This window comes from Neoarius graeffei, chromosome 5 (assembly GCF_027579695.1).
Source record: "Neoarius graeffei isolate fNeoGra1 chromosome 5, fNeoGra1.pri, whole genome shotgun sequence".
Classification (NCBI taxonomy): Eukaryota; Metazoa; Chordata; class Actinopteri; order Siluriformes; family Ariidae; genus Neoarius; species Neoarius graeffei.
Genome location: NC_083573.1, coordinates 11,350,115 through 11,422,203, shown reverse-complemented (window position 1 = coordinate 11,422,203; position 72,089 = coordinate 11,350,115). Strand labels below are relative to the sequence as shown.

Sequence of the window (72,089 nt, the reverse complement as noted above, 5' to 3'; positions counted from 1 at the left end):
TTCAACTGTTTTATCATCCAATTTCTTTCTTTTCCAAGAGGTTTCTGTCTGTTTCCCGGTGCGCACCTGTCCATCGTGCGCCTTTTGCTTACTGATGACGCCTTGTGCCTGGAGTGCCGCAGAGGCCTCTGTAGCTGTGTTGAACACTTGCTCTCCACCATTAATGAGAACCTTCAATTTCGCTGGATACTGAAAGTGTGACTTAATGTTCTTTTCCCGCAACTGCTTTCGCAGCTCCACATACTGGCTCCTCTTGTTCATTATTGCTGTGGAGTAGTCTTGATTGAAGTAGATCCTCGCACCAGCATGCATAATCGGGGCCCTCTTCTTGTCCCAAGCAGCTTGCAAAACTCTCTGTCGTGTTTGCCAAGTTAGGAACCGGACAACTATGGAGCGTGGCTTAACATCTCCAAGATTCTCTTGGGAACGAGATGTGTTTCCATTATCGGGGTTCTTTGGGGCAGACCTGTGTGCAGCAACTATGAACAGTTCGGAATCAGGAATGTCCAGCTTTTCCGATATAAGCTCTTCTACGAATTTCACAATATCAGCTCCATCTGACCCCTCTTTCACCTGGTGAATTCTTACGTTGTTTTGTCTCAACTTGTTCTCAAAGTACTCAAATTTCTCAGCCATAAGACTTTGTTGTACCAGCAAGTGAGACAATATTTCATTCATTGTTGACTCTTTATCCTCGAGATCACTGATTCTTTGTTGTGTATCCAAAACGTCTGTTTTTATATTTTTTATCTCCTCTTGTATTCCTTTAACTTCCTGTGTCAGTTTCGCGATCTCTTGTTTAGTTTCATCAGCATGCTTATTGAAATCAGCACGGAATGCACCAAGTTCAGCTTTGATACTTAACATCAAACTTTGTAAGTCAATCTCTTCCGTTTGTCCACCTACCATTGTTTTCGCCTTCTGTTTGCACTTCCTTTGCGCTTTCGTTTTTGCATTAATCTTCTCAATTGCCGTCTCTCCCGAACGTAGATTCATTCCAACACTCAAATTGCATTTTAAATCTTACATTTACATTCTAAGGGATATTTTATTTCCAAATCACAGCTCCACACTACTGCTCAGCTCAGCTCAACCGTGCGCCATCTTGTTCACGGAGTTCCCCACCTCTCGCTGGTGCCTCAGGAATATAGTTGACCTTGTGTGTGCAGTAGGCTTCGTGCACATTGTTCTGCACCTCTCGGAGGAAGGGGTGGATGCCCTGTAAATCTTTGGAAAAGGTACATTTTCTTTTTGGCATAATTGCTGCGGCATTACTGCTGCTAGCTGCTAGACAAAGAACATTCATGCCAGTTAATGTTTATTTTATTGTTGCATGGCAACCCGTTCTGTTGTCTGGAATAATGTGGCTAAATGAACACCCATGCCACAGGGCCAGGGGGCAGTAACCAGGAAAGTTTGCGATTCCTGTCAATTCATCAAAATAGTAAATGCAGACATTTCTCCGCTAATGATTCCCACGCTGCTCAGTCGCAAACGTCGCGAGTGGTGAAAACCGGGACATATCCATGTCCCAACAGACTTTTGTCGGGACTCGGGACACACAACCCCAAATCGGGACTGTCCCGGTAAAACCGGGACGTCTGGTCACCCTACGTTACGAGCAGCCGCGCCACTCGGTTAGGAAATGTTCAATATATTCAAAATGTTAAGAGAGTGTTCAAGAGTAAGCAACATCTAGAACACAGAGCATGACGTACCAGCCTGAGTGGGAAAACTATGTCTGTTGCAGAAAAAGTGTCCCAAACCAGACAAATGGAGCTCCGTGCTCCACAAAGTTATCATCCAGGCAGAGAGTCAATGAAAGCGCGAACCTCCTCCGGGATGGAAAACCTCTTTTTGGAGCCTCTGTGTGTCACCTGTAGAGTAGCCGGGAACAGCATAGCATATAGCATCCCTCGCTCTCGCAGCCGCTGTTTCACCACATCATATGCCTTGCATTTCTTCATCACTGTCGAAGAAAAATTGCTGTAGAAAGAGACCCTGGATCCATTGTAGATTAAGCCACCATCCTGGCTTGCCCTATGCACCGCTTCCATGACCCTCTGTTTGTCTCTGAACACATGGAATCGTAACAGCAGCGACCTGGGCCTCCTGTTCGGGTCCGGTTTCGGTGCGAGGGTGCGGTGGGCTCTCTCCAGCTTTATGTGGCCAGCCTTCATGGTCATCTTTAGGACGCGGGGTAGCCATGACTCGAAAAACTCCACCGGCTGCCCAGTCTTCAAGCCGACAACTCGAATGTTTAGGCGCCTACTAGAGTTTTTGGCCATGTCCAAACTCTCCGTGAGGGCGCTAACCTGCTTTTCCAGCTCCACAATCCTCGGATCTTGTGCTGCGGCAGAGTTTTCAACTGCTAGTAACCTAGCCTCTGCTTCATCTAGCCGCTTGCTAACGGCCTGGAGCTCCGTAGCATGCTTGTGGATAGTCTCGGCCAGAGGGCTAAGTTTTTCATCAATAACTTTAATAATGTTGGAAGTCATTATGCTCAGGGCTTTAGCAAGGGCAGGGTCAAGCCCATCTGCGGTTACAAATTCTGCCTGGTCGCCATCTTGTGTGTCGTCACCAGGCTCGGACGGGACGTCTTTTTTGTCTTTATTTCCTCTGGTTCTTCCCATCTTGTTGAAAGACTGTGGCCAAAAGTTTTCCAAGGACAGCCTGTTATGTTCATAACAAAAACGGCTTATAGCGCCTGGTTGTTGTCAGGATAATGAAAAAATTAGCACCGAGTGGCACGGAGCTCTGGCAAAAGCATCTGCTCAGCTCACTGCCATCACGTGACAACCCCCCCCGGCCTAGTTAATTTCTGACAATCCAGAGCCAAAGCCAGGGAGCAGACGAACAGGCTAAACCAACTGTCTGCTAGCTGCACAGAGTCGTCACTCAGGGTCCACTACATCGAGACTGTCTGTTCCCCGAGCTCAACAAAAAGGTAGAAATATTCAGAGAGTTTGTTCCAGTAACCTAATCAATATAAAATTAGATCATACTGACTGTACAGCCGCTGCCAGCACCTTTGATCTAAACGTGGGGCTATTAAATATTAGATCTCTTACATGTAAAGCACTAATGGTTAATGAACTCATTACTGATCAGGAGTTTAATGTACTTTGTTTAACTGAAACATGGATTAAGCCAAATGAATATATAACATTAAATGAAGCAAGTCCTCCTGGATACAGTTATATACACCAGCCTCGTCTCACTGGCAGAGGAGGAGGCACCGCGGTTATTTATAATGATTATCTAGGTGTAACACAAAAACCCGGTTATAAATTTAATACATTTGAAGTTCTTCATACTCATATAATGTATGTAGCCTCGAAAAATAAGTCTACCCAGTTAATTCCATTACTTATTATTTACAGGCCCCTGGGGCCATATTCTGAGTTTCTTTCTGAATTTGCAGACCTGGTTATTTCCTGAGACAAAGCTTTAGTTGTCGGAGATTTTAATATTCACTTCGATAACCCAGAAGATCCTTTGAAAACAGCGTTTGTGTCCATTTTAGATTCAGTAGGGATTAATCAGAATGTCATAGGACCGACCCATAATGGTGGTCACACCCTCGATCTAATAATAACATTCAGGTTAAACGTAGAAAATATAGTCATACTTCCACAGTCTGAAGTTATCTCAGATCATTATCTCATCTCATTCAAACTATGTCTGAGTAATAATATATGCACCTCACCACACTACTGTATTAAACGTACATTCGTGTCAACTACTGCACAGAGCTTTATAAATGATCTCCCAGAGTTATCAACTTTGATTGGGTCACTGTCAGCCCCTGCAGAACTTGATCAGGCAACTGAATGCTTAGAGTCAACGTTCCGCTATACTTTAGATAATGTAGCTCCTCTTAAAAGGAAAATGGTCAGAGACAAAAAATTAGCACCCTGGTATAATGATGACACTGACTCTGACTTTAAAGTTTGCCAAATCACTCTTAGTGTCTGAACAATATCGCCATCTTCTACTGCCTACAAGAGTGAACATTAGCTGCCGTCAAACCCATTCTGCTCGCAATCTGGACATTCTTAAGTGTCGAACTGAACGTTACAGAACTAGTGTCATCCCGCACATGGTTCATTTAATCAACACTTAACTGGTCAAATGTTCTCCCTATGTTTTAATTAGGAGTATGAGTCTGAATATTTTTTACGTTATTTTTAACGTTAATAGTCGTATTTTGTAATGTCACAACATCAGTTCAGCCCTTGGGCTGCGACTGTGGTGATATCAAGTTGTATTCTTAATAAAAACATTACTACTATTAAAACAGACCACTCGAAAATTGGAACTTAAATGGCGTCAAACAAAATTGGTAGCGTTCAAATTAGCGTGGAAGGAGAGCTTCCTGAAGTATAGAAAAGCTCTTAGTGCTGCGAGATCAACATATCTCTCCTCCCGAATAGAAGATAACAAAAATAATCCTAGATTCCTATTTAATAATGGAGCAAAATTAACCAGGAATAAGTCCACTATAGACACATGCACACCTGCAGTATGTAGTAGCAACGACTTCATTAATTTTTTTAATGACAAAATTAAGAATATCCAACAAAAAATTCAAACTACTAATTTAATGTCAGACAATGTAAGTGACCCTGTAGTTAACAATATAACTGTATCAGATCATCAATTAGAATGTTTTACTCCCCTTAGAGAAACTGAATTACTTTCATTAATCTCTGCATCAAAAGTCTCAACTTGTGTACTAGATCCCTTACCTACACGTCTATTCAAACAGATAATACCTGAAGTAATTGAATATCTAATTACCTGAAGTAATTGGACATCTTCCTCATCAATCTCAAGACCACCAGCCTGGAAGTTCTCTCCTCTGAAAAGCAACCTGTCCCCTCTCTGGATTATAACTGGAAGGAGCAGAAAGTGTACTGGATAAAGGGTGACGTTGTGATGTGGACTACACTGGACCAGAAGAGCAGAGGAACACTAATCCAAGGTGCAGCCTAACATCTAAACTAAATGTCTTTAAACACTGAAGTTGAAGACATGAAGTGTTGGAATTTTGTGTCCTTGTAGGTGTGAAGACGGAGTGTATAGCAGTTGATTGGGTGGGCCGGAGCCTGTACTGGACAGACAAGGCAGCAAGGTTTACTGTTGGTCAACAGGGTGCCGGTGGAAAGTGTGCTACTGTTGCGCCAAAACAGAGAAGGAGAAAGAGAGGGGGGAGGCGTGTTAGGAGAGAGCTTGAAAGATGGAAGGGAAGGAGCTTAGAATTGAGGGTAGGAACACTGAATGTGGGAACACTGACTGGCAGAGCGAGAGAGTTAGCAGGTATGATGGAAAGAATGAAGTTGGACATTTTGTGTGTGCAGGAGATGAGGTGGAAAGGAAGCAAGGCCAAGAACATTGGAGATGGATGCAAGTTGTTTTATTATGGAGTCAATGGAAAGAGAAATGGTGTTGGTATTGTTTTGAGGGGAGAGTTGGTCAACAGTGTGATTGATGTAAAGAGGGTGTCAGATAGAGTGATAGGCATGAAGTTGGAGATTCAAGGAGTGGTAATCAATGTTGTGTGTGCGTACGCCCCACAGGTTGGATGTGAGAATGAAGAGAAAGAGTCTATCTGGGAAAAGATGGATGAAGTGCTAGAAAGCGCTAGGAGCGCGTGCTGATTAGGAGCAGATTTCAACCGACATGTTGGCGAGGGAAACAGAGGAGATGAGGATGTGATGGACGGATATGGTGTAAGAGAGAGTAATGTGGAAGGGCAAATGGTGGTTGATTTTTCAAAGAGGATGAATTTGGCAATAGTCAATACATACTTTGAGAAGAAAGAGCAGCACAGGGTGACGTTTAAGAGTGGAGGAAGATCTACACAGGTGGACTACATACCCTGCAGAAGGGATAACTTGAAGGAGATTTGAGACTAAAGTGATGACAGGGGAGAGTGTAGCTAGACAACATCAAGTGGTCATGTGCAGGATGAGCTTGAAAGTGAAAAAGAGGAAGCGTGAAATAGTGGAGCCGAAGATTAAGTAGTGGAAACTAGAAGAGGTTGAACATCAGAAGGAGTTTAGGGAAGAAATGAGACGAGCATTGAGTGGTCATGGAAGTCTGCCAGAAGTTTGGAATACTACTGCTGTACTAGTAAGAGAGGCAGCAAGGAAGGTGCTAGGGTGGTCATCGGGAAGGAGGAAGGAAGACAAGGAGACATGGTGGTGGAACAAAGAAGTGCAGGAAATTATAAAAGAGAAGAGGCTAGCAAAGACGAATCGGGACGATCAGAGAGACGAGGAAAGCAGGCGGTTATACAGAGAGACGAGACAGAAGGCAAAAAGTGCGGTAGCGAAAGCGAAAGCAGATGCATACCAGGAGTTGTACAAAAGACTGGAGACCAAAGAAGGAGAGAAAGACCTGTACAGACTAGCTAGGCAGAGAAACAGGGAAGCGAGGGATGTACAGCAGGTAAGAGTGATGGAAATGGAAATGTGCTGACAAACAAAGAGTGTATTAAGAAGGTGGAAAGAGTACTTTGAGGATTTATTAAATGAGGAGAATCCAAGAGAGAAAAGGTCAGGTTCTTTGGAGACAGCAAATCAGGAAGCAGAGTTGGTTAGTAAGGATGAGATGAGGGCAGCCATGAAAAGAATGAAGACTGGGAAAGCAGTCGGACCAGATGGTATCCCGATTGAGGCTTGGAGATGTTTGGGTGAGACGGCTGTGGAGTTCCGAACGAGATTGTTTAATAAGATCCTAGAGAATGAGAAAATGCCAAATGAATGGAGAAAGAGTGCGCTAGTCCCAATATACAAGAATAAGGGAGATGTACAGAGCTGCAGTAATTACAGAGGAATAAAATTGATGGGCCACACCATGAAGCTATGGGAAAGGGTATTGGAGGTGAGATTGAGAAGAGAGGTAGCAATCTGTGAACAGCAGTACGGGTTTATGCCAAGGAAGAGCACGTCGGATGCAATTTTTGCTTTAAGAATGTTAATGGAGAAGTACAGGGAAGGCCAGAGAAAGCTACATTGTGTGTTTGTAGACCTGGAGAAGGCATACGATAGAGTGCCGAGAGATGAGTTATGGTATTGTATGAGAAAGAGTGGAGTGAATGAGAAGTATATTAGAGTGGTGCAAGACATGTATGAGAACAGTGAAACAGCAGTGAGGTGTGCAGTTGGAACGACTGAATGGTTCAAGGTGAAAGTGGGACTCCATCAAGGATCTGCTTTGAGTGCCTTCTTGTTTGCCTTAGTGATGGTGTAGGTGCAATTAGTTTTAAGTGATCAATCTCATTAAATCAGTCTCATTAAATCAGTCTCATTGATAATCTCATTAAATCAGTCTCATTGATTATTTCATTAAATTAGTCTCATTAATTTTGGTGATTAATAATAAATTACCAAACAGCTAAATTATGGTATATTCCAAATTATTATGATCACTTATTGTATTACACAACTCATATGCACCTTGGAATTCTTTTGAGATTGGGTACTTCAAAAATATCGGTACAACAAATAAACACACAGTTTCAATAATAATTGAATTTATTATTAAGATAAAAATGAATAATAGCAGTTGGAATCATTATATACAAATATATGGTCATATACTTGAGCATGTGTGCGTGCGTGTGTGTGTGTGTGTGTGTGTGTGTGTGTGTGTGTGTGTGTGTGTGATAAAAATTAAATATTAGCAATTGAAATACATTCAAATATGATATGGTCATATACTTGATGAGCGTGTGTTTGTGTGTGGGGGAGGTGACCACGTGTTTCTAAGTAGTACAAAAGAGTTAGCTTTGGTTGCTAGCTAAGATGTGTTTGTGTGTGTGTGGCCATGTGTGGAGATAAAGATTAGCCTTGTGTTGCTAGTTAAGGTGTGTTGTGAGGCCTGTGGCCTAAACAAAGGAATTAACTCTGGATGAGTGTGACCACATGGTGGGAACAAAAGAATTAGCTCTGCAGCCGGTTTCACTAAGTTAGACTATGACTTTAACTTAGACAGCGGGTATAGTCGGGCTTAGCATAGATGTCTAACATAATACTGTTGCACAAAGCAGTTAAGACTCCGACTATCTTAAGTCGTACTATGCTGCAAAGGATTATGGGTATTTTAAGACTCTTTTCAGAACAAAAAAAATGGCGGACAATGGTCGTTCAGTGCCGTTTAGCCACTCGGAAAATCTGGCTATATTAGAGAAATTTAATTCCTACAAAGACGTTTTATGAGGCAAATTCAGTGAAGAATGTAGCAATAAGAAAAAACATGAAGTGTTGGAAAAAATAACGTCGTCTGTGAATAGCGTTAATCCATCTGCGAGAAGAGATGTTGCTGCCATGCAGAAATGGTTTAAAAATATGGTCCAAGAAGCAAAAAAGAAATTTTCAAACGTAAAAACACCCCCACTGGAGGAGGGGGTTTGAAGAAACTAAAAGTAACCACCGAAATGGTCATCAACATTTATGGCGACGAGTCGCCCTTATTCTGGGGAGTGAAAGGAGGAAAGGAGAGCGGAGTAACCGGCTTCGCCAGACCCAGCAGCAACTCCCTTAGCAACGTTGAAGCTGAGGCTCCTTCACCCTCGGAGTTGTCATCACCCAGTACCTGCACGGATGTGACACTACACGAAGAGCCTACCGATCAGGAGGAAATTACAGGTAGAGTCTTGTTTAAGTTATAAACATTGTCAAGTGGGGTTTTATTGTCATTTCAGCATAAACAGTAGGGGAGATTATGTTCCCACAGCACTGAGCTAAGCTACAGTTACCTTGAGATGGCGAAATAGCTATTCCACTCGGTTGATACCAAGGTCTGTTACTAAACGATGGAACATAGGTTTGACCCATAGACTATACAGTCGTTGGTTTGACCAACATAGATTTAAATTCTGCTACAGTAGGTAGTACACGTAAAGAAAGACGTTTGGAACAAGCTGATCTAAATACTATGTTGTGGTGTGACTACAGTTTCTAATAATGAAAACCTCGGTCTGATTTTTTTTTTTTTAAGTTTTCTTGATCCCTGAACCGTTTGTGGAGGACTCCCAGACATCTGCCACCACCAGAACCATCACCATGGCCATGGTGCTTGACAAGCAATACAACAACCTTCATCTGGAGGAGAAAAAACTCCTTCTGGAGATTGAGGTCTTGCAGCTCCAAAAGGAAAGACTGCAACTTAAATTGAAGAGACTCGTGCAGATGGAGGAGTGATGTAGTAATGTGTGTGTATGTGTGAGTGTATGAGAGAGAGAGAGAGAGAGAGAGAGAGAGAGAGAGAGAGAGAGAGATAAGTGATGAGTGGTGATGTAATTATATGCATAAATGTGTGTGTGTGTGTGTGTGTGTGTGTGTGTGTGTGTGTGTATGAGAGAGAGAGAGATAAGTGATGAGTGGTGATGTAATTATATGCATAAATGTGTGTGTGTGTGTGTGTGTGTGTGTGTGTGTGTGTGTGTGTGTGTGTGTGTGTGAGAGAGAGAGAGAGAGAGATAAGTGATGAGTGGTGATGTAATTATATGCATAAATGAATATATAAATAATATATTTATATTATTTATAAGTAATAAAATGAATAAGCTGGCATTACACTGTTTGTTCTTTTTTGAATACTTTATAGTTAGATTATAATAGCCTAAATTTGTGTATTACATACTTGCAATGTACTTCACTGCCTTAACATTTCAAGCTTTCTTGTAGTTATTGACACTGATGGCACTTATGGCTTGACTGTTTTTTTTTTTTTCATTAAATTTTATTCATTTAAGAAAGTATGTCCAGTAATAATAGTAACAATAGTAATAATAATAACAATAGTAATAATAACAAGAACAAGCCCTTAGACCCATATTAGACTGGGGGGAGGGTGTCTTACTTTTTAAGCCTAAAATTAGACTTAAAAAATTAGTCTTAACTTTTGTGAAACTGTCTTACTTGCATTAGACTGGTCTATAAAGAAACTTAAGACCAATCTTAACCCATAGACCAGTCTAAACTACTTTAGTGAAACCGGACCCTGGTTTGCTAGCTAAGGTGTGTTGTGAGACCTGTGGCCTAAACAAAAAGAATTACTCTAGGTGAGTGTGACCACGTGTTCCTGGGTAGAACAAAGAATTAGCCGATAGCTAACCCACTAGCTCATAACCTTACTAAATCCACTGAAATCTTGATGAGGTCAAAATACGTGTAAGAATGAAATTAAGAGTGTTAGGAAGGAATAGAAGAAGCATGCAAAACCTATCTATTAAACACAACTGAGAGATCAAAACAAAATAGAACAATCAACAATTCAACACCCTAAGTGTTTACAGTGTACACAATTAAACCATTTGTGAGTTTAAATTCACACTGCTTCATAAAGTTAATTCCTAAGACTAGTTTTTGCCCAAATGCCAGTCTTACTTCAGTATCTCGCCTCTACGCAAGATTATGAGAAGATGTTCCGAGACTTTTGGAGTTTCACAGTTGTGGAGGTCTCCGTGAAGCGCAGAGAATTTCTTGGTCTGACGCGTGGTCGTTCGTGATGAAAAGAAGTCTCTGATCAAACAATGTGCACAGTGCTTTTAATTAGATGGAATCCGGTCGCTTCTAATTATAAATGAACTGTTGTGGGCGGCAGTTCATAATGTTACTATAATAGACAAACAAAACCGGTTGTAACTTGACTGAGTTAAAATTCGCGCGATTCTGGGGTCTACCGTGGCCAATGGTGAACCAAAAGAAAAGCGCTAAATTCTGTTCTTGATAGAAAGATGTCTTTATTGGGGTTGCTCTGACGAGCGGGTCTCTTTATGCCTTCAGACGCTTGTCCAGACGAGAAAGAGAATGCAACGGAAGCACGTTCAGTTACTTATGGCTTCATGGAGGATGTGATGTGGGTGATCCCGCCCAGGCGTGACATAGGTCAACGCGGAAGTGGGTTGATGGGATTTGTAGTTTCCAGACAGGACAGTGGCTTTTGTACTTACAATGGATAGCTTGATGGACGAAGTGAGGCAAGAGTCACCATGGAACATGATGTTTGCAGATGATATTGTGATATGTGGTGAAAGTAGAAAGGAGGTTGAGCTGGGTTTGGAGAGATGGAGGTATGCATTGGAACGAAGAGGAATGAAGGTGAGCAGTAGCAAAACAGAATACATGTGCATCAGTGAGAATGGGGATGAGAGTGTAGTGAAGACGCAAGGAGTAGACGTAAAGAAAGTTGGTGAATTCAAGTACCTGGGGTCAACTGTGCAGGAAAATGGGGGCTGCAATAGTGAGGTGAGAAAGAGAGTGCAGGCAGGGTGGAGCAGTTGGAGAAGGATTTCAGGAGTCATTTGTGATGGGAAAGTCCCAGCAAAAGTGAAAGGTAAGATGTATAAGACAGTAGTGAGACCAGCTGTGATGTTTGGATTGGAGACCGTAGGTCACAGGTGTGGTAGAGAAGGATGCGGAAGACAGGGAGCAATGGAGACAAAAGATCCGCTGTGGCGACCCCTAATCAGGAGCAGCCAAAAGAAGAAGAAGAAGAAAGAACTGTCGCATGTTATCAGCCAAAAATATTTAATGGTGAAAATGACATTTTTGACTATTTCAGACTTTTGACCTCGACCTGAAAATATGAGAGAAACAAGTGATTAGACAGTATAAACAGAGAGCATGTGTATATTATGTTTAGTGAATAATACATTTCATTTATGTCAAGGGAATAGTAGAGGCTGAAAGTAGAGAAAACACCAACCCAAAGTTTTAAGTGATTTATCACATTTGGGAATTTTTGTATCAAGCTTTTGATAAAATATACTAATTTGTCAATCTACAAAAGAATATGCACTAAAGAAAAAATACAACGTGATTGTAAATATCAAATTTTTTTGTTCAAGGTATTAATTTTTAGCTTGTACAAAATACAATTTTAAATACAGTTTAATGTAGTCCAACACACAACCTGACCCCTTTGCACCGTCCTAAATGTAAAACCTTGCACATATAATTTGTAGAAGACACAAAATGAACCACAAATGAGTTCAGAAAAAGGAAAAAATAATTGAAAAAAGAGGGGGTTTACATCTATAACATAAAGTAATACAATTGTGAATTGTATTACTTTGTTTCACATGAATTGAGGATGATTGTATGTTATCTAATGTTGATTGCTGTCTGTCTTCAGAAAGTTCTGTATCTAATTCTTCCTTCCAGTGTCTTTTTAAACGTGTCAGGGATTCTAAATTGTAAGAATTGAGTAAAGTATAGATTTTTCCAATACTCTTTTTACAGTTGGACCTGAGCTCTGAAACCAATTCAAGGAGAGTACTGAATGGGAAAGATGGAAAATTAGCTGAATTTGATGATACAAAGCTGCGAAGTTGCAAGTATTTGAAAAAACGAGAGTTAGGGATTTTGAATTTAGATCTCAGCTGCTCAAATGATGCAAAACTATCATCAACATACAAGCACTGAAAGATCTATCTGTAATAGAGGGTTTAAACATATAGTTTCTCACTATAGGGGCATTAACTGAGAGACTGTTGAGTAAAAATGCTCGTCGAACTGTGCCCAGATCTTCAAGGAATGCTTAACCACTGGGTTCATAGAGTGCCTGAGTGTGGGTTCAGGCGGTGGGAGCTTGGAGCACAGTAAAGCATGTAGAGAGGCAGGTCTACATGACAATATGTACTCAGCGCAAAATGTATACTGTACCTATTATTCAGGTGACATTGGGCATACCTAACAACCTGCCTTCTCTCTCTCTCTCCCCCCCCATCTGTCCATCTGAGTTACATGTCAATCCTGGGATCCAGGTGCTGAACCTCTTTTGCTCCTCGAACCTGCCTGATCCATCCTGGTGCCCTGTGTCTGGTTGGAGTCTCATCACATCGCTCCTGTGGAGGACGCTCTGGACTCTTACAGAAATGATTTTGTGGCTGAGGAATACAGTTGACTTGCTAACTTTGGGACTGCAGTTGTCATGAACAGTTTTGCACTCAAGTTTCTATCAATGAAGAGTTTATAACATCAACAAAACTGACTTCATGTTAAAACTATTAATGTTATAGTCATGTCTGTTGTTGTCCAGGTGACGATTGGTTCCCTTTTGGGTCTGGTTCCTCTCGAGGTTTCTAAACGGTGGGCTAATATTTTCACAAGTAGTTTCCTATCAACATTCAGTAATGAAATGAGCTGCATTCTAACGGGTTTTTATCTTTTTTAGGGATTAATGAGATGACTGCTTGTCTCATTGTTTCAGGTAGCAAGCCGGAGATAAGCGAGTCTTCATAGACTGAAAGCAATATGGGAGCAAGTTCAGTAGCAAATTTTGTAAAGAATTCACTCGGATACCTAATTCTGCGGTGGTTTCTTCATTGATTATAGGGATGTTAAAGGTGCTAAAAAAATAATTAAATAAAGATTCATCATTATTGGATTCTGAGCCATAGAGCTTTGAATAACACGTATGGAAGCACTGATTGATCTCTAACAGGTCTGTAAGTTTAATACCCGTCTCATTGTTTATTGCAGCTATGGATTGGTCTGCATTCCTTTGACGTAACTGGTGGGCCAAAATCTTCCCACCTTTTCACCATATTTGTATGTCTTATGTCTTGATTTGTTTACAAGATTTTCAGCGTGTTTTGTGGATAAAAGGTTGAATTCAGTTTGAAGAATTAATCGAAGCTGTTGGCAGCTTCAAATCTAGATTAAAGACCAAGCTGTTTTCAGATGCTTTCTGCTAAAGTATTAATATTGTCATCTCTACATGTTTTAAACTCTTTACTTTTACAGTCTCTCCATGTTTTAAATTTTACTTAACTTTTATTCTATTTTATTCTGCTGCTTTTTTTAATTGAACTTTTATCTCATTTTATTATTTTATTTCTACTATTGTTTAATTCTTATTAATTTTCTTCCCCATTTATTTTATGTAATTTTATTTTCCATTGTTTACTGTTTTGCTTTTACTTCTGTAAAGCACATTGAACTGCCACTGTGTATGAAATGTGCTATATAAATAAACTTGCCTTGCCTTGCCTTGCTTGAATAGGTCAGCTGATGGGGAATGGGCTAAGGTTACATCAAGTTGTAGTATGTCTCTGATTAATTTTTTAAGGCGTTCATTTTGTTTGTTTTTATTTGGGCACTATATGATATAATTTGTCCCCTAAGATATGCTTTCATTGATTCCCAGATTACTGAAGAGGACATCCCTGGAGTTTGATTACGTGCTAAATACTCAGTTATTTCAGTTGAGATGAATTTGACAAATCCACTATCAGAGAATAGTAACGTATTGAAATGCCATGGACGGTCGCTAGTGTGTGTAGTTGGTGTGCATAAAGTCATCAGTAATGGAGCATGATCTGATTTTACTATTGCCTGATCACATTCTCTAATTAATGGAAGTAATTGACTGTTGAGAAAAATATAATCTATGCACAAATATGGTTTTTATGGACTGATGAGTAGAAAGAAAAACTTTTACTTTTGGGGTTCCGGAAGCGCCAAGTATCAGCCATCCCATATGTATTAAGAAACAGTTGAATTGCCAGTGCTGCTTTAGATGGGGCCGTGGTTTTGGGTGAGCTCCGATCTGGTTAAGGTGACAGTACACAGTTCATATCTCCCCCTAGTATGAGGTGATGTGTGTCCATATTGGGTAGACGTGGGAAAAACCTAGTAAAAAATGTACTGTCATCCCAGTTTGGTGCATATACATTTTCCAGGATGACTGGGGTGTTATTTAATCTACCCACAACTATTATGTAGTGATCAGCGGGATCTGCCTCAACCCCTGACATGATGAATGGAGCATTTTTATAAATAAGAATTACAGCTCCCCTGGATTTTGAGTGGAAATTGGAATGATAAGATTGAGCCACCCATCCTGCTCTTAGTCTAGAATGATCAAAAGGTGACAAGGTGGCTTTCTTTGGAGATGACCAAATGTGTAAACGACTAATACAGCAAATTAGATTCTAAACTGCAGTTATCAGCAAGAGCAAGTGATCCTGTTTACACATTATATGTAACACAACTGTTTACACATTACAATATGAACTAGATGAAAACTAATAAAGATTGTTCTCGAGTCTTTTGAGGACGAAACTAAAGTCAAATCTCAAGTCACTGCATGAGCGGCTTAAGTATGACTTGAGTCCAAGTTGCAAGTTCGAGTCCCATCTCTGCTAGAGAATAGCCAAAGTGAGACCACAAACCTTCCATGTACTCAAAAAAAAGAGTTCGCCATGAATAGATCGTTTTTCATTCTTTTAATCAAGTATAATTGATTTGTCTTTCCAAAACCTTTGCTAATGTTAAACAGGTCAAGCAGTGAAGCTGATCTCAGCAGGTCGTCCACATCTAGAAAAACACAAGGTTACACTTGGACTGTCTGTCAAAGTCCATGAACAGCCACCAAGGTTTATTCTGTCCGATTAAAAAATGAAGTATTTTATTTATGAAGCCATGAGAGAAAGCCAGGGCCACTGTTTTCAACCAGGGGGTTAAAGGAACACACTGTGAGGGAAGGTAGGAGGCTTGTGGGGACAGTGGTGGCTCAGCAGATCCTTCATACTGGAACATCACTGTGACAAAAACCAGCATGGTGAGGGGACAAACCCAAAAACTCCACTTCACTCCATCAATCCACACTGTTGTTGTTAAAAATCAGCGAATCCTGAGATTCACTCAGATGTGTCGGTCATGATTAAACCATGAAGACACAAATGTGAAAATATTCGAGGGCATTTTGATTTCAAGAGCTTGGAAAAAACTTGAGTGTCAATTTCGACAGCAAAAAGATCTGAGTGAGCTCAGTTCATTGCTGCGATACTCGAATGTCTTTCACCAGAGAAGAGCTCATGAACATCAGGGGAACAACTCCAGCAGACTTACTACCAACTTTTATGGTGTCATCTATGGAATTATTGGACATTCTGGTCAAAACTGCGATCACCTTTGCTCACTCAGTGAGATACCGGAGGAGAAGGAAATGCACTGGTGTGCTCATGCGTCAACACCAGCACGGACTTCACACTCCTCTACCTGCGATATTTCTCTCCAATGTTCACTTACTGTACAATAAACTGGAGGAACTCCAGCTGCTGGTGGAGAGAAACAGGGACTTTTATTCATCTTCCATTTTATGCTACACGGAGACGTGGCGATGAGGACTCGTAGCAGACTCTGAACTGCAGCTGGTCAGCTTCCACCTTTTCAGAGCGGGCCATAACACAGACCTCTCCTCTTTATCTACTTTTAGGACTTGTGTGAAAATATGATGATGTTTTAGGTAGGGATGTCCCGATCCGATCACGTGATCGGAAATCGGGCCCGATCACGTGGTTTCAGACTCGATCGGAATCGGGCATTACCTCCCGATCAGGGATCGGATATATATCTATATAATATATTCTCATTTTTAACACATCAATAGCTATGCGTTGGCACAGAGTGAGACCAGACCTCTTGTCTCAACACAGCAACATCAACGTGTGCGGCATGACATCACTTTGTAGCGGAGACGCTATTGGTTATTGGCTGCCTGTTGCCGGCGAAGTTGAACACGGAAGCAGTTCGAAGCGGAAAGCAAAGCATGTCTGCGGTGTGGCAGTATTTCAAAGTTGATGACAACATTGCCATAGCAAACTGAAATATGTAAAGTTGGAATTTCAAGGGGTGGACAGGAAAGGGCCGCATTTAATACAACAAACCTGATACGGCACCTGAAAAACAAACACCCGACACAATACAGCGAGTTTTTAGTGCTGTTGCAAACGTGTTGGATGACAAAAACAGGCTCAAACCTGAAAGGGTAGAAATGCTTGTTTTCATCAAGAAAAACGTTCATTTCCTTAATTGAAATTACTGTATACCACTGTGAGATGCGTTCTTAAAAGCAAATTACTGGCACTATGGCAGTTTTTTTTTTTTTATTTGTTTACATTCCTGCCAGGTATTTTAAGGTTATGTTTTTAATTTATGTTATTTATTGTTCAAACTACCTCACGTAAGTGCTCTGTTTGCTAACGGAGTTGTTGGATGTTAAAATAAGGTGTTAAATAAAAAAAAATGAGGAACATCCTGGATCCGTTTCTTTCCTCGTCTTTATTTTTTATGGATTATAAGAAGTATCGGATCGGGACTCGGTATCGGCAGATACTCAAAATCAAATGATCGGTATCGGATCGGAGGGCAAAAAAACCTGATCGGGACATCCCTAGTTTTAGGTCATATTTATGCAGAAATATAGAAACTTCTCAAGGGTTCACAAACTTTCAAGCACCACTGTAAATGGCAAACAGATGGAGTTTCTATAAAATGACACAAAGTTGTCTTTAAAAAGAGAAGGGCATCAGATTTGGTCGTCAATATGTCAGAAGAGAAACTGACATCAGGGTTTTAAAAAGTGTAACTGGTAAATAGTGCAGTGAAAGTGCAGATTTTTATTCTGGTCAGAACTGATATTCCAATAGATTTGAATGTAAAATATTATTGATAGAATAAATCATCATATGAAGTGACTCACGACTCGAGTCGTCATTTAATATGATTATTATTATTATTATTTTTAAAGTCACAGTACTTTGACCCGAGTACAGTTTGTGCTTACTCTACCGACTCTGATTGTGTGGAATTTTAGGAAACGCCATGAAAAATTCCGAAATGTTCTGCAGTCGGACCCCCAGACTCCCTGCCAGATTTAGTGAGGGCCCCTCCCAGCGCTCTATTTTTACTGCCTTGGTATCTCACTGGGCTGCATGTTGCTCTCCCAGTCCTCCGGCTCCAGGTTCCAGTCTAGTGTGGGGTGACCCTCTGGTTTCTTTTTTCCTCCTCTTTGGAGGTGCTCATCCCTCAGTTTGCTTTCCAAGGCGTCTCTCGGCCCGATCCCCTGCTCAGCACCTTGTGCACATCAGTGTTTCGTTGGTTCTGCACTTGGGTTCACTCCCCCAGTCTCAGTTCCTGGAGCAGTGGGTCGCGCTCCTTTCTTTAGGAGCCACGACTGAACCAGTTCCCCATTACATCATCATCATCATCATCATCCATTACATCTCTTCTTCTACAGCAGTTTAATTAATGATGTCATATCCTGTGATCGTGGTCTTCACCAGTCTGGAGGCTGGAGGCAAGAGTGAGGCTGAGTGAGAGCGGGCTGAGAGGTTGCGCGGGAGCGGGCCGAGAGCTACCTGTGGGCTGCGTAACAACAACAAACGCAATGCCCCCGAAGAGAGCTCCTCCGGTGGAGGAGACTGACAACATCAAAAAACCCCTCGACTTTCTGGGTGAGGAAATCTCTGCTGTCAGGATGCAGCAGAAGACCATCCTGGACCTGGTGGAAGAGGTCAGAGTTCTGCCGCTGCAGAACACGGAGAAGGCAAAGAGGATCGCCTTTCTCAAGAACCGAGTGGAGGATTTGGAGCAATACACCTGGATAAATAACATCATTGTGATCGGACTGCAGATTAAACTCCGGTCATATGCTGGAGCGGTGGCGAGAGGAGACGGAGAGGAGCAGAACGAGGAGGATGCTAACTCTGTGGAGCAACAGGTGACAGCATTCCTGCACTCCAAAGGGATAGAGGTAAAAAAGCTCAAACATCGAAGCATGTCACCCTCTCCCACGGAGAAGCAACACAGACAAACCAGCTTTAATAATAAGATTTGCCAACAGAAAGCATAAAATGCAACTGTTAAAGGAAGGGAGGAAACTGAAAGGCTCAGACGTTTTTCTAAATGAGCACTTAACCAAAAAAAATGCAGACATTGCAAGAAAGGCGAGACTCCTGAGGAAACAGGGGAAAATCCAAAACACTTGGACACTCATCTCATCTCATTATCTCTAGCCGCTTTATCCTTCTACAGGGTCGCAGGTAAGCTGGAGCCTATCCCAGCTGACTACGGGCGAAAGGTGGGGTACACCCTGGACAAGTCGCCAGGTCATCACAGGGCTGACACATAGACACAGACAACCATTCACACTCACATTCACACCTACGGTCAATTTAGAGTCACCAGTTAACCTAACCTGCATGTCTTTGGACTGTGGGGGAAACCGGAGCACCCGGAGGAAACCCATGCGGACACAGGGAGAACATGCAAACTCCACACAGAAAGGCCCTCGCCGGCCACGGGGCTCGAACCCGGACCTTCTTGCTGTGAGGCGACAGTGCTAACCACTACACCACCGTGCCACCCCACACTTGGACACAAAACTGCAAAATATTCATAAAGCTGAAGGGATCTCCAGAAGAGGCCAAGATCCTGGTCATCCGAGATATTGGGGAACTGGACGAATTCTGAGGGAGCCAATCAAAGCAACTTACAATCATGACACAACGACAGGACACTGGACACAAGAACTGGACACTTTCCTGTATACTGAGCATAAAACACAAGATATGGAAAATAATATTGATCCGGAAAATAATCTTTTCAGTAACATCAATATCAGCTGCCGGTATTACACTGAAAATCAATACAATGCAACGATCAGAGAAGGAAATAAGATATCAATTATTCATTTCAATATCAGAAGTCTGTATGCCAATTTCCATAAAATGAAGGAATATCTCAGTCAGTTCAATACTCCATTCAATATAATAGCCATATCAGAAACTTGGATCAACGATGAGATGGGAGTAGATTTTGAGCTGAACGGGTATGAACTTTATATCAACAGAAAGAACAAAAGAGGAGCGGGAGTGGCAATACATGTTGATAATAGTTTGGAATATAAAATTAATAATAAAATGACAGTAGCTGTTGATGATTGGATGGACTGTATTACATTAGAAATATGTTGTGAAAAAATGAAAAATATACTGGTAACAGTGAGCTGTATATACAGATCTGGATCAAGCATAGAAGTTTTTATAGATTGGATGGAAGGTATGTTCATAAAATCAACACAGAAGGTCAAATCAAATCAAATCAAGTTTATTTGTATAGCGCTTTTAACAATAAACATTGTCTCAAAGCAGCTTTACAGAATTTGAACGACTTAAAACATGAGCTAATTTTATCCCTAATCTATCCCCAATGAGCAAGCCTGTGGCGATGGTGGCAAGGAAAAACTCCCTCAGACGACATGAGGAAGAAACCTCGAGAGGAACCAGACTCAAAAGGGAACCCATCCTCATTTGGGCAACAACAGACAGCCTGACTATAATATTAACAGTTTTAACAGGTATAGCCCTCAACTGTCCTCATGGGGCCGTCCTTCACAGGAGCGGTGCGATAAAACTCCGACCAGACACAGGGCACCAGGATGGATCAAGCAGGTCCGAGGGGCAGAAGAGGCCAGCATCTCAATCCCAGGATCAACATGTAACTCAGAGGGACAGGTTGGGGTGGGGGGGAGAGAAAGAAAACACAGGTTGTTAGGTATGCCCTAAAAATGACAAGTATTAAATCTGTGTGGTAGGCTCGCAGAGGCGAGAGTCTTTACATCAGGCATAACACACAACAATGGCATGTTAATATGGTAAAAAATATATCATGACCTGCTCTGGCTGGATGCTTGATTGGGTGATGGGAGCACACTCCTCAGCAATGATGAGATGCAGATGGGACCCTTAGGGCTGGCCAAGACAATTCAGTTACATTTCACCGGGTCTGGGACATGCGACAGAATGTCTGACGGCCGATTCCCTGCAGGCTACGATAGCCAGTCGAGGTCTCCACCCTCTCCACCAAAAGATTTCCTGTTGACTCCATGTAACTCAGAGGGACAGATTTGGGGTTGGGGGGAGGGAAAGAAAACACAGGTTGTTAGGTATGCCCAATGTCACCTGAATAAGTAGGAGCAGTATACATATTGCACCGAGTACAAGCAGGGACTCCGGCAACTAACTATGACAGCATAACTAAAAGGAGAGAGCCAGAAGGTAACACAGGCATGAGGGAGCCCCGGGACATAAAGCAGCCAGCCACTACACCGTCAACAAACTCGAGTGAGCAAGCGAGTGGGGACTGACAGCATCCATACATCCCAGTTTACCAAAACACTCTATGTCTGAGGACCCTCCAGATCTACTCCTTTACCTCATAAACACCATTAACAAAAGGCTTGACTAAACAGATATGTTTTCAGCCTAGACTTAAATGCTGAGACTGTGTCTGATTCCTGAACATTACTTGGAAGGCTGTTCCATAACTGTGGGGCTTTGTAAGAAAAGGCTCTGCCCCCTGATGTAGCCTTCACTATACGAGGTACCAGCAGATAGCCTGCACCTTTTGATCTAAGTAGGCGTGGCGGGTCATAGAGGAGCAGAAGTTCACTCAGGTACTGTGGTGCGAGACCATTTAGTGCTTTAAAGGTCAATAGTAGTATTTTATAATCAATACGAAATTTGATTGGGAGCCAATGCAGTGTGGATAAGACAGGCGTGATGTGGTCATATTTTCTAGTTCTAGTAAGGACTCTTGCTGCTGCATTTTGAACTAACTGGAGCTTGTTTATGCACTTATTGGAACATCCAGACAGTAAGGCATTACAATAATCCAACCTGGAGGTAACGAAAGCATGGACTAGTTTTTCTGCATCATGCAATGACATTAAATTTCTTATCTTTGCAATATTTCTGAGATGAAAGAAAGCTATCCGGGTGATGTTATCAATGTGAGTTTCGAATGAAAGACTGGGGTCAATAATCACTCTGAGGTCTTTTACTGCTGCATGTGAAGAAACAGAAAGGCCATCCAGAGTCACTGTGTAATCAGAAAACTTACTTCTAGCTGTATGTGGTCCTAGCACAAGTACTTCAGTCTTGTCAGAGTTAAGCAGAAGGAAATTAATAAGCATCCAGTGTCCAATGTCCTTCACAAATTCCTCAATTCTATTAAGCTGGTGTCTCTCATCAGGTTTTGCAGAGACATACAACTGTGTGTCATCAGCATAACAGTGGAAACTAATACAATGTTTACGAATAATATCACCCAGAGGTAACATATATAGAGAAAAAAGCAGTGGACCCAAGACAGAACCTTGTGGAACACCAAACTTTACCTCGGTACGTCTAGAAATATCACCATTTATATCAACATACTGATAACGATCAGTTAGATAAGACCTGAGCCAGGAGAGGGCCATTCCCTTAACTCCCACAACATTTTCTAGTCTATCCAGAAGAATGGAATGATCAATGGTATCAAATGCTGCACTAAGGTCAAGCAACACAAGTAGCGAGACACAGCCCTGATCAGACGCCAACAGTAGGTCGTTTACTACTTTAACCAGTGCTGTCTCTGTGCTATGATGAGGTCTAAATCCTGACTGATACATTTCATGGATGTTATTCCTATGTAAATATGAGCATAACTGCTGTGCCACAGCTTTTTCAAGGATCTTGGAGATAAAGGGGAGGTTTGATATTGGCCGATAATTGGACAGCTGACAGGGATCAAGGTCAGGTTTTTTAATCAGGGGTTTGATAACTGCTAGTTTAAAGGATTTGGGTACATAGCCAATCATAAGAGAAGAATTTATTATTTTTAGAAGCGGTTCAATTACTCCAGGCATTATCTGTTTGAATAGACGTGTAGGTAAGGGATCTAGTACGCAAGTTGAGGCTTTTGATGTAGAGATTAATGAAAGTAATTCAGTTTCTTTTAGGGGAGTAAAACATTCTAACTGATGATCTGATACAGTTATATTGTTAACTACAAGGTCACTTTCATTGTCTAACCTTAAATTAGTAGTTTGGGGGGGCGCTAGCGAGCAGTGATATGTGAGGACGTGTTTGTACGGGGCTCCCGACCGGGGCGAACCTTTTTTAAAAATAATAGTTTTATAAAACAACTTTAGACAGACCATGTTTATCCCTGATAATTGAGTAATAGCAGTGCATCATATAAATAGCTTCATTTTTTCGCAACATACAACTAGACCAGGGCTTTTCAAAGTGTGGGGCGCGCCCCCCCTGGGGGGTGCCAGAGTTCTTCAGGGGGGCGCAACGTGAGAGACAAAAAGGATCGATTTTTAGTACCTAAAGCTACAGGGAGTGAGGAGACGGCCAAGCAAAAAAACAGAGCCTCCAGGATGTTGCGATTTGCAACTTCAGCGCAAATTCAACCAATCCCCGCGAATTCAGGGCGGTGTTGCAATTATATCCAATCACCGCAACTTTCCCGCAAATTTGACCAATCGTTGGCGTCGTCTTGAGGTGACGTCGACAAACTACCTTCCGCCTTACTTCCGGATGTCTATGTTCAAGAGAAGCAGCATGTGCGCAGTGTTGCCAGATTGGCGGTTTCAAGTGCATTTTGGCGGGTTTTGAATATATTTTGGACTGGAAAACGTCAGCAGTATCTGGCAACATTGCATGATGTGCGAGTCAGTGTTTATATAGGCTTAAATTCCATTACTGAAAGTGTGTTATGTTTACAGTGAAGGACTGTGTGCACTTTATTTTTTTTTACTTAATACAAGAAATTAATGGATGCCAACATTTTTGCCAAAATGGTATTTAATTTTCCATTGTTTAGGCAGCTTCAGCATCATACTGTGAGATTCTGTTCAAATTGTTTTTTTTTCTTCTATGAAGCCTGAGCCATTTATTTTATTAGTTTATAATTATTGTTTAATTTAGTCTTCAGGAGAGACTGCCTGCACACAGCACTAGTATTAATAGTTTTTTTTTTCTTACATGAAAGCTGAGGCATTTATATTATATTTTAAGGTAACTTCATGTTGTGCTGTGAGGTTCTCTGCACTTTAACTTTTGAACCAACAGGTGCATTTGGATAAGTAAAGCCTATTTTTCTGCATTTTTGTAGTCCTGGTAATCTTTTATATTGGTAAAGTTGTTTATAGGACCATTTCTCAGTGTCTTTGTTTTTTTAATCAATAGTTTTTCAGTAATAACTTAATATTTAACATATCACTCAATTTTAATCACAAAAAGAGAAAATCGCAACAATTTCTCGCAACTTTCACTTCCTCCCACAATGTAATCGCAACAAAAACCTAAAAAACACCGCAACTTTCATCGCAATTTTTTGGAAACCCCCGCAACATCAGACATTTTAGCCTGCAACAATCACAAAAAAGGCCTGCGGAATCCTGGGGGGACTGAAAAAAGAAGGAAGTATGACCACGATTATTTAAAGTTTGGATTTTCATGGACTGGATCTGAAGATGCTCCACTGCTACAGTGTGTTGTCTGCCAAGAGGTGCTAGCTAACGATGCTATGAGAGGTTTAAAATGTGTAAAACAAGATGTTTTAAAAAGCACAGATGTTTAAAATGTGAAAAAGAAAAAAAGAAAAATGTGTACAACAACCATTTTTTAAAAATACGAATGGAACATTAAGTATAGCAACAACAAAAATTGTAAGGGGGGCGCTGTTGTTTATTTGCTCTCCGAGGGGGGGCTGACTCTCCCACACTTTGAAAACCCCTGAACTAGATGACAAAATGCCTAAGGGAAAACGCTGCAAGAAGGAGGCCTTCGCTAAAGCCTCGGACACCGCTGAAACCTCGTCCGTATATGAGGAATCTTCAGACGAGGAAACTATAGACCTATCTGCCATCATGGCTGCTATTGCAAGCAGCGAAAACAAGATTTTGGCACGAATAGACTCAAGCATAGCTGACTTGAACACTAAAATAGGCACGCTCCGGGAGGATACGGCGAAGCAGGAGGTCCGTCTCAACGAGTTGGAGTCCGGCCTGAATACATACTCGGACAGGACGGCTGCCACTGAAAACGAGGTAGCCATGTTAAAAGTGGAAGTCACCTCACTCCGCCAAAAAATGGAAGAAATCGACGGGGGACAGCGCCGATTCAATGCGCGTTTAGTCGGAATAAAAGAAGGTTTTGAATCGAGCGAGGGGCGGCGGCCAACTGCAAGTATCGCTGAACTATTGCAGGAGCTGTTGAGTTTAAACTTCATCCCAACCCTGGATGCAGCATATCGGAACCTGGTGTTAGATTTTGAAGTGGGAATGAGTAAGTCAGAGAAAGAACCACCGGACCCGGTGGATTCGAACTTTGTTAGAGGAGGACTGGGGTGTGACACTGGACAAGATTTTGATAATGTCTTAGACAGCATTGAGTTTGAGGAAGATGAAATGAGTACAATCAGTGAGGGTGACCAGCAAGACGACTTTCAACTAGTGCAGTCGAGAAACCAAAGGAAAAAATGTAAGACAAGAGATACACCTGATGGTCCTAGAATTGAGCAGAAGAGGAGAGACATTAAGGTGGTTATGAAATTTCAAAAACCCGGTTTACTGAACCCCTTGAAAGTGAGTGCAGCGATACACAAACTGGTTGGTGATGTGTTTGATGTTAAACCTCTAAGAGACGGGAGTCTGCTAATTGTTTGTCGGGATAGGGACCAGCGTATGGGACTGATGCAGTGTAGGAACCTATTAGGAATTAACGTTAAAGTTCAGGACTGGGTAGAAAGGGGGAATGCACTGATTGTGATAACAGGTGTGCCGACTGAACTGTCGGAAGAAGAAATTAAGCAGAACATTAGAGGTACTAGAGTGATCAGAGTTAAACGATTGCTGGTTACCAGGGCGGGGATAAAAACGCCAAGTCTGTCTGTTCTACTAACATTGCAGGAACCCAAGCAACCTGAAAGAATTATGATCGGATACGTTAGTTATCAGACGAGACCATATGTTCCACCGCCAACAAGGTGTTTTAAGTGCCAAAGATACGGCCACATTGCGTTAGTGTGTAAAGCCAAGTGTAGGTGTGCTAGGTGTGGGGGGGGAGCACGAATATGGTAAATGTGAAGAAGGCACTAAAATTAAATGCTGCAATTGTGGTGGAGAACATAGTGCGGCATACAAAGGCTGTGAGATGCATAAGAAAGCCGTTCAGGTGCAAAATGTTAAAGTTAAAGAGCAGATCTCATATGCGGAGGCCATCAAACGGGTTAACAAAGAAAACAAAGTGAGAACTGCTGTTAATGTTGGTTTGCATGCTGCCCCTATGCCTGCTGGAGTCCAAATGCCCCAAAAGTGTTGCAAACTCACTGACGATACACTTATAGTGAATAAGAAGAATTTTGTTGCTTTCATAGCAGAGGTTATTAACCGATCAGCACTGATTGAGAGTCAGACAGACAAAATTAAAATGATAAAAAAGGCAGCTGAGAAGCATCTAGACATTCGAGGATTGACAGTACTCGACATACATAATATGCTTTCAGAGCCATTGGACCCCGACTTTCGTCTAGCCACCCCCAAGTGTTCATAATGTGTTTGCGTGTTTTACAATGGAATGCCAGGAGTCTACTGGCCAATGGCCAGGAGTTTAAACAGTTTATTGAAGAGCAAGACGTCAAACCCAACATCATTTGCGTACAAGAAACATGGTTGAAGCCCTCTTTAGATTTTGTTTTATATGGTTATGTGGCAGTGAGGAAGGATAGGGATATGGTGGGAGGGGGGGTAGCGACGTTTGTGCAGCAGGGGATCAATTACAGGATTTTAGAAATGAATGAAGATGTTGAAGTGGTGTTAGTTGACATATGGATTGACAAAACTAGACTGAGAATTATTAATTTCTATAACCCATGCAAGGTTATAGTGAGAAAGGCACTGGAGAGTTTGTGTGAAGTGGGACATGGGAATATATTGTTTTGTGGTGATTTTAATGCACACAATACCTTGTGGGGGGCACAAAAACTGATGTAAATGGGATCACTGTTGAGGAAGTCATGGATGATTTTAACCTCAGTTGTTTGAATGATGGTAGTAGTACAAGGTATGATGCTGTGCATGGAACTGAATCGGCAATAGATCTCACATTTACTTCTGGGCCAATAGCTGGCGTAAGCAGATGGGAAGTTTCTGACCATTCTCTTGGCAGTGATCACTATGTCATAACTACAACGATTAGAGATCAAAATATCTGTTTGGAGGAGAACTGGTTTCCGCGATGGGAGTTGAAGCAGGCAGATTGGGGATTGTATAGGGTTACTGTAAGTGCTAAGCTTATGCAGCTCCCTCCTGTACTCACTGATGACGTGGACGAGCTAAATTCTATAATAACACGAATGCTGTGTGATTCAGCTGAAGAGGTAATTGGTAGGTCCTCTGGAAGGCAGGGAAGGAAGATGGTACCTTGGTGGTCTGATGAGTGTACAAATGCTATTAGGATCAGGAATAAGGCTTTCAAGGTTTTAAAGGCAAGTCATACTTATCACAACCTATTGGAATATAAAAGGGCTCAGGCCAGAGTTAAAAGAATTATTAAAGACACAAAAAGGAGTTATTGGAGAGCGTTCTGCAGCCAAATAGGGGCAGATATTAAGGTCAGTGATGTGTGGGGCATGATTAGGAAGATGGGGGGCATTAGGAGGGATCACTCCTTACCGGTGATCAAAGATAATGGAAGTGAAGCAGTAACAAACTTGGAAAAGGCGGAAATGTTGGCGAGAGCCTTTGTTAGAATACATAGCTCAGGAAACTTGTCAGGTGAAGAACTATCTCGGAGGGGAAAGATTATACAAGACAACAAGGAGATCCTGGAGAGGGAACATGTTGGTGATGGTGTGGTGGATAGGGAATTTACAATGAGTGAGTGCATAAGAGCCTTGGCTGGAGTTAGGAATACCTCACCAGGGAAGGATGGTGTGTGCTATAAAATGATTAAGGAATTAGATGTTATGGTTAAGTTTGTGATTTTGAAATTGTATAACGAGGTCTGGAAACAAGGAAAGTTACCAGTGAGTTGGAAACACTCAGTTGTGGTTCCCATTGGAAAGCCAGGTAAGGATAAGTCTAATGTGAAAAGTTATAGACCAATCGCTCTGACGTCTAATTTATGCAAGCTCATGGAGAGAATGGTGACTAAGAGGTTGACCTATGAAGTTGAAAAAAGAGGCCTTTTTCATGTTATCAAAGTGGATTCCGTAGTGGGCGCACTACCATGGATTCTGTCCTGTGCCTGGAGAATGAAGTGAGAAAGGCACAGGTTAACAAGGAGTCTGTGCTGGCTATCTTTTTCGATATAGAGAAAGCATACGATATGTTGTGGAAAGAAGGGCTGTTGTTAAAATTGCATAGGATGGGCATTAAGGGTAAAATGTTTAACTGGGTACGTGACTTTCTTAGAAATAGGACCATCGAAGTGAGAGTGGGGACAAGTCTGTCCAGGAGATATCAAATAGAGAATGGAACGCCGCAGGGGAGTGTGTGTAGCCCTGTATTATTTAATATAATGATTAATGATATATTTTGTGGTATTGAGGATGCTGCTGTTCATAGAGCGTTGTATGCAGACGATGGGGCTTTGTGGATGAGGGGCCGCAATGTAGACCATGTGAAAAAGAAGATGCAGGGGGCTATTAATATAGTGGAAAGGTGGGCTGGAGAGTGGGGATTCAGGCTGTCGGTGGAAAAGACACAAGTTATTTGTTTTTCAAAGAAGAGAGTGAATCCTACAGTAGACCTTCGATTGTACGGTCAGACTCTTTTTCAAACATGCACTATTAGGTATCTGGGTATATGGTTCGATGTCAAGCTAACATTTAGGGAACATATACAGAAAGTCATGGAGAAATGTAAAAAGGCTGTGAATGTTCTCAAATGTGTATCAGGGTTTGACTGGGGAGCGACAGGGTTTGCGTTGAGAAGAATTTATATTGCCTTGGTTAGGTCGGTGCTAGACTATGGCTGTGTAGCTTTCATGGGGGCTTCTAAGACCTTGCTCAGCGGCCTAGATAAAGTTCATTCTACAAGCTTGAGAATTTGTAGTGGTGCATTTCGAACATCCTCTATACCAGCATTACAAATTGAAACAGGGGAAATGCCCCTACACCTTAGGCGACTTAAGCTCAGTATGGCGTACTGGACAACTTTACGGGGGCATGAAGAGTCACACCCTACAAAACAGGTGCTACTGGATTGTTGGGAATATGGTAAATCGCAGAACAACAGTTTTGGTTGGGGAGGGAACAAGTGAGCGAATGAGTTGGAAATTGGTGCCGTTTCTTGCTGTGACACAGTTCCTTTAAGCAGAACCCCTCCATGGCTATTTGATATACCCTCTGTAATATTTGAAGCAAAAAATAAAATTGCAAATAATGGAATATATTGGGATGTTGACCAATATCTGCAGCATGCGTTCTATGGCCATACAATCATTTATACAGATGCATCCAAAGATCTTGATGGCAGAACGGGGGCAGCAGTGCACATACCAGACCTTAATATCTCAATTAAAAAGAGAACCTCTGACCATTTGTCTATCCTTGCAGTGGAAATGTCAGCCATCATACTTGCCCTCCAATGGATAGAGGATTTTAAGACTCTTCAGCCTGTGATCTGTTCAGACTCAATGTCGTCCTTATTGTCTATAGAAAATGGTTCCTCACCATGCTGTCAGGACTTACTAAATGAGATCAATCAAATATTGTTTGTACTAACCCAACAAGGCCTGCATGTCCAGTTTGTGTGGGTCCCTGCTCATAGGGGAGTGGAGGGCAACGAGGCAGCAGATAGGCTAGCAAAGGAGGCTACTACAAACACTGAAGTCCAACTTGTAATTCCCCTCAGCCAGCCAGAAGTTAAGGTTTTAATCTACACTAACGTGAGTAAACTTTGGCAAGCCGAATGGAAGGAAGAGAAGAGAGGAAGACATCTATATAAGGTACATAGACATGTCACATTCAGTAAATCAGGTTATGCTGGGAGACAGGAAGAGGTATGGTTTTCCAGATTAAGGATAGGCCACACAGGGCTGAATAGCAGCCTATTTAAGATTCAGAAACATCTTACTGGTTTGTGTGAGCACTGTGGAGGGACAGAAGATGTAGAGCATGTTTTACTTAAATGTACGCATTATTCAAGGCAAAGAGAAGGACTGAAAAAGGCTGTGGAAAAATCTAAACTGACACTGTCTTTAGAAAATCTACTAGTTGAGCCTAGATCCAAATACATCACAGATGCAGTATTAGCATTTCTCAGGGAAAGTCAACTATCTAAGCGCATCTAGGGGATTTCAGCTTTCACTTTTTGCAGTTGGTCATTTGTTTCTTTGATCTACTTTTGTTTAATTATGCAATTATTTATCTGGTATTCAGTTGGAAAAAAATTTTTTTTTCTTTCTCCCTCTCTCTCTGGCTCTCGCACCCTCTCCTCATTTACATCTCTTTTTCATAGCACATTATGAGTAGTGCAAGTAATTAATTCAAGTGTACACACCCCAGTCCTGTAGATGGCGGTAATGCACTGTGTTTGCCAACCGCCACATAAACCTGACTGAAGAAGAAGAAGAAGACATCTGGTGACTGTTTTGAAGAAGGCGGAAGTTTATCGCCGAAACTGTCAAGGTAACATCTTAAAAAATCCTTGTCTTAAGAAACGAATTTAAAGAATATTTCGAAAAGTCTTGGGGAGAGGGAGGTGCTTGTAAAGTTTGGCAGGGCTGGGACTTTCGGTGCCCAAGTTATGGATTTTTAAACCCCCTGTGCAAGAGCGGCTGGAACCAGGGCTCATATTAAAGTTTTCAGCAAGTCGCACTTGCGCGGGGGTTTCGGGGGCAAATAACGGGCCAGGCTGCCCTCTTTGGAAAGGGCACAGCATGCACCTGTGAAAATCCATATTGATCTGGTAAAATGAGTGAAAATATTTCTGCAAATGTGCATTTGTCAGATTCTTGGGCTGGATCTGTCCCTGTGTACTACAAACAATCATGGTAGAACAAAGTCGAAACTAACTTTGTTTGTGTCGTTGTCTCTGTTGCTGATCAACACTGCATCAGTGGACTTTTGGAGTGGAATGATGGGCAAATATTGTTGGCATGGTATCATCTTTTATCTTTCCTTTTTATTCTGGAAGCAACCATTAATCTTGCTTTTAATTCTGTTGATTCATCGAAACAGGATGATTCAAAATGTTCGGAGCATAAGTAGGGCCCCGCAGGCAGATTGTTTTGAGGTCTTCTGAAGGCGTGAATCAATTTCTTGTGAATCGTCAGATGATTCTGGCCAGGCAAATGGTGAAAAGATATCTTCTCGTCCTTCTTTTTAGCATCATTTTGGCATTTATATGTGTGCGCAATGAGGCGCAACTTATTTAAAAACCTATAAATTCAGTAAAAATACTTGTAAAACTAGCAAAACCATATTGTAAGCAGAGGATATAAACAGCTGAGTTGCTACAAGCTTCCACTATGCCACCTCATCACACACGTCACTTTCGCGGGAGGCCCATCTGGTATTTTATTAAAAATTAATTTTTCTGGAAGACTATTTGGTCACCAAAAATGAATATTTGACTGTTGAAATCTACAAATACTTTTACTTAACATGAGCTTAAAAGTAAATCCGCTGGAGGATCCCATTAAAACAACACAGCAACGACAACATCACCAACAGTAACAACCTCCACTTTTGACTCATGTCTTCTCAATTTCTTATTGAATATTTTTTTTCTGTTCACTTAAAATAGAACTGAACCTAAAAGAAATTATTTGACTCCTTAGTCTGGGAATAGCCCTCGAAGGCTTCTCAGGAAGTCAAAAACAATGGTAAGCAGTGTCCAGAAATGAAGAAGAGTGCAATCTGATAACAGTAACTTGCTTACTTTTGGGAATGACCAAAAAGAAATATAAAGAAGAAAGAAAACATATTTGTTGACTCAAGCCTTTTGTTAATTACTTTTTATTAGGTCAAGCACATTACAAGGGTAGCTTGCACATCTGGGAAGGCTCCAATAATGATGAATGATATATACAGGTTTTGGAGCAACATGCTGCCATCCAGATGATGCATTTTTCAGGGAAGGCCGTGTTTATTTCAGCAAGACAATGACAAACAGCATTCTGCACATAGTACAACTGCATTGCTCCATAATAAGAGAGCCTGGGTGCTAAACTGGCCTGCCTATTGAGGTATTTCACCCACGTGACCAAGTCATGTGATGCTGCCATTTTGGAAGGCACGGCTCGAATCCGTTTGAATGCGAGGAAGGCGACAAATGAAAAACATAAAATAAAAAGGAGCGAGATGCAGAAAACACCTTCACTATCCAGCGACGTAGGGCATTTACAGGGCGAGCAGAGGGAGAGGTATTTGCAAAAATTGAGGTTAGCAGGCTTAGAGAACGACGTTTACCTGCTTCCACCAGGATTGTTCACTGACGTACGGAAGTACACGAAGCCCTCGTCTTTACCTGACTTCGGCCACCATGATCTGTATACCTATGTCGTTAAAAACCCATCGCCATACACAGGTATTGATCTGAAAGCGTATGAGTTTGGATACCTACAAATATTTTGTGTCAGGCTGGGTAACATGCCTACATCAGCGGGTCGTCCCTGGAGCCGGTGGTCGCCATCTTATTACAGCTAAGGTTTGTTCACATTTTCATTTACTTTTGGTCCTCAGGATAAACAAAATGTTATTAAATGTCATTGAAATAACTTCTTAGTCTGTTGAGACATGGCCTGTTATAAATTTGCTGTTACCAGACAATGACCAAGAACTATATTATTAGGGTCGGTGTAGTTGTAGCAGTGTATTAGCAACTAGCTGTTAGCACTAGCTAATGTCAACAACATCATAGCTGGTATGTTACTGTAGCAATGTTTACGTTCAGTCATTTGGATGACTGTTAAAACCTTTCAGTCTCAAGTTTTTCCTTTACTGGATTTACTAGTTTACTGAGCTAGCGCGCTCGGGCAAGCTGGGAGCTAGCGTGCGCTAGCCGGCCGCCGGCTTGCCCGAGCACGCTAGCCGGCCGCCGGCTTGCCCGAGCGCGCTAGCTCAGTAAACTAGTAAATCCAGTAAAGGAAAAACTTGAGACTGAAAGGTTTTAACAGTCATCCAAATGACTGAACGTAAACATTGCTACAGTAACATACCAGCTACTGTTGTTGACATTAGCTAGCTTGACATTCAAAATGGCGGACACCGGGGCGTCACGTGACCCTGTGACATCAGGTGAAATACCTCAATAGTCCAGACCTATCTCCCATTGAAAATATTTGGTCCATTATGAAATGCAAAATATGACAAAGGAGACCCCAGACTGTTGAGCAACTGAAACTGTATATCAGGAAAGTATGGGACATTTCACTCTCAAAACGATAGTACTTGGTCTCCTCAGTTCCCAGTTTAGCGTGTTGTTAAAAGTCGAGGTGGTGCAACACAGTGGTAAACATGTCCCTGTCCCAACTTTTTTTTTTGAAACGTGTTGCTGAGATCAAATTCAAAATAAGCATATATTTTTCAAAAAAACAATAAAATTTCTCAGTTACAATATTTGATATGTTGTCTTTGTATTATTTTCAATGAAATATAGGGTTTCCATGATTTGCAAATCTTCACATTCTATTTTTATTTATTTTTTACACAGCTGTGGTATTTCCCTGATGTGGGTGGAATACTGAAGCGCGGCAGGCAGGAAATAGTGTCAACACAGGCTTTATTTTCAGTTTTTCCTACTGCTTTTCAGCTTGGTTAAACTCATTCTCACACACGTGTTCTGGTCGGGAGAGGCCCCTCTCATCACGCTCTCCCTCCTTTTCTACCTTCCGTCTTCACTGCAACACACACAGATACAAGGTTTACATTCACAAACCGGCGCTTGGCCACGCCCCCGCTGCCACAACAGTGTCCCAACATTTTTGGAATTGGGGTTGTCAAAGGAATATTTTAGTTAATAGGTGATTATATGTCTGTCAACATATAATAATTGGCTTTTATATTTTACTCCAAACTTTACAAATGTGGATAAATAATTACTGCAGTTTATTAAGAAAATGAAACTATATTTTTCATGTAAATTTAGCTAGATAAATATTTAAGTTGATCAAGAGTCAGAAAATAAATGTTGCTTTTCTTGTAATAACGTTTTCTCTACAACCCCGATTCCAAAAAAGTTGGGACAAAGTACACATTGTAAATAAAAATGGAATGCAATGATGTGGAAGTTTCAAAATTCCATATTTTATTCAGAATAGGACATAGATGACATATCAAATGTTTAAACTGAGAAAATGTATCATTTAAAGAGAAAAATTAGGTGATTTTAAATTTCATGACAACAACACATCTCAAAAAAGTTGGGACAAGGCCATGTTTACCACTGTGAGACATCCCCTTTTCTCTTTACAACAGTCTGTAAAGGATCTAAAGGATGTCCTTTAAACAAAAGAAAATTGATATTGCTTTTGTTCAAGAAACGCACACAGATACAAGTAACTGTGCGGACTGGGCAAGTGAGTTTACTGGTGTCACAATTTTGAGTCACAACACCTCTAATAGTGGGGGTGTTGGCATTCTGTTTAGTCGTGATTTCATTCCATGTTCTTATGAAGTTGACGAAATTATTAAAGGCAGACTTTTAAAAGTAAGAGCCTTATATGATAGCAAGCCTTTTGTTTTTGTTTGTGTGTATGCATCTACCAATGGCACTGAGCGTATGCTTTTTCTTCAAACTCTAGAAAGTGTACTTAAGACCTGTGACTGCCAAGACACCTTACTTATTGGGGGAGATTTTAACTGTACTGAGAATGGTATGGATCGTAATCACATAGAGCCTCACATGCCTTCTCGTAAAAAAATGTGAAATTTTAAAAGCGTACAATCTTGTAGATATTTGGAGGAACTTCCATTTAATTCATAGGCAATACACATGGGTTCACTCTTATAATAACATGCTTTCTTTGGCAAGGCTGGACAGATTTTATGTTTTCAAGCACTAGCTGAACTTTTTTAGAAGCTGCAATATTGTTCCTGTTGGTTTTTCTGATCACTGTATGGTAACATGTAAAGTATTTATAAGTACTGTAAAACCAAAGAGTGCCTACTGCAGCCCTGTACGCTTAGGTTTTTCACAAGGAGCACTTGTGCTCCTAAATGAAAAAAAATAGGAGCACAGAAAAAAATTTAGGAGCACTACGAATTTCTTAAATGCCATTTTTATTATTATTAAAACATCACTTTTTTACACTTACAGAATTAAATGGGGAAGATGTAATAAGTGTAACAATTCAATTCATTCAGACAAATCATTGACCCATAACCTCCCGCACCCTCACACACACACAATGTCCCGTTCCCATATTTTGTAATCTGGCCGCCTGCTACGCTTTGCTGAGTCCATCCAGCGGTCCACAGCAGGGCTTGGATCAAAGTCTTCCAGAGATGGTCCCTCCAGGCTGATTCTCATGAGGTCCTCAGTTGTGCTCACTGCTAGGCAGCTTCGTTTGCTGTTCTTAATTCGGTTTTGTGCGGAGAAACCCCTCTCACACTGGGCAGCTGAAATGGGCAGCACCAGCATCATGTGCACCAACTCCAGTATGTTCTAGGGGGATCAAGATAGGCCTTACTTATCTCATCTATAACCATCAATAATAGGAGGGCACTGCAGCATATAAATGCTCAACAGTGTTTGCTTACCTTATAATCCTCTCTGTATGGCTCCTTGGTAAGCATGGTCTCCCACAGGCCACTGTAGTGCTTGTCTTTGAAGTGTTGACTGACCAAGATCTTCAGTCCCTGCCACTCATTCTGAACAGCTGCCAGGTCACACCCTGATCTATGGAGATTAGCAAATTAGCAAATACCAAAAACATAATTGATTGCATTATAGTACAGCAGTGCAAAATATATTCTTACCTGCTGAGAGGCTCTCTGAAATGCGCCACCAATTCTGCCACGTCTTCATCACCAAACGTCAGAAGGCTGGCATGGTCATCAGGCCATGTGTCATGGTTGAAGACTTTGAAGGCCTGTACTGGGGTCCTGACATCAGCCCCATCGTCCAAAAGCCCACCAAACCGGTCTTTCAGTTCAGACACGCAGATGTTGATGGCTGATTCCACATGCTTCTTCAGCTGGGGGTGGGTGAAGTCAGCAAGACCTGTGAGATTCCCCTTCAGTGATATTCCCTTTGAGCGAGACAATCACACACAAAATTGTTTTAAGACAGCATGTTTCCAAAATGTTAAAATCTAAAACCTACAGTTAGTACACTAATAATAATATAGTGACTGATTCAAACACTTCTGCAGCCATGGCCAGATGCAGGGACTGTAACCAATATGCTGAAGTGTAATGTAAGTTCTGCTCTAAACATATTTCCCTAAAATCCCAACAAACTCATCCTAGTAACACACCTGGAATCTACACTCATCTTCCTCTCCATGCTGAGCAAGCATGGCCTGGATCTTCTCGAGCATGCCTCCTGACTTTGCCCTGGACTTAAATGCTTCCAGTCTGGTCACAGTCTTCTTCAGCTCTGACGTTGCTTGGGGGAGGATCAGGTCTTTTCTCTGCAGGGTCAGGCTAAATGAAGACAGCTCCTCGAAGACGTCAGCGAGAAAATGGCAGAATACACAAAAAAGTGCACTCTCCATCCCTCTCTTTACCTATGTGGTAGTGAGTAGATCAATACAAGTAGGCCCTATGTATTCCTAGCCACTCCATAATCTGCCAAGCATTAAAGTCTGAAATCAATTTTTTAGTTTCATGTACTGTCTAGGACTCACCTGCTTTGCCCGTCCTTGAATCTCCACTGATCCTGCAACAGCCAGGTGCTCCATGTGCTGCAGAACAATGGAGTACTGGCCATGGCCTGTGGCAAGGTCAGTATCTGTTCCATATCGCAGGAACACTTTGAGGGCTCTGTGGACATGAGGAATCCAGCGTGTCCCCTTGACGGTAGACGGTGTGCAGACCTTCACACCAAGCTCTTGCCCTAGTTGATGGAGCGCTCTCTTGGATTTTCCACTGAAGTGGTAGGTCTTCCACACGAGATGCAGGAGATCGTACACCTGGCACACCATTGGTTCCTTCTTCTGCAGGGTCAGGATTGCCAACTCTAGTCTGTGAAGGCAAAAATAGTTAAAAACAACCATTTTCTTCCCCTCTGTGTTACAAAAGTAGCTTGTGTGTCTGTGTTGCTGACAAATGTGTGTGTGCATTCATTACATTATTATCATGCAGGAAAAGAGTCCCGGCAATGGAATAGATAGGTTTTTGTTAACTTCTTGAAGGATGATAGTGATGACCCTAGTTTAGTATACATTATATCTGCTACCACATAATCATAACCATATTTTTTCAGTTACAAACCTGTGTGGCATGCAGTGGATGGGGATAATATGCTCCCCTGCCTCTCTTTGGAGGAGAGCAATCACTCCTCCACGGTGGCCCATATTCACTGAGGCACCATCTGCCCCAAAGCTGATGAGCTTCGCCAACCACGACCCCCCATTGTCCTCGGGGTAAACTGCACTGAATGCAGCCTTGGTTGCATCCAGAACACCTTGAAGGACAACACAAAAACATGAAAAACAAACAAGAGATTGAGTGAATTATGCATTTATAAAACTGTACAAAAATGAAGGTTTCTTTCTAGCTGCTGGATTGACCACTTACCAATGGCATGGGAGTGTTCAAGAGCCTGTTGGCCAACCAGTAGAGTGACTGGTTTCCCACCCTCCACCAGACGCACATAGACAATCTCGCACTCAGTGTTTGATATGTCAGTGTCTCCATCGATGAGGACTGCAAGGTACTTTGCTGTTCTCAGTTGAGCAGTTAGGCTCTCTTTCAAGAGATCAGCAATTTGTCCAATCATTTCCGCACATCTGTATGAATAAGAACACTGTCGTAAAGTGCTTGTAGTTCATGCAGTCACATAACATGACTGACAATTTATTCCAAACATTTGTTGCAGCCCTATCATTATACGAAGAATATTAAAATAAACTCTAAAAACTAACATTCAAAATTCTGCATGGTAATAATTCTTAATATAACTTCATAAAAAATACAAAAAATTGAATTAAACACACTGCTGACAACTTAATGCTGATACCTACTAGGGATGGGCAGTCAGAAAAGACGCACAATAACCTACAAAATAAAACAGACTACCACTGCTGTGTGCACTTCACCCCGACTGGGCCCGTGGTGGTCATGGCCCAGAGTATCCCTAGCTGGCAACAATGTATAATGCCCGCTGTCAATGGTAACGGGAATTTTCACAGCAGAATCATGCCAGCGTATCACTTCGTAAGTAGAACAGTCAGCCTACACAAACTGTCTATCGTCATATCGTTAACATAGATGTGGCCAGTCCTTGCACGCAGGTGGGGGAAATTAAGTAGCCCACTAATGCGAACATCGTTTGAATTGAAAAAGTTGAAAACGATCATGACATTGCCTCATAATTAAACTGAAGGCTGAAACGTCAAATAAAATTAATCATAAACTTTTTGTATATGTTTTCTCATGTTCACAAGTAGCCGTATTGTAAGGGGGATAACGTATAGTCCGCGGGCGACAATAGGAAAATATTTCTCTCCGGCGTCGGGATGCTGTTCGTCAGGGGCGATTCTAGCATCTGATCTTTGGGGGTGCTTAGCCCCCATAGCTGACAGAGGCACCTGGCTTGAATGACAGTGTTTCCACGTTTATTCCGCATTTAGACTAGACTTAACTAGACAAGAAGACTAGACAAGACTAGACTTATGCAATGTTTTAACAGAAGCTGACCCAATAAACTATGATATCTACACATTTACAACCACTGACACAAATATTTACGTTATATTTTTAACTAAACAAGACCTACTACTGCATTTGTAATGTTGGAGCTATTCATTTTGAACAGTGGTAATTGTTAATTAATGTGTTATTGTGTATTGTGTAATAATAGTGTGTACTATTATGATTTTACATTAGTTTACATTAGTTTATATTTTTTGTTATATTTGTTATATTTTGGTAGTGTTCTTCCAAACCACACTCACTGTCCCCCCAGACAATGACCAGGGTTTGGATTTGTGAATGATAAGCAAACATAAACGCTATGTTACATTAAATAAAATTGACTAACACACGGTGGTCTAGCACCGTAGCACTTGTACAGCTCTGCACAAAAGTATCTCGATATGGATGATAAATGTCGTTTTTATCATTCTGTTCATAGACCAGGGAACATCAATATTGCATTATGCATATTACTGTGTTGTGTTTAACAATTGTAACTCCAGTCCGTACCTTCACATCTCGCTATGCCAGTAATACTCAGGTGCTACTTCGACTTCCTCATCGGTGTGGAATCCAGTTAAAAAAACCACCATGTCGTATCAAGCACTCGCGCGGACAGGCAACCCAATCAGAGGGGACGCAAGGAGGAGAGGGATTTTACTGCTCATAGAACTATCACGTAACAGGTGAATTCAAGAACACACACGCCCGCGCACACATTCACTGCGCAAGGGCACTTATTTCTGAAAATTATGTCCAAAAGCAGTGTTTTTGAGGGTGCTGAGCTCGTTTTTGGGGGTGCTTGAGCACCCCCCAAAATAGGCTAAACACGCCCCTGCTGTTCGTCCTGACGGGAATTTTTTTTTTTCCTATAGGCTAGTCGCCCTTGGACAATACATTATCCCTTACATAATAATGATCATTATAAAATACAATATTACCTCACGTGGTTGTCGTAAGTTGGGTTCACATCAATGCCATTCTTCTTGTGCAGGGTGATAAGTGGCCCAAATCTCACAAACGGCTCTTCCTCCTTGGCGATGAAGTAGGCAATGTTCATTTTGATCTTGAGCTGTCTCATTGCCTCCATCTCCGAAATCTTCACCTGTCTAACCAGGGCTGCGTCCACAGTCGAGCCTTTGTTCTGTCGAATTAAATAACCGTCTCTGCAGGCGATGTGCCGTTTAGATATGTTGTGTTTCGTGAGACTGTCTTTTTTAAAGTGCTGGTTTCCAGTCACAAATGCCGAATTCCCTGCTTGCTTCTGCCCTTTACAGTATTTGCAGTACATTAGCTCGTTTTCAAAAACTAGCCATGGAAAAAGCTTGATCCAGTCAGCCTGAAACTTGTAAACCTTACTGTTTACGCCACTGCCGGCAGTAGCACTACTATCCCTCACTGTTGTCGTATCCATTTCTTCTCTCACGATATCCTCCTCTCCCTCCTCGGATCTCACACGAGTTCTTTGAAAATACGACGATATTTGATTTTGTAACATTTTTAGATTTACAATACTGATGCTGAGTGAACAAATGTAGCACTTTCCCCTGAGACGATGAAAAGGTTAGAACGTTGAGAGTCTTTGCTTTCCCGCCGCTCAACAGAAATGCGAGGCGTCATCGCATCGTCATCGTGTTCCAACAGTTCTGATTGGTAGGGTATGAAAACTAGAAATAAGACCACACTTTGTTTGTTATTATTTTAGGGGCAAAATGCGAATGAAATGGCTGAAATCGGTTCTCGCACGTGTGCTCCCATTCTGTTTTTCCTACTCGCACCAATCTATTTTTAGTCGCATATGCGAGTAAAATGGTCGCACTGTACAGCCTTGTACTGGCATTTAAATACCAGTTTATTGCAAGACACTCATTTCAGTGATGTTTTTAAGTTTTTTGGGGGTCAGTGTAAGACTACAAAGTATTCTTTTAAATCAATACAACAGTGGTGGGACTTTGCCAAAGTCCAAATAAAGATGTTGTGCCAACAATACAGCTTCAATGTCATGAGAGACATCTCCAATCGAATGGTAACTTTAGAAAAGGAGATACTGAAACTTCAAGGGGTGTCAGATATGACAAATAATGTAAGAGAGACTTTAAAAGCAAAAAAGAATTTACTGGTTGAATTAATGGGGGTCAAGGCTACAGGAGCTCTGGTCAGGTCACGTTTTCAGTCGATTGAACTTATGGATGCACTCACTAAATTCTTTTTTTAATTTAGAAAAGAAAAATGGTCAGAAAAGGCTGATGCAAGCCTTGCGCTCAGAAGATGGCACACTCTTGTCTGAAAATGCAGACATTCGAAAGCATGCACGGTGCTTCTTCAAGGACTTATACAAGAGTGAGATCACTTATGAGCAGGTTCCTGACAATGGTTTTCTGAAGAATCTACCCCAGGTTTCCAGCACAGCCAATACAGACCTTGGAAGGGTGCTATCCCTTGAGGAATTGACTACTGCCCTCCAAAATACAGAGGGTGGTAAGGTGCCAGGGCTTGATGGGTTACCAGTTGAATTTTACAAAGCTTTCTGGCCTGAAATAGGTGCAGATTTGCTAGAGGTTCTGAGTAACAGTTTGGCCAATGGGCGGCTGCCTCACAGTTGTCGGAGAGCTGTTATAACGCTGTTGCCAAAAAAGGGGGATCTCAGTGACATTAGATCATGGAGACCTGTCTCTGTCCTATGTGTTGAGTACCGGTTGCTCTCTAAAGTTCTGGCCAATAGGCTTAGCAAAGTGGTGGAAGAGGTCATTCATCCTGACCAGACCTACTGTGTGCCTGGCAGGTTAATTCACGATAACATTTGTTTTATCAGAGATATTGTTGACATTGGAAAGCGCCTGAACTTGGATTTTGGCCTTGTTTCAATTGATCAAGAAAAAGCTTTCGATAGGGTTGAACATTTTTTTTTTTTTTTTAATTTCGAACATGTATAAAAAAAATGTAACTATTTGTACATACAAAAGAAAGAACATGAGAAAGTGACAAAAAAATTAATAAATAAAATACATAAAGAGCTAAGACATTACAATACACCGCACATTGTTCGAAAAAGGAGTGGGAAGAAGTACAATACTTTTAACTTTTAACATAATTATTTATGGAATGTTCTGTCTGCTTTTGGTTTTAATCCTGATTTTATTAGTTACATAAAAGTCTTATATCGTGACATTGAAAGCATATTAAAGGTTAATGGTGACTTGTGTGCTCCTTTTAGGGTTTTCAGAGGCATCAGACAAGGCTGCCCCCTGTCTGGTATATTGTATTCCCTAGCAATAGAGCCACTTTTGGTAAAGCTGAGAAACGACATAGAAGGGGTAAAGATCCAAAATTGTACTTTTACTTTTAAATTATCAGCTTATGCTGATGATGTGGCAATACTTGTTAAGAGCCAGAGGGATGTGGATGCCATGTTGAGAGTATTTAATGATTTTAGAATGTTATCCTCTGCCAAAGTTAACTGGGGTAAGAGTGTGGCTTTGTTGATGGGGAACTGGAATGATGGTTCACCCACATTACCTGAGAATCTGTCTTGGTCCAAAGATGGGTTTAAGTATTTGGGGGTATTTATTGGGAATGACGACTTCATGCTGAAAAATTTTGAAGGTGTTATTCAAAAAGTTAAAGGCCGTCTTACTAGATGGGAATTTTAATGAACAATTTGTCTTATAGAGGGAGAGTGCTCATAATTAACAACCTGGTAGCATCATCCCTCTGGCACCGGTTGGCATGTATAGATCCTCCAGCTAATGTACTTGCAAAGATCCAGTCTGTGTTGGTTGACTTCTTTTGGAATGGCTTACACTGGATTCCACAGAGTGTACTGTTTTTACCAAGAGAGGAAGGTGGGCACGGGCTGGTTCATTTACAGAGCAGGACTGCTGCTTTTCGCCTACAATTTATACAGCGGCTACTAAATGGAACAGTGGACAGTAGCTGGAAAGCCGTAGCTTGTGCCATGCTTCGGACTTTTGAGGGGCTGGATCTAGATAAGACTTTGTTCTGGATGGATCCAAATCGTTTTAACTTGAACAAGTTTCCCCATTTTTTATCGCAATCTTTTTAAAGTATGGAGTCTTTTAAAGATTGGGAGGACCTTGAATTCCACATCCCTTTTTTGGTTGTTGCAAGAGCCTTTGGTTTATGGGTCCCTCCTGGATCTCACATCTGAAATATCCTTCCCTGCCCTTACAGAAGTTCTCTGTGAGGCAAAAGTGGAAAATTTAATCAAGATTGCTGGTCCATCTTTTCAGAATGTCGATCAAGTGTCTAAACGTTTACGAGTAAGGTCAACCCGAGTAGTATCACATCTTCTTGGCAAATGGAAGAATCTGTTTACAGAGGATGAAATGAGATTGTTATTTGACTTTTCCATGGGTTTTATTGCACCAAATGACTCTGATCCTGTCCCAAATGTTACGGTGTCTGCAGAGGTAGGTGATACCTCAGGCACATTATTTAAGCCTGAACTTTTGTTATTTCTTGGTTCTAACCTTGTCTCTGGTAAGGCATTATATAAACTGTTTGTGATGATTTTGAACAAAAAATATCTTGAAAAGAGAGTTGACACTCCTTGGCGTGCAGTTTTACAAGTAACAGAGCAGGTTAAACCACAATGGAGAGCTTTTCACAAGTCACCATTACCTAAGAAGTGTGGGGATTTACAATGGAGGATTCTGTATGGGGCAGTGGCAGTTAATTCTTTTATTTCAGTTTTAAACCCAGATGTTAATCATCAGTGTCCTTTTTGTAGCATAAGGGAAACCATTTTCCATGCCTTCATGCAATGTATGAGACTGAAGCCTCTGTTTTCTCTTTTGGAAAGAATATTTGGCTGTTTTAATGAATGTTTTTCAATGGTGATTTTTATTTTTGGTTTTAAATATTGCCAGAAACGCAGGTTTAAATGTCAAGTTTTGAATTTTTTGCTTGGTCAAGCCAAAATGGCTATATATGTAAGCAGGAGGAACAAAGTTGAATGTGACTCAGGGTACAACATTACAATGGTGTTTAAGACTTTAGTGAAATCGAGGGTTTAAATCGATTTTCATTTTTATCGTGAGATGAAGGATCTTGGGTCTTTTGAGAAAATATGGTGTTGTAATGATGCTATATGTTTTCTCAGGGAAGGTGCTGTTCACTTTAATAGCCTGTTAGAAGACGTGTAGCTTGACAGTGTGTTGTCTCTGGTGGAGTTGTGAGCCTTTTATCCTGAATGATTTAATTTAAAAAAAAAAAAAATTTTACTTATTTGTCATTTGTAAATATTGTTAAATGATTCTGTACTCTTGGAATTATTTTGTAATTAAAAGAAGTCTAAAAGTCAAAGTCTCCCTTAGCAAAAAGTAGTATACTTAAAGTTCATTTTGTAAAGTATTCTGAAGTGTAAGTATAAGTATATCAAGTGTACTACAGGCCATGTACTTCAAGTGTACTAGAAAGCATACTAATTTAATACTTCTTTGGACTAAATTGGAACATTTTAAGTTTATAAAAGTATACTTTCAAGTCCGTTTTAAGTTTACAAAAGTACACTTTCAAGTATACTCATTTATATACTATCAATGCACTTGGTATATCCCTATTGTGTACTTGAAGTATATCATAAGTACACTTATTTATGTACTGCCATTGTACTAGTTATATACTGTAAGTATACAAGAGGGATATACCAAGTACATTTACAGTATATAGTATAGATGAGAGTACTTAAAGAGTACTTTTGCTAACTTAAAAGTAACTTTGAAGTATACTTTTATAAACTTAAAATGTTCCAATTTAGTCCGAAGAAGTATTAAATTAGTATGCTTTCTAGTACACTTGAAGTACATGGCCTGTAGTACACTTGATATACTTATACTTACACTTCAGAATACTTTACAAAATGAACTTTAAGTATACTACTTTTTGCTAAGGGAAACCAGTATAAAAATGTCATATAGGCTTGCCATTGAAAAGTTGTGTGGGAAACTAAGTAACTGCTTTTGGTCTTACAACCGTTTTTTGGTTGATGGAGTTACGTACCACAGTAAAACCTATGACAGACTAAAGAAGAGATTCAACAGTGCTGCATACTTGAAAGATGGTACATTTTGTTGTATTATAGAATTGGTTGTTTTTAAACAAATATGTTCACATGAAATCTCTGCTTTTTGTCCATGTCGCAAACTATGTTGTGTTTTAGTTGACGTACTTAGTAAATCAGGCAGGCCTGTATGTAAAGATTCGCAAATAAATGTACAAAGTCATTTTGTATATGATGTTCAAAAAACTGAAACTGTTCATGCTGTCTCGCCTGACATGATCAAAACAAAATGTGTCCTTGTTGAAACAGCTGACACACTGTACATAACACCATTGCCAAACCCTTTTGAAAGGGACTAGTTAAATAAATAAAGTCAAGCCAAACTTTTTTCTGTTTTCCTGTTTTTGTGTATGATGAAGTGTAAGGTACATGAAGATAATGCAATTCAGTACACATAATGACTAAGTGTTAATCTCCAGAATTATAATAAGACATTAAACAAGACATGCATGTTGACGGTTGGGTTGGCTGGTAATGTTCATCATGTGCTGTTGAGTAAGGCTGCTGCAGAGGGGATGAAGGACTTTTTGTTTATAGTGGTACATTGTAGCGCCAGCCTGATGGGAGCAGTTGGAAGGAGTGATGGAGGGGGTGAGAGGGGCCCTCTGATCAGGTTGGATTCCCTAATCACTTACCAGCTGTATAGCTCAGCTAATGTAATATAAATTATAAATATAATATATATATGTAATATAAATTATAAATATAATATATACATAGTATAAATATATAAATTAAACGTTGAGTCAATTAATGAGTTGACCTTATTGTGCTCTTGAAGCAAGATATATGCTAAGCATTCCTATTTTGTGGCAAAAAGATTTACAAAGTATACTTAGGTCCAAGTATAAGTTTTAGTATTAATGTATAAGTGTAATTCTTAGTATTGATATAGGTCTACTTATACTTTTTTATACTTGGTTCAGTATAAACCAAGTATACTTCCCTGTACCATGTTGTAAGTGTATCAAGAATTAGTTTATAAGAAGTAACCTTCAAGTACACTTCCTCGATTTTAGTATAAAATAAGTATACTTGTAGCACACTTGATTAAACTTCTTTTTGCTAAGGGCTCTCTCTCTCAGCCACTCTCCACTCCCCCTCCCTTTCTGTCTGTGTCTCTGTCTCTCTCTCTCTACCCCCCCTCTCTCTCGCTCGCTTGCGCTCTCTCTCTCTCTCTCTCTCTCTCTACTTGTCCACTCCCCATCCCTCTCTCTCTCTCTCTACCCCCATACCTTTCTCTCTCTCTCTCTCCCCACTTGTCCACTCCCCATCCCTCTCTCTCTCTCTCTCTCTCCCCATGCACTTGTGTTCTTCTGTGTAATTCCACAGTGTGGAGACAAATAAAGGAGACAAGGCTAGTATTCCAGTGTGTTTTGGCACCCATAAATATATAGGTGAAAGTGTTTTTTCAGTATGGAGAGAGAGTTTCAGTGGGGAGAGGAGAGAATTCCAGTGTGTTTTGGCCCGAACGGCTTCTCATAGCTCTTGGAATGTGGAGGACTCCATGTGGTGGTTCTCTTCTGTACGTCCCAGGTATCGGCACCACTGTAACAGTTCCTTGATGAGGGTGGAGTACAGAAGCATGGCAGGCGGGAATTGATGTTCACACACTCTTTTCTTTTTTGCTTTTCAGCATCACTCACTCACTCACGTGTTCTGGTCGGGAGAGCTCCCTTCTCTCTCCCTCCTTTTCTATCCTCTGTCACTGCAACACAAACATTAATTAGACACAGCTGCACTGACTTTGCCACTCATATTCCCTGGCCCTGCCCTCCATTCACAAACCAATGCTCGGCCATGCCCCCGCTGCCATAAATACTGAGTCTCCAAAACTTGCTCACTGCACACTTTCTTTCACTTGCCTTATTTTACAGTGTCTTAGATTACTGAAAATAGAAAATATCAGTACTTTACTATAAAATCCATCCATCCATCTTCTATCGCTTATCTGGATCCCGGTTGCGAGGGTAGCAGCCTAAGCAGAGCAGCCCAGACTTCCCTCTCCCTGGCCACCTCCACCAGCTCTTCCGGGGCAATACCGAGGCGTTCCCAGGCCAGCCAAGAGATGTAATCTCTCCAGCGTGTCCTGGGTCTGCCCCGGGGTCTCCTCCCGGTGGGGCATGCCCAGAAAACCTCCCTTGGGAGGCGTCCAGGGGGCAACCTAACAAGGTGCCCAAACCACCTCAACTGACTCCTTTTGATGTGGAGGAGCAGCGGTTCTATTCCAAGTCTCTCCCGAATGACCAAGCTTCTCACCCTGTCTCTCAGGGAGAGCCCAGCCACCCTGCGGAGAAAACTCATTTCTACCGCTTGTATCTGCGATCTCATTCTTTTGGTCACTACCCATAGCTCATGACCATAGGTGAGAGTGGGAACGTAGATGGACCAGTAAATTGAGAGCTTTGTCTTTTGGCTCAGCTCTCTCTTTACCACAACCAACCGGTTTAGTGTCCACATCACTGCTGACGCTGCCCTGATCCTTCTGTCCAACTCCCGCTCCCCCTTATCCTCACTTGTGAACAAAAACCTGAGATACTTGAACTCCTCCACTTCAGGTAGAAACTCCCCCCTGACCTGGAGTAGGCACGCCACCTGTTTTCAGCTGAGCGCCATGGCCACAGACTTGGAGGTGCTGATCCTCATCCCAGCTGCTTTGCACTCAGCTGCAAACCGTCTCAGCGCATGCTGTATGTCACAGATTGATGAAGCCAACAGGACCACATCATCCGCAAAAAGCAGAGATGTGATCCTGATGCCACCAAAACAGACACCCTCCGCCCCTTGGCTGCGCCTAGAAATTCTGTCCATAAAAGTTATGAACAGAACCGGTGACAAAGGACAGCCCTGGCAGAGTCCAACATGCACCGGGAATGAGTCTGACTTACTGCCAGCAATGCGAACCAAACTCCTGCTCTGGTCATATAATGGCTTGCAGTAGTGGGCCCTGAACCCCATACTCCTGAAGCACCCCTCCACAGGGCACCATGAGGGACACGGTCGTAAGCCTTCTCCAGGTCCACAAAACACATGTAGACTGATTGGGCAAATTCCCATGCACCCTCCAGTACCCTTGCAAGGATAAAGAGCTGGTCCAGTGTTCCACGACCAGGATGAAAACCACATTGTTCCTCCTGAATCCGAGGTTCGACTATCACCCAGACTCTCCTCTACAGCACCCCAGCATAGGCTTTCCCAGGGAGGCTGAGAATATAAAATCAACAAATATATTCATAATATTGACATCTTCGCTCATTCTGTTAATGATTCTAATTTGCAAAATTTCAGGGAAGATTTAACATACATGTTTTAGTGAGGAACTTAAAGTACAGAAGGGTTGCAATAGTTTGAGATTTTGGTGGTATGATATGTGTCTCAGAAAATGTCAAGGTTTCATGGTATCACACTTTACAGTATTTCATAATAATAATCTCATCTCATGCCGCTTTATCCTGTTCTACAGGGTCGCAGGCAAGCTGGAGCTGACTACGGGTGAAAGGCGGGGTACACCCTGGACAAGTCGCCAGGTCATCACAGGGCTGACACATAGACACAGACAACCATTCACACTCGCACCTACAGTCAATTTAGAGTCACCAGTTAACCTAACCTGCATGTCTTTGGACTGTGGAGGAAAACCGGAGCACCTGGAGGAAACCCACGCGGACACGGGGAGAACATGCAAACTCTGCACAGAAAGGCCCTCGCCGGCCACGGGGCTCGAACCCGGACCTTCTTGCTGCGAGGCGACAGTGCTAACCACTACACCACCGTGCTGCCCAATAATAATACAACCCCGATTCCAAAAAAGTTGGGACAAAGTACAAATTGTAAATAAAAACGGAATGCAATGATGTGGAAGTTTCAAAATTCCATATTTTATTCAGAATAGAACATAGATGACATATCAAATGTTTAAACTGAGAAAATGTATCATTTAAAGAGAAAAATTAGGTGATTTTAAATTTCATGACAACACATCTCAAAAAAGTTGGCCTTGTCCCAAGTTTACCACTGTGAGACATCCCCTTTTCTCTTTACAACAGTCTGTAAACGTCTGGGGACTAAGGAGACAAGTTGCTTAAGTTTAGGGATAGGAATGTTAACCCATTCTTGTCTAATGTAGGATTCTAGTTGCTCAACTGTCTTAGGTCTTTTTTGTCGTATCTTTTGTTTTATGATGCGCCAAATGTTTTCTATGGGTGAAAGATCTGGACTGCAGGCTGGCCAATTCAGTACCTGGACCCTTCTTCTACACAGCCATGATGCTGTAATTGATGTAGTATGTGGTTTGGCATTGTCATGTTGGAAAATGCAAGGTCTTCCCTGAAAGAGACGTCGTCTGGATGGGAGCATATGTTGCTCTAGAACCTGGATATACCTTTCAGCATTGATGGTGTCTTTCCAGATGTGTAAGCTGCCCATGCCACACGCACTAATGCAACCCCATACCATCAGAGATGCAGGCTTCTGAACTGAGTGCTGATAACTTGGGTCATCCTTCTCCTCTTTAGTCCGAATGACACGGCGTCCCTGATTTCCATAAAGAACTTCAAATTTTGATTCGTCTTACCACAGAACAGTTTTCCACTTTGCCACAGTCCATTTTAAATGAGGCTTGGCCCAGAGAAGACGTCTGCGCTTCTGGATCATGTTTAGATACGGCTTCTTCTTTGAACTATAGAGTTTTAGCTGGCAACGGCAGATGGCACGGTGAATTGTGTTCACAGATAATGTTCTCTGGAAATATTCCTGAGCCCATTTTGTGATTTCCCATACAGAAGCATGCCTGTATGTGATGCAGTGCCGTCTAAGGGCCCGAAGATCACGGGCACCCAGTGTGGTTTTCCGGCCTTGACCCTTACGCACAGAGATTCTTCCAGATTCTCTGAATCTTTTGATGATATTATGCACTGTAGATGGTATGTTCAAACTCTCTGCAATTTTACACTGTCGAACTCCTTTCTGATATTGCTCCACTATTTGTCGGCGCAGAATTAGGGGGATTGGTGATCCTCTTCCCATCTTTACTTCTGAGAGCCGCTGCCACTCCAAGGTGCTCTTTTTATACCCGGTCATGTTAATGACCTATTGCCAATTGACCTAATGAGTTGCAGTTTGGTCCTCCAGCTGTTCCTTTTTTGTACCTTTCACTTTTCCAGCCTCTTATTGCCCCGTCCCAACGTTTTTGAGATGTGTTGCTGTCAAGAAATTTCAAATGAGCCAATATTTGGCATGAAATTTCAAAATGTCTCACATTCGACATTTGATATGTTGTCTGTGTTCTATTGTGAATACAATATCAGTTTTTGAGATTTGTAAATTATTGCATTCTGTTTTTATGTACAATTTGTACTTTGTCCCAACTTTTTTGGAATCGGGGTTGTAATAATAATAATAAAAACAGCATTATAAACATGAGATAAAAAAGAAAGTATGGAACTTGTCATTGCAAAGAAGCAAAACTCCATTTCAAATATAATCCCAAGTACAATGTGGTATCAGAAATAATAGACTTATTGATAATCCAGCAAACCGTGCAATAACTGAATTGGTCTTGAGAGCAACTGACAATTTGATTTCCCTTTTTATATTATTTTTCATCCTTCCTTTGTATAAGCAAATTATTGTTTTCAGTTTGTGCTTCTCTTCATTTTTGAACAATGCTTCTCATTGTTTTTTTCCTACTACCCTTGAAAAACGATGAAAAATGTCCCTACAAACTATAACATTGTATGAATAAAGTATGTTTGTTTGCCTGTTTGCACCAGTCTTTCACTCTCACACACACTGCATTATGTGCATCATTCAAACATCACGTGGAAGAGACTGTATACTTCACTCTTAACAAATAAATGCAGACAGACCAAAAAAATCATTCAACATGTTGCACAATAATCATGAAAGCCAAGGCTGACATCAGAAAGTGAATTAAACACATATGCTTACCTTAAGAAGAGTTGCAGGCATATTAGTGCCAAGCATCATCTGTCTTGCTAATGCTAACTACTTTATGAGCAGGGTTTATTAAATTTTTTTTTTTGACATAATGACAAGTCAAGCTAATTCCCCAAATGTGACCTGACGCAAGTATGACCAGCAGGGTGCCCCCCCCCCCGTATTTTTGTTTTTATTTCATTTAGCAAAAGGTTTTCATGTTTCATATGGTGAATATAAATGAATAAATAAAAACCTAATTATGATGCCAAAGGCTTGACCTGTAGGTATTGGGGTGCCTCCCATGATGCCAATCCTGGGTGCAGGTGAAATTGCCTGTTTGGTTGCATTTTTCCCCAAATAACGTGAATAAGGAAATGTACATAGCCATCAATTTTTATATCATGGTATACCATGAAACCCCACAGAACAGTATTAAAAGAATTGGTTTCTGCCTACAGATGGTGTTCCAGCACAATAAAAGTGTAAACTCTTAACTGCTCTTTACTGTTCAACTGTTTAACATTCAACAACTGGTTAAGAAGCCAATCTAACAAAAAGTTTTCTTCTTTAAGTGATTTGCCACTGAAAAACATGCATTCACGTTAACATTTTGAATTTTTACCTCCGCCAAGGAGGTTATGTTTTCATCGGCGTCTGTCTGTCTGTATTCAAAATAACTCAAAAAGTTATGAACGGATTTTGATGAAATTTTCAGACAAGGTGTGTATTATGACAAGGAACAAACGATTAAATTTTGGTGATGATCCAGATCACCGTCTGGATCCAGGATTTTTTTTGAAGGATTCTTTATCATTGGGAGATAGGCCCATGTTTTGAATATATGTATATAACTCTATATCAAATGGACAGAGTGCTTGGCAAAAAAATTACCTGAAAATACTTTAATGAGTTCTATAACGTATCACACTTTGATCTGGATCCAGACAAAATTCTGGATACTATAATCCAGAACACAAAAAAATGAGGGGGTCATTGGAATTTTCAACTCTGTAAGGTAACAAATGAAGATACAGACATGCAACTAACACCAAATTAAAGGATTCTTTATCATTGCGAGATGAGCTGCTTGGCGGAGGTCTGCGCTCTGAGTGCTTTTCTAGTTTTTTTTGTATTTTTCTGCCTTGTATTATTTTTAGAAACAGATAACTGACTGGAAAGAACTACTGAATAATGTACTATATATGGGTATAAATATTATTTACATAATGTACTGATGCGTGATACCAAAGCCATTTTTTCCCTTAAAAAGCTCCCAACTACTCTGACTATTATACGAAAAATGATGGCTTCAAGAAGATGGGAGCCAGCACACACACTTCGCTATGAACTCCTCCAAGCTTTGGGCACCATTTGCTGTATAAACTAAGGTAAACTTAACGGAACATCACTTTCAAGAACTGGTATGTGAGGAAAAGGACAATATAAGAACTAAAGTCGCACTTGTTAACGATTTTGGGAAGATACACGGACTTTTTTTCTCCCTCTTCTTTGAGCTAATGCAAATGGGCTAACTAGCCAAACGCTAAGACAGCAACATGACAAAATGAGTGAAAGAAAAAAAACGGGGAACATTTTGATGGACTGGAATGATGATTCTCCGCTCTGCTTATGCTCTCCTTTACCTGATACTCCTATCTCAAGCCCTAACTCCAAGAAAACATGCTCAAGAGATAACGATGAGGTATCCAATGCAGACATACTAAAAGCTGTCCAACACTTAACGAGCAGGTTCATATCTCTCGAACAAAAGATAAGCCAAAACACTGAAGAGATTGTGGCTATCAAAGAAAACATCAAAGGTATCGAACACATGGCAAAGACAAACATTGACAAGATGCAAGTGATGAGTCGCCGGCTCTGTGAACAGGATGAAAAAAATTGAAGCAGCAGAGCGTTACAGCCGATGCTGGAATCTGAAACTTTTCAACCTACCGGAATCCACCAATGAGTCCACGGAAGATCTAAGAAAACAGATCTTTCAGATTTTTGGACAAATGGCTCCAGATGGAAAAAAACAAGCTTGGCTTTCTCGTCGACACGATTCACCGAGTTGGATGCCCCAGAGATGACAGGAGCCCTCGTCCTGTGATTATCCAATTCACCATGCGCTCCTTCAGGCAGAAAATATGGAAAACTTCGATGACCACCACCATGATAAGGGAGAAAAAGCTTCGACTTGCGGAGGATCTGACATATGGGGAAAGACAGCGTTGAAAGAAACTTTGGCCACTGGTTGAAAAAGCCCGCAAAGATGGAAGAAAGACTGCATGGCGTGGTCCTGATGTGATCATCGAAGGAAAGAAAATCACCGCTGACTCAGTGAAAGATGTCTTTTGAGACACCCATAGGTTTGTCCCTATCTCTCCAGCTTCAAAGCTGAATGTTCTCTTTTTTTCCATTAAGGGGGAAAAAAGAAAAGAAAAGTGTGTTTATAAACCACTTGTTAGACTGTTAGACAAATTTGTTATTTAATGCATTTCAGTTATAGTTACTTAAATTGATTACTGGTGCCTAAACTTTAAAAAACTCGTTCACACTTTCGAGGCATTTGCACAAGCAAGCCTTTTTTTAAGGCTTACATTATCTTATTTCGTTCTGTTCTCCAGACATTGTGCTCTTATTTTTTTATATTTTATTTTTTTCATCGAAAATGAATGATTTCAAGTTTAACTCATTGAAAATGGTCTCACTTAATGTTAGGGGATTAAGAAACAATATAAAAAGAAAAGCAATGTTCCTCTTTCTTCGAAAAACAAATGCCAATATTATCCTCTTACAAGAAACACACTCTTGCGACTCAGACAATAAGTTTTGGAAAAGTCAATGGGAAGATCAAGCTTACTTCTGTCATGCTACACATAATTCTGCAGGTGTTGCACTACTATTTAATAAATTTACAGGTGATATCTTAGAAACCTATAACTCTGATAGTGGTAGATGGGGTATTGTGTTATGCAAACTGGATGATGCTTTTTTCATAATATGTAATGTATATGATCACAATGGAACCACACAAGCCCGAACTATGTTTACAGAAATCTTGTCCAAAATAAGGGAATTACAAAGTAAAAATAAAGAGGCATTCCTGATTATAGGAGGAGACTTTAATGATGCTCCAAATTATAGGATAGACAGAATTCCAGGGAGAGTTTCTCAAAATTCACTTTTCAAAGCCACTCAATTTATGAGCCAAGAATGATCAGTAATAGATGCATGGCGTTTTTTTAGTCCAGATTGTAAAGAGTTTACCTGGTCTAATACAAGAGGGACATTACAATCCAGGATTGATTTATGGTTAACCTCCTCTTCATGTTTACAATATATTTCAGAAATTAATCACTCATATGCTCCTCTATCTGACCATAAACTTCTCAGTACATTTAACTGGTTCTAAAGAAAGTAACAAGAAGTTAAGGGGATATTGGAAGCTAAATAATAACCTACTTAAAAATAAAACTTTAAGACTCAGTCAAATTAATAGCTTTAGATATCTTTCCTAAAAATGATCTGAACAATGTCCAGAAATGGGAATACTTTAAATTTAAAATTAGAGAAATGGCCATCCTCTGCAGTAAAAATATCAAAAAAGCTAAAGACAAAAAAGAAAAGGAAATTATGGATGAATTAAAAACTTTTCTAAATAAGGAAAATCTTTCAGAAGAGGAACACATTAGATTATTGCAACTCCAAAATGAAATCGATGATTTATATACTGAAGCTGCTAAAGGCGCATTTATTCGTTCTAGGGCAAAATGGTGAGAACATGGTGAAAGAAACTCAAGTTACTTTTTCGCTCTTGAAAAACGTAATTGAAAAAGATCTAACACTTTGGCACTGAGAATAAACAATAATCTAAAATCTAATCCATAAGAAATAGCAGAACGTATTTGTGCTTTTTATGAAAAACTGTATAAATCTAAATATGAACCTGAACATTGTGAAAAATTCTAAGACAGTATTAAGGATTCTATCCCAATGATCTCAGAAGAATTTAAACAACATTGTGAAAATCCAATCTCGAATCTGGAACTCATTGAAGCTTTGAAACACATGAAATCCGGGAAATCTCTGGGGATCGACGGTTTATCTGCTGAATTCTATAAATTTTGGGGGGATATTATTGAAACTCCACTTTTGAATATGTATAAAGATTGTATTACAAACAATGAAATGACATCAACTAAGAAACAAGGTTTAATTAGCCTAATTCCAAAACCAAACAAAGACCCTTTATGTATAGATAATTGGAGACCCATCACACTTCTGAATGTGGATTATAAATTATTTGCATTTGTCGATTCCAGACGCTTAAAATCTAATCTTGGAGATATAATAAATGAATGCCAAACAGGTTTCATGTCTAAGCGACACATTAGTAATAACATTAGATTCATCTTAGATTTACTTGACTACCCAGAACATGTGGAGTCACAAGCAGTTATAGTATTTCTTGATTTCTACAAAGCTTTTGACACATTGGAACACCCTTTTATTTTTAATACATTAAAATTAATGGGATTTGGAGAGAACTTCGTCTCAGTAGCTAAAATGTTATACAAAGACATCAACAGTAATTTAATGATCTATCCTAACACCTCCAAAAGATTTCCGATCAACCGTTCTGTCTGTCAAGGATGCCCAATTTCTCCATTTTTATTTTTAATTGCAGTAGAGCTTCTCTCCCTCAAAATCTTAAATAATGACAGTATAAAAGGCTTAACCATATTTCAAAAGGAACTTAAAATTACACAACTAGCTGATGATACAGCTCTACTTTTAAAGGACAAACATCAAATTTAGCCGGCTTTACAACTAATTAATGATTTCTCTAAAGCTTCAGGTTTACATCTCAGTATTAACAAATGCGAAATCTTGTGTCTTTATGATACAGATTGTGCAAACATATGTAACATCCAAGTTAAAAAACAGTGAAATACTTAGGCATAGATATCACTAAAGATATGTCCTCTAGACAGCAACTTAATTTCCTCCCCAGGCTTAAAAAAATAAAATATCATGAATATGTGGCTTCAGCGTGACCTATCTATTTTTGGCAGAATTCTCTTATCTAAAGCGGAAGGTATCTCAAGACTGGTCTATCCTGCTTTATCATTATTCGTCGAGGATTCAACATCCAAAGAAATTAATAAAATACTTAGCAATTTTACCTGGAAAAATAAGAAACACCATCTGAAGAATGAAATTCTCTCAGCATCCAGGAAACAAGGAGGCTTTGAATTATTACATTTCAATGATTTAAATAACACTTTCAAAATAAAATGGATGAAGGAATGTCTCAAATCCCCAAACTCAATTTGTTTTTTTTATTCCAAATAATATTTTTAAGAAATTAGGTGGTCTACATTTTTTACTCACCTGTAACTTCAATGTTACCAAATTACCTTTGAAATTATCAAAATTTTACCAACAGGCACTCTTAGCGTGGAAATTGTGCTATTCCCACAACTTTTCCTCTCACAAAGCCTTAATATGGAATAATGAAGATATTACTGTCAGGAAAAAAATCCATATTTAAACAGAAGTGGATTGATAAGAACATTATTTTCATATGTGACCTTTTTGATTGTCATGGTATAATGCTTAGTTATGAAAATTTTCTTCGTCTTAAATCCTTCCGTTACAAGTAAAGAATTTAATTACATAACTAAAGCAATCCTTAATGGCCTTTCTCTCCTGATGAGAAATCATTATCAGTATCAAGAAACACTTAGAATAAAACCCTTTCTAATGATAAATGGACTTGATGTAATGGATTCAAAGTGCAACAACAAACATATACGTAATACTTTTTATGAAAAGAGGAAAATAACTCCACGAGGGGTGTAGTGGTTAGCGCTGTCGCCTCACAGCAAGAAGGTCCGGGTTCGAGCCCCGTGGCCGGCGAGGGCCATTCTGTGTGGATTGTGAGCTGTGAGACATTTCTGGACTTACCAGGTTAACAGAGCTGGGAGCCTTGCTTGGCTGACGATCCCGTCATAGCAAAACTGTAAGTGTCCAGAGCCATCTTCTAAGTGTCCAGAGGTGCTTGAAAGTTTGTGACCACTTTAGAATTTTCTATATTTCTGCATAAATTTGACCTAAAACATCATTAGATTTCAACACAAGTCCTAAGAGTAGATAAAGAGAACCCAGTTAAACATCCATCCATTATCTGTAGCCGCTTATCCTGTTCTACATGGTCGCAGGCAAGCTGGAGCCTATCCCAACTGACGATGGGCAAGAGGCAGGGTACACCCTGGAAAAGTCGCCAGGTTATTGCAGGGCTGACACAGAGACAAACAACCATTCACACTCACACATTCACACCTACGGTCAATTTAGAGCCACCAATTAGCCTAACCTGCATGTCTTTGGACTGTGGGGGAAACCGGAGCACCTGGAGGAAACCCACACAGACACAGGGAGAACATGCAAACTCCACACGGAAAGGCCTTCACCAGCCACTGGGCTCGAACCCAGGACCTTCTTGCTGCAAGGTGACAGTGCTAACCACTACACCGCCGTGCCACCCTCCAGTTAAACAAATGAGACAAAAATATTATACTTGGTCATTTATTTTTGACGAAAATTATCCAATGTTACATATCTGTGAGTGGCAAAAGTATGTGAACTTCTAGGATTATCAGTTAATTTGAAGGTGAAATTAGAGTCAGGTGTTTGTCATCCCATTGATTGAAATCAGGTGTGAGTGGGCACCCTGTTTTATTTAAAGAACAGGGATCTATCAAAGTCTGATCTTCACAACACATATTTGTGGAAGTGTATCATGGCACGAACAACGGAGACTTCTGAGGACCTCAGAAAAAGCATTTTTAATGCTCATCAGGCTGGAAAAGGTTACAAAACCATCTTTAAAGAGTTTGGACTCCACCAATCCACAGTCAGACAGATTGTGTACAAATGGAGGAAATATAAGACCATCATTACCCTCCCCAGGAGTGGTCGACCAACAAAGGTCACTCCAAGAGCAAGGTGTGTAATAGTCGGAGAGGTCACAAAGGACCCCAGGGCAACTTCTATTGCCGCTTTTCCACTACAAACGCGGCTGAGCCGGGCTGAGCCGTGCCGTGCTGAGTTGGGCTGAGTCGAGCTGAGCGGGGCTGTTGGAGTTGCATTTCGACTACAACCGCGCTGAACCGTGCTGGCTGGAAGTGGGTGGACACATTGGGTGGAGTTAGCGAAAGTGGGTGGACGTCACGTGATGTCGTTAAGCAGCGCAAACAGTGACATCAGTGAGCTTTTAAGCGGTAGTCTCACGACCCAAATACTAAACAATAAACATGGAGGACATGGAGTCGTTAGTGTTGCTGGTCTTGGTGCTGTGGCTTGTTGTCACCGACAACGCCAACAGATACTGGCAAGAGCGTATAGATGAGGTGAGGCACATAAGGCTTCAGAAATTCTCGTAATTCGTAATTCTTCTTCTTCCGGGTTTACGGTGTTTACAGATCCCAGCGTGCTCGCGGGGCGTGTGTGGGCATGTGAGGACACTCCTCCTCACCAATCAGTGCACAGGGGAGTGTCTGCTCATGCCCCCAGCCTCACTCGGCTCGATTTGGCTCGCTTCAGCCCTACTCCAAAACGGTGCGAGTTTTAGGGGCTAAGCAGGGCTGAAGCGAGCCGAGTCGTGCTGTTCTTTGGCAGTCGAAACGCGAGCCGTGTCGGGCTGAAGTGAGCTGAAAAAGGGTAGTGGAAAAGGGCCATAAGCAACTGAAAGCCTCTCTCACATTTGCTAATGTGAATGTTCACGAGTCCACCATCAGGAAAACACTAAACAACAATGATGTGCATGGCAGGTTTGCAAGGAGAAAGCCACTGCTCTCCAAAAAGAACATTGCTGCTGATCTGCAGTTTATTAAAGATTATGTGGACAAGCCAGAAGTCTTTTGGAAAAAATGTTTTGTGGATGGATGAGACCAAAATAGAATGTTTTGGTTTAAGTGAGAAGTGTTATGTTTGGAGAAAGGAAAACACTGCATTCCAGCATAAGAACCTTATCCCATCTGTGAAATATGGTGGTGGTAGTATCATGGTTTGGGCCTGTTTTGCTGCATCTGGGCCAGGATGGCTTGCCATCATTGATGGAACAATGAATTCTGAATTATACCAGCGAATTTGAAAGGAAAATGTCAGGACATCTGTCCATTAACTGAATCTCAGGAGAAGGTGGGTCATGCAGCAAGACAACGACCCTAAGCACACAAGTCGTTCTACCAAAGAATGGTTAAAGAAGAATAAAGTTAATGTTTTGGAATGGCCAAGTCGAAGTCCTGACCTTAATCTAATCGAAATGTTGTGGAAGGACCTGAAGCGAGCAGTTCATGTGAGGAAACCCACCAACATCCCAGAGTTGAAGCTGTTCTGTACGGAGGAATGGGCTAAAATTCCTCCAAGCCGGTGTGCAGGACTGATCAACAGTTACTGGAAATGTTTAGTTGCAGCTATTCATGCACAAGGGGGTCACACCAGATACTGAAAGCAAAGGTTCACATACTTTTGCTGCTCACAGATATGTAATAATATATCATTTTCCTCAATAAATAAATGACCAAGTACAATATTTTGTCTCATTTGTTTAACTGGGTTCTCTTTATCTACTTTAAGGACTTGTGTGAAAATCTGATGATGTTTTAGGTCATATATATGCAGAAATATAGAAAATTCTAAAGGATTCACAAACTTTTAAGCACCACTGTATGTTTAGACTGTGCATATGGGGCCATCCTCCACAGGAGTGACATGATGAGAACTCCAGGCAGAGGTAGAGCATTGGGATGAATCAGGCAGGTTCGAAGAGCATTCATTCATCCCAGTTTATCAAAAGACTCTATGCCCAAGAACCCTCCACATCTGCTCCTTTGCCAAATAAAAAGTCATTCACCAAAGGCTTGAAAAAACAGGGTTTTTTTCTTTCTATTTCTTTTTGAACCTTCCAAAAAGTCATGACAACAAAGACAACATATCAAATGTTGAAACTGAGAAATTTTATTGTTCTTTGAAAAATATATGCTCATTTTGAATTTGACATCAGCCACACGTTTAAAAAAAAAGTTGGGACAGGAGCATGTTCACCACTGTGTTGCATCACCTCTACTTTTAATGATGCTCTCTAAACTTTTAGGAACTGAGGAGACCAAGTACTATAGTTTTGACATTTGAAATGTCCCATTCTTTCCATTGTTTTTGGCTTCCTGAAAAACCTTCACGGGCTTCTATGAAAGTATCTTCTTCAGAAATGCTTGCGAACTAGTTAAATTAGCCTGCTAAAATATTGCAGAAATAGTCTAAGTTAGGTCTTGTTTCAACTTCCTAGCATACGTACAAATGTGAGGAGCATCTTGTGTCTGAAGTTTCTGAAAAAAAAAAAGCCAAACAAAACTATGTTCCATCTTGCACGTGATGAATAAAGGCCTAAAAATCCCCCAAATTAGTTTCTCAAATGCTGCCATCAGCCAATACCCCTAACTTACAGTAGATAGCAGTGCAGCACAGTGGTAAAAATTTCCCACAAGAACATAGAAAAGATTGAAAACTTTCAGTTTGTTTAGTTATTACCTGACTAAGAAGTCAAATGAATTCTTTTAGGTTCGGTTCTATTTTAAGTTCATAGAAGAAAAATGTTCAATAAGAAATTGAGAAGAAACTAATCAAAAGTGGAGATTGTTATTGTTGTTGCTGTTGTTGTAGTTGTATTGTTTTAACATACAACCCCGATTCCAAAAAAGTTGGGACAAAGTACAAATTGTAAATAAAAACGGAATGCAATAATTTACAAATCTCAAAAACTGATATTGTATTCACAGTAGAACATAGACAACATATCAAATGTCGAAAGTGAGACATTTTGAAATTTCATGCCAAATATTGGCTCATTTGAAATTTCACGACAGCAACACATCTCAAAAAAGTTGGGACGGGGCAATAAGAGGCTGGAAAAGTTAAAGGTACAAAAAAGGAACAGCTGGAGGACCAAATTGCAACTCATTAGGTCAATTGGCAATAGGTCATTAAAGGACATGGGACATGAAACAAATGCACGCTATATCAGTTTCTTTCCATTAAAAATATGAATTAATTGCATCAACAAATACAAAATCATCTATTAAATTCAGCAAAATCGTTATATTCGTGATGATTATATGGCATTTCTGCTCGAGCTCCGATATGCATATTTTACAACCGGAAGAGCCGCTGTCACGTGATCATACGTCACAAAAACTTTCGGGCACAGCACAAGCGGGTAGATGAATGGAGAAGTGAATGACAAGAAAATTGTTTTTATAGTCTTTAACGTACATTGAACATCATGGTGTATTGTGCTGCTAATGGTTGCAATAATTCCAATGGGAAATGCCCTGGAGTAAGTTTTTTTGCATTCCCCAAGGACCCGAAGCTGAGGAAAGTGTGGGCTCACTACTGCCGTAGAAAAAATTTTGCACCTACTGTTTCCCACAAACTGTGTTCGGACCATTTCACTGAGGATTCTTTCAACATTAATACTCAGGTACTGAGCGATATTAATTGCCAAGCCAAATTTAAGAGGCCGTATAGCCGGGTTCATGGAGGCAGTGATAGCGCCATAATATACAGGGCCTAACATTCCTACAACTGTAGAGACAGTCAAGAAATCCTGTAACATTAATGGACATTTAAATAGGAACAGTCCACCGTACTTCCATAATGAAATATGCTCTTATCTGAATTGAGACGAGCTGCTCCGTACCTCTCCGAGCTTTGCACGACCTCTCAGTCAGTCAGACGCGCTGTTACTCCTGTTAGCAATGTAGCTAGGCTCAACATGGCCAATGGTATTTTTTGGGGCTGTAGTTAGATGCGACCAAACTCTTCCGCATTTTTCCTGTTTACATAGGTTTATATGACCAGTGATATGAAACAAGTTCAGTTACACAAATTGAAACGTAGCGATTTCCTATGCTATGGAAAGTCCGCACTATAATGACAGGCGTACTAACATCTTCTGCGCGCTTCGACAGCGCATTGATACCTTCACTCGGAGTTGTACCATTATTTTTTAGACAGGGCGGATGGACCAGGGCATTCGCCCGCCTGGCCGTGCCCGACGAGGAGCGCTCTCGGCCGGCTTGGGAGGCAGACGGCAGCCCCTCCTGGAAGTGTGGTTTTACCATGGGCCTCATGAGGAAAAACGCCGAGGTGCATTCGCTAAGCGACTGAAAGCCGAGGTAAGGATTAGTATTATAATTTTGGGTGTATCAATTATTGATTATCATAATTCTGACTCGTTTCGCCATTTTGAATGTTTTCATCTCGGACTCTGGAAGCATTGTATCTCAATCAATCTCAAAAAATATCAGCAAACAAAAAACTAGCTTGCAACGGACTTTAGCTAGATCTATGATGAACTTTCAATGTATGATACAAAAATAATACTTCTTTCAACAGATCATTAGCCTTTGAGCAGAATTGTTTTTAACTTACCAGGATGTGTTATCGAGCCGACCGCTTTCAGTTTCATGAGGGCTGAATGAACTCTCACTCTCAGAATCATCTGACCCGTCAGAGTAAACACAAGATCTATGTTCATGTGAATTTCCAGCTATCGGTTCGAATTGATAGGGTCTAACTTCACATCTCTGTGAAACATCGGGAATGTCACTGTCGATGGTGTCCATTTCGGTAACCTGTTTACATTAGATTCCCAAGCGCTGGCTCCTTGGAAAGTTTTTGTGATGTCACGGGTCACGTGAACACCTAGCTAATTAACGAATCATTGTTTTACGCTGATGTATAAAAAAGTTGAATAATGTGATGATTTTCACATTTTTGACGCCCTGCAGTGATTTAGATGGCATTTCTTATGTCCTTTATACATAATTATACCCAGAAAAAAATCCATGTCCCATGTCCTTTAAGGGTTTCAAAAACAACAGCTCTCTTATTACGGTCTCTTGCTCCATTTAAATTTAACGAAGCAATTAAAAATTCACACATAAGAAAGTATAAAAAATTAAACTTGGTACGCATGATAATCATAAAGGCTAAAGAAGTTACGACTGACTTTTAGCGTCACTGTCACCTAGATGAACATTTACTTAGTTAAAATCTTCTTTAAACGATAACCCTCCTGATCAGTAAATCCTCCCTTTGACAAACAGTTTTGTCTTAGCAATGAACTGTTCAACATCTGCAAAAAAATCATCAATCTTGACATTTCTAGCGTGTTTCGTTTTAAACATAAAACTTTTAATATCTTCGACAGTATAATTCTGTTGAGAGAAACCACTTGCGCGTACACTACAGCTGACACTGCAGTCCGACTCATAATCACTTTCACTCTCAGCATCCGACACTTCAATTGAAAGACTTTTCTTCTTCGCTTTTGAACCCAAGTGGGCTCGACCCCTTTTCTTTGACGGTATTTTAAAAACACTCTCAGTTTCCATAGGAGGATGATGTTCTCCAATGACTTCATTAAAGATCTGCTCTGCCAAATCCGAGCTACTCCGTGAATCCGTGGGCATTTCAGCCTCAGCGCTTGGATCTGTTGGGGCACCATCTGATGTCTCAACCTGATTGGAAGCCTTTTTTGCTCCTTGCATCTCACCTACACTGTCCTCGGCTGTTTCATCATTGTTAGCTGCTTCCTGAGACTGTTCTTCACTGGGGATACCCTCAGTAGAATTCTCATCATTGGACTTAGTCTTTTCTGGACAGCTATGCGCCAGGTGCCCCAGCTGACCACATTCAAAACATTTAATAGTATTAGTGGTTACGTAAATCATATAATTGAAATCATCCACCTTAATATTCAAAGAAAGCTCAAGTTCTTTGCTGTCTTTCAAGATAATGTAGGCAAACCTTCGGAACGACACTACATGCTTTAAAAGCAGAGATTTGGTAGCTATCGGTATCATTTTCAAGGGAGATACTAATTTTCCATAACATGATAGGGCCTCTGCAAGCACATCGTTTCCAATGAATGGGGGGACATTAGAAAGAATTACCTTCCTTGAAGGGCTTGCCAAAGGTAAAACAGGAATAAACACCTCGTCAATGTATAACCCCAATTCCACCATGTCATTTACCAAACTAACCTCAGAAAGGAACAACACCACTCCGCTGTTCATACCAGATGCCGATAAAATGTTATCATGACCAATGAATTCACCGACAGCTAAGCTGATTTTCTCGACAGAGAAAGGAGTATCCAACTTAATACCGTGCCTCCTTGTGAGGTAGCCAAAATGCTCCTCGTGTCTACCCTCAGCAGCCATACCTCCAAAAAGGAAGCAGACGCCTTAGGTAACAAACAAAATTCAGCAAACTATTAACACCAACTCACAAAAACACCATACAAGGATAGAAAAAAGATAGAAAGAAAAAGTTTGTGGCACAGCGGCCACAAACTTCCAGCACTCACTCACACACGCTCCGAACCCGCCCACTCGCACCGCACATGCGCGACGAGAGAGAGAGAGAGAGAGAGAGAGAGAGAGAATGAAAGGGGGGAGAGAGAGATTTTCCAGTGCGTCCGGAAGGCATTTCAATGCGACCAGAAGGCATTTCAGTGCGTCAGGAAATCACCATACAGGTTCATTGTACATGGAAGTACAGTCTAGGACCGACCGAAGTTTAACATAATGCACAAACTGTTATACTCATTTTCATCACATGTCACATTTCACTTGTTAGTTCAAACAACGAAGATGTTACTGATATATTTTTGCGCGTTCTACACTGCCTTGAAAGAATGCAGGTAAATCTGACTGTAAGGCGTTTTCATGAACTTGAAGCCCATGCCAGAATAATACTTCACATCACAGACATTGTAGGACAACGTGATGCCTTGGAGGAAAGACAGTGCACAATATTACTACAACAATTACATCAGTGGATAATTGCTGTTCTGCAACGGTTCCATGACGAACTTCCGAGAGAAAGTGCTGCCATCGTACCCCCTACCAACAGAAGCAGAACAGGTCGCCCACGCTACGATTTGACAACAGAACAGATAGGGTTATGTTTGGGTCTTGGGCTGAACTGGCAAGGAATAGCCTCACTATTTGGCATTGGGCGACGGACTTTGTACCGCCATCGACAACGCCTGGGTGTACCACCTCTTCAGTATGCTCAACTGTCTCGGGAGAATTTAATATCAAACATCAGACACACACTGGAAACTACGCCGAATGCTGGTGAGACCTATGTACGAGGCAGTCTGCGGCACATGGGGATTCGTATCCAGCGCAGGAGAGTGCGAGAAGCTCTACAAGCAATTGACCCGGTGGGACGATGTGTACGTCACCGACAGGCCATTCGCCGCAGGACCTACTATGTCCATGGTCCGAATGAGTTACGGTGAGCACCACTATATTTTTAAGCCTACTATTGTAATGACAGCGCTAGGCCTGTTAGTGTGCCCATATGATACCTACCCAAGAAATTTGCCCCATGGGTTGAACTGATACTTTTTCCCCTTGCTATCTTTATTTGCAGGCACATTGATTCTAACCACAAATTAATTCATTGGAGATTGGTGTTCCACGGATGCGTGGATGGATATAGCCGCACCATTATATACCTAGACTGCTTAACAAATAATAGAGGCTCTTGTGTGCTGACGCTATTTGAAGAGGGGGTGTGCAACTTTGGGCTTCCATCAAGAGTCCGGTGTGACCGTGGAACTGAAAACTTGGAGGTTGCGCGTTTCATGCTGAACAGAAGGGGGTTCTATCGGGGAAGTGTCATTGCAGGCCGCAGCATGCATAACCAAAGAGTAGAACGACTTTGGGCTGAGTTGAATCGTGTTGTGTCATATTTTTATGTTGAACTTTTCACCTTTATGGAAAACCAAAACTACCTCGACTCATTGTCGGAGCTACACATGTTCGCACTTCACTACATTTATGTACCATGAATACAATGGGCTGCGAGGGAGTTCCGTAATCAATGGAATAATCATGCTTTGTCGACTGAAAGGTACAGGACACCACTCCAGCTGTGGTTCAGTGGTATCATCAGGCATATAGGCCAGGACATCACAGGGGTCAACGATGTCTTTGCACCTCTTGAATCCCAAGGTACCACCTACCATGAAACACCTCCTGAACTTCGATTCAACAGTGTCGTAGAAGCTCCAGATAATGATTTTCATGTGAATGACACTACTATGGAAGAAATCCGTCACACAACTGATCCTTTGGGGGAAGATGGAAACTATGGAATAAATCTATTTGTTACCCTTGTCAACTTCTTGGAAACTAGATAATAAAACACGAGTCTTATTAGGAATTAAAAACTGTTTTCTTTCATTTCATTTTATTGTTTAAAAAGTCAACCTTCTTGTAATAAAATGAAATGTTACATGTTGTGAATATAATGAGGTCTCAAACATCACACACATCCATGTACAAACACATGAAGCACTGCCATAAGTGCAGAAGTGCAAGAGTAAGGTGCTTAGAATTGCTGCCCCCATGTATACTAGAAAATGCCTTGACTTTAACCCTTACACTAACCAGTTTGGTAAACAAGGTTTGAAAGTTGGAACATTTCAGTAAATGTGCACACATGATGTGGTGCTTGTTGAATAAAACTGTCCCTGAGTCAAACAGAATACAAACAAAAGTGCCTCCAATGACAAGCTTTGCCAAAATTAACATCATGAACCATGAATGTATTGCATGTAATACAAATCATAAACCTGGCCAAAATACTGCCATTGCTTTTAAGAACTAGACACACCCACTTAAGCCATGCCAAACCCCTGAGTGTTTCTGATAGCAAAGTCCATTGCTTCCTTAAAAGCTTCATACTCCATGTATAGGGGCAGGCGTAAGCAATTAATGCATTTGCAATGGGATATTTGCCTCCAGTGTGCAGAAATTCTAACGAGGGCTGAGGGGAGAAACCCACTGGTGGCACCACGTTGGACCCGGTTGTGAAAGTCAGAATGCTTTGCAATGTTGTCCCGTTGTCCTCTGTTAAATAACAATAAAAATTAAAGCCGCAAGCGGCCTCGACGGGCCCTCGCGCCAGCGGCCAAGGGGGGCGGGGGCATGCGTCCCCGCGAAATACCTTCCACAGCTTCTTTGGCAAGAGACATTACTCCCACAATGGTGACAAAGCACAGAATTGGACACAGAGTACACGGTGCGCTGAGATGTTGTCATGGACAGAACATTTTATGCCATGGCTTCCCAACCAAATTAATGTATTTACCTCATCAGTCACCAAGCTATAGCTACATAGGATTGTATTCTGTTAGACATCTATTAGTCTGTATGTAACGCTACAACACCTGCTCCCGACTGCCTACCCATTCCCCACAAGTCATGTGTGTTTAAGGCAACCAAAACAACATACTCCTGGTGCCTCATGATTGTAAACACCTCTCCTGCAACTGCTACAGTGCAATGAGCACCCCCAGTGGTCCACAAGTCATGTGTGTTTAAGGCAACCAAAACAACATACTCCTGGTGCCTCATGATTGTAAACACCTCTCCTGCAACTGCTACAGCGCAATGAGCGCCCCCAGTGGTGAAAGTTCACCAAATTTGGTATACATGTCAAGGGACCTATGAAGAGTTGTTTTGTAAAGTTTGATCAAGTTTGACCAATCAGAAGCCGAGATATAAATTGTTGCCTGAAAACAGCGCCCCCAGTGGCAAAAGTTCACAAAATTTGGCACATATGTCAGGTGACCTGTTAAGAGTGTGCGTATCAAGTTTGATCAAGATTGAGAAAATAGAAGATGAGATATTGATTTTTGAAGAATAAATTTTTTGGTTTCTCCCATGTCAGTAGGTGGCGCTATGCTGCACATGAGCGATTATGAGTTGGAAAAATAAGTGTCTACAACAGCAACGTACTCTCACAAGGTAGTGGTGTGAAGGAGAAGCATTATGGAATTATTTACCAAAAACCTGTTTTGGAGCAATTGCGTCGGCCAAAAACAGCGCCCCCCATGGACGAAAATTCCCAAAATGAGGTGTACATGACATGGGAGGTAGTAAGAGGGTGGCCGTGAAGTTTGACCAAATTTGAGGAAAGATTGGATTTTTTGCCCAAAAATAGCGCCCCCAGTGGCGAAATATCACAGAAACTGGGTAACATGTCAGATGCCCAATGAGTGATTTGCGTGTGAAGTATGAGCAGTTTTGAGCAATTTGAAGATATGTTATGAATTTTTAAGCATGTAAAATTTTGCATTGAAAATTGATTGACGTATAACTTCTGAACGGTTTATTCTACGTGAAACGTATTTAGGACCTTTTGTCAGCCATGTCTGTAGATGATGTGTATCAATTTTGGTGACATTCCTATGAACGGTCTAGGAGGAGTTGCGCCGTTTTCGTGGCCATGCATTTCGCACAAAAGTGAAATTACCTCACTTCCTGTTGGGCGTGGCTAATGCATTGGCATTACATTTTTGTCCGGCTTAGTGAGATACATATGCGTACCAAATGGCATGCCACTACTACAAACTACATGGCAACCAGGCACCTTAATGCGGGAGGCCAAAATCACAATGAGTTAGGGGGCGCTATAGAGGCCCTGAGGCCCGCCTGGATCTGGGCTTCTGGTTCTCAGTAGCGGTGGGAGTCTAAGAAAAAGGAGCCAAATTTCGTGCGATGTCGACCATGGCAAGCGCCCCAAAAAGGGTCTTGTAAAGAGTTTGCTTGCCAAGTTTGACAAATCAGAAGCTGCAATATCATTTCTGCCATAACCCGCACCCCCAGGGGCGAAAGTGCACAAAATTTGGCGTACATGTCAGGTGAGCTATGAAGAGTTTGGTTATGAAGTTTGATGACAATTGAGTAAACAGAAGATGAGATATAGATTTTTGAAGAATAAATTTTTTGGTTTTTCCCATGTAAGTAGGTGGCGCTATGCTGTACATGAGTGATTATGAAATGGAAAAATAAGTGTCCACAACAGCAACGCACTATCACAAGGTAGTGGTGTAAAGGAAAAGCATTATGGAATAATTTACCAAAAACCCATTTTGGAGAAATTGCGTCGGCCAAAAACAGCGCCCCCCATGGACGAAAATTCCCAAAATGTGGTATACATGACATGGGAGGTAGTAAGAGGGTGGCCGTGAAGTTTGACCAAATTTGAGGAAAGATTGGATTTTTTGCCCAAAAATAGCACCCCCAGTGGCGAAATATCACAGAAATTGGGTAACATGTCAGAAGCCCAATGAGTGATTAGGGTGTGAAGTATGAGCAGTGTTGAGCAATTAGAAGATTTGTTATGAATTTTTTAGCATGTAAAATTTTGAAGTGAAAATTGATTGACGTATAACTTCTGAACGGTTTATCCTACGTGAAACGTATTTAGTAACTTTTGTCAGCCATGTCTGTAGATGATGTGTATAAATTTTGGTGACATTCCTATGAACAGTCTAGGAGGAGTTGCGCCGTCTTCGTGGCCATGCATTTCACACAAAAGTGAAATTACCTCACTTCCTGTTGGGCGTGGCTAATGCATTGGCATTACATTTTTGTCCGGCTTAGTGAGATACATATGCATACCAAATGGCATGCCACTACTACAAACTATATGGCAACCAGGCACCTTAATGCGGGAGGCCAAAATCACAACGACTTAGGGGGCGCTATAGAGGCCCTGAGCCCCGGCCAAGTGTGGGCTTTTGGTTCTGAGTAGCGGTGGCAATTCTCGGAAGTGGCGCCAAATTTCGCGCGTTTTCGCCCATGGCAAGCGCCCCGAAAATGGCCCAACAGCGGAGAAAAATAAAGAAGAATAATAATAGTGAACTCTTACAAGAACAATAGGGCCTTCGCCCTATAGGGCTCGGGCCCTAATAATAGTGAACTCTTACAAGAACAATAGGGCCTTCGCCCTATAGGGCTCGGGCCCTAATAATAGTGAACTCTTACAAGAACAATAGGGCCTTCGCCCATAGGGCTCGGGCCCTAATAATAGTGAACTCTTACAAGAACAATAGGGCCTTCGCCCTATAGGGCTCGGGCCCTAACAAGGCAACAAGATTAATGGCAGCATTCAAGAGCACAAAATTCATTCTCATCTCATTATCTCTAGCCACTTTATCCTGTTCTACAGGGTCGCAGGCAAGCTGGAGCCTATCCCAGCTGACTACGGGTGAAAGGCGGGGTACACCCTGGACAAGTCACCAGGTCATCACAGGGCTGACACAGACAACCATTCACACTCAGTCAATTTAGAGTCACCAGTTAGCCTAACCTGCATGTCTTTGGACTGTGGGGGAAACCGGAGCACCCGGAGGAAACCCACGCGGACACGGGGAGAACATGCAAACTCCACACAGAAAGGCCCTCGCCAGCCCCGGGGCTCGAACCCAGGACCTTCTTGCTGTGAGGCGACAGCGCTAACCACTACACCACCGTGCCACCAGCACAAACAATTGTGTAGAGAAAATAATTAAAAGCCCTTTATATTAACCAGCAAAAAAAAATTTAAAAATAATTTCACATTATGGTCAGACTAGAAAGAAACTGTGTATGAGAATGGAAGAATACAGTCTAGTATGAGAGGTCAAAGTAACAAAAATGTAATAAAAAGTTCATTACAAAGCAATCAGTTACTGCCCCACTAGATGGCCTTAACCCAGTCAGGAGGATGACGGTCACAGAGTATGATTGACAGGTGAAAGTACAACTTAAAAGCAAATATTTTTCTAAAAATAAACACATTCGAATTGAATGGTGGCACATTAAATTACATGAGGCTTAAATATCTCATTCAAAATGAAAACAGGGAAATGTAGTGTATAAGCCTAATTAAAGTCCACTTATTTAATTAATTTAAAGTTTAAAGTAATTCAACTTCAAATAGAATTTAAATAAACTTAAATTAGTTTATATTTGATAACTGTTGATAGATTTAAATTTGATACTAGGTAATATGACTGACATTTTGCTTTGTAATGAACTTTTTATTTAATGCTTGTTATTTTGACCTCCCATAGTCCAGTGTCACACAATGACATACAGTGCCTTCGAAACCATTGACAACCAAATTCCACTCACTTTCAGCATCCTGAAGGAAGTCCCTCCAAAATGCCACAATCCTGTTCTCAGTGTTAGGGTTTTGCTGGGATTCAAACCCGGGTCACTGGCGTGATAATCCAGCAAACCCCCACTAGGCCACCAGGGGGATGACTCAAGTGCAGAGGAGAAAGTAGAGTATAAAAAACAGTTTATTTACACTATGTACAGTCCAAAGGAAAAAAAAAAAAAAAAGGATAATCCAAAAGCTCAGAAAACGTACAAAAAACATAAATATCCAATGGGCCAAAGTCCAAAATCCAACTAAGAAAAGAAGAGGCAAAAACTCAAACGCTCAGAAGATCAAAAGGTCAAAACAAAATCCACAAAGTCCAAAAGAAAGAAGCAAAAACCAAGAATACAAAGACACAGGCAAGGTACATGGGACAGAGGGAACTAGCACTAATAGCATAGGAAAAAGACTCCATGACAAGGGAACAAACAGAGGGGTATTTATACACACACTAATTAAGGAACAGGGTGGGGCAGGAAACAGGCAATGAAGACAAACACAAAAACACAGTGGCGGCCTCTAGAGGCCAAAACAAACATGACAAGATGGAAATAACAGCGGCCTCTAGAGGCCAAAACAGCCCCAGTCCTAACACTCAGCCATTCTCTTGTTGCTTCCGGTCTCTGACCAGTTGATTATAAACAGTTCATCCAGAGTCTCGGCTGTGAGGCGAGTAGGACTGTAACAGAGCAGTGGACGGAAAGCCTCTGGGTATTGCTGGATCTTCTGGAGGACACCCAGGGTTTTCAGCCCATCTCTGAATCTAAACCCAAGATTTTGTACAGAAAAAACATTTTAATACCACAGAAGTCTCGTAGTCTTTTTTCAGTCTCAGTAAAGCACTCGTAGCTAGCAGGGCTTGAGAAGGTCCAGAAATATAAATGGCCTTACTTTCCCACAAGTTTTTCTGCAGGTTTTAAGTGAAATTGTAGACTTGTTTAAAAACCTTTTTAAGACCATTATTGGTTAAATTCAAAACCTTCACAGAGTACAAAAAATGAGGACAATCAGACCCAGAATTACTTTCAAGGCCACATTATGTCATTATGACATGAGTGTAAGAGCCATATTTGGATATTTTGTATTAGGACACCTGCTGTTATCCATGCAACTGCATGTTTTGAACTGCTTAACAGTCCACCTGGCCTGGTGGCTAACTGGCACAGGTGAGCCAAGGAATTAGGAAAGACAAAGAACCATGCATTGGAAGTGCTAGTTTATTCAGGATTTTAGTCTTGAAGACCAACAGTGCAAAATTTGTCTGTATTTAAAGGGCAATTCTGACCAATTTCAACATACAGTTGTATTGCTCACGCTACCCTTGACTTGTCAGTACCCGAAGACACATCATTTTTTGTCCAGCCCTTGTCGATATCCTAGCTCACTAACTGGGGGTATGTGTTTGTTTACATATTGTTTGAAACTACTTAACATACTCCAAAGATCATTCCAAAAGTTAGTGCTGTGTTGTATAGTGTCTGTTCATGTTGCATACATTTTTGGATAATATTTGGAGTACGTTAAGA

General features: G+C 41.1%; 2 protein-coding genes across 3 annotated transcripts; one reads left to right on the top strand and one right to left on the bottom strand.

The window, feature by feature from the left end:
• Nucleotides 1-34,854: 34,854 nt before the first annotated feature.
• LOC132886507 (zinc finger protein 862-like) lies at nucleotides 34,855-63,938 on the bottom strand. 2 transcript variants are annotated; one of them, XM_060921211.1, is made up of 9 exons: nucleotides 63,917-63,938; nucleotides 56,449-56,579; nucleotides 37,335-37,546; nucleotides 37,029-37,221; nucleotides 36,443-36,779; nucleotides 36,071-36,322; nucleotides 35,571-35,842; nucleotides 35,352-35,490; nucleotides 34,855-35,256 (listed from the first exon to the last, which is right to left on the bottom strand). In XM_060921211.1, the coding sequence occupies exons 3-9, from the start codon at nucleotides 37,534-37,536 to the stop codon at nucleotides 34,987-34,989; spliced, it is 1,665 nt and encodes a 554-aa protein (XP_060777194.1). In that variant the 5' UTR covers nucleotides 37,537-37,546; nucleotides 56,449-56,579; nucleotides 63,917-63,938; the 3' UTR covers nucleotides 34,855-34,986. The 2 variants fall into 2 exon arrangements, with proteins under 2 accessions (XP_060777194.1, XP_060777195.1); XM_060921212.1 differs by lacking the exon at nucleotides 36,071-36,322.
• On the top strand, nucleotides 62,761-65,765 carry LOC132886509 (uncharacterized). Its single transcript, XM_060921214.1, has 2 exons — nucleotides 62,761-64,854; nucleotides 64,993-65,765. The coding sequence occupies exons 1-2, from the start codon at nucleotides 64,247-64,249 to the stop codon at nucleotides 65,411-65,413; spliced, it is 1,029 nt and encodes a 342-aa protein (XP_060777197.1). The 5' UTR covers nucleotides 62,761-64,246; the 3' UTR covers nucleotides 65,414-65,765.
• Nucleotides 65,766-72,089: the final 6,324 nt, after the last annotated feature.

Excerpts from the sequence above, each read along its gene's own strand:
- LOC132886507 (XM_060921211.1), bottom strand. The coding sequence starts at position 37,536 with ATGATTGGACAAATTGCTGATCTCTTGAAAGAGAGCCTAACTGCTCAA. Across the intron at positions 35,843-36,070 it reads AAGATGAGTGTAGATTCCAG|GGAATATCACTGAAGGGGAA; the intron begins GTGTGTTACTAG and ends TCTCGCTCAAAG. Across the intron at positions 35,491-35,570 it reads TTCAGAGAGCCTCTCAGCAG|ATCAGGGTGTGACCTGGCAG; the intron begins GTAAGAATATAT and ends TAATCTCCATAG.
- LOC132886509 (XM_060921214.1), top strand. The coding sequence starts at position 64,247 with ATGCAGGTAAATCTGACTGTAAGGCGTTTTCATGAACTTGAAGCCCAT. Across the intron at positions 64,855-64,992 it reads CATGGTCCGAATGAGTTACG|GCACATTGATTCTAACCACA; the intron begins GTGAGCACCACT and ends CTTTATTTGCAG.